At 37.9% G+C, this 72,089-nt stretch overlaps 2 protein-coding genes across 3 annotated transcripts; one reads left to right on the top strand and one right to left on the bottom strand.

The window, feature by feature from the left end:
- The first annotated feature begins 22,587 nt into the window (after positions 1-22,587).
- On the top strand, positions 22,588-25,817 carry LOC142348782 (uncharacterized). The gene is made up of 2 exons (XM_075400281.1): positions 22,588-22,746; positions 25,207-25,817. The coding sequence occupies exon 2, from the start codon at positions 25,239-25,241 to the stop codon at positions 25,590-25,592; it is 354 nt and encodes a 117-aa protein (XP_075256396.1). The 5' UTR covers positions 22,588-22,746; positions 25,207-25,238; the 3' UTR covers positions 25,593-25,817.
- Positions 25,818-27,377: 1,560 nt separating this feature from the next.
- LOC142348781 (uncharacterized) lies at positions 27,378-46,656 on the bottom strand. 2 transcript variants are annotated; one of them, XM_075400278.1, is made up of 5 exons: positions 46,521-46,656; positions 40,283-40,391; positions 30,417-30,565; positions 30,023-30,171; positions 27,378-27,687 (listed from the first exon to the last, which is right to left on the bottom strand). In XM_075400278.1, the coding sequence occupies exons 1-5, from the start codon at positions 46,570-46,572 to the stop codon at positions 27,451-27,453; spliced, it is 696 nt and encodes a 231-aa protein (XP_075256393.1). In that variant the 5' UTR covers positions 46,573-46,656; the 3' UTR covers positions 27,378-27,450. The 2 variants fall into 2 exon arrangements, with proteins under 2 accessions (XP_075256393.1, XP_075256395.1); XM_075400280.1 differs by having other exon boundaries at positions 30,068-30,171.
- Between the last annotated feature and the right edge of the window lie 25,433 nt (positions 46,657-72,089).

The following is a 72,089-nucleotide window of genomic DNA, read 5'->3' as shown; positions in this document are numbered from 1 at the left end:
TATGTTGTTAACAAACGTTTCTAATGAAGTTCGACATTTTCTTCACCTAATTGGAGATTTCATAAGAACTCTGTATACAAATCAAACTATTGGCTTTCATTTCTACACAATTTCAAAAAGTGTATTATCGGGGCAACAAAACGGGCTAACGTAGGCTTCTCAATTCGTCTTTTTCAAAAAGTTGTTAACAAACGTTTTTAATGAAGTTCGACATTTTCTTCACCTAATTGGAGATTTTATAAGAATTCTGTATACGAATTAAACTATTGGCTTTCATTTCTACACAATTTCAAAAAGTGTATTATCGGGGCAGCAAAACGGGCTAACATAGGCTTCTCAATTCGTCTTTTTCAAAAAGTTGTTAACAAACGTTTTTAATGAAGTTCGACAATTTCTTCACCTAATTGGAGATTTCATAAGAATTCTGTATACAAAATAAACTATTGGCTTTCATTTCTACACAATTTTGAAAAGTGTATTATCGGGGCAACAAAACGGGCTAACAAAGGCTTCTCAATTCGTCTTTTTCAAAAAGTTGTTAAACGTTTCTAATGAAGTTCGACATTTTCTTCACCTAATTGGAGATTTCATAAAAATTCTGTATACAAATTAAACTATTGGCTTTCATTTCTACACAATTTCAAAAACTGTATTATCGGGGCAACAAAACGGGCTAACATAGGCTTCTCAATTCGTCTTTTTCAAAAAGTTGTTAACAAACGGTTCTAATGAAGTTCGACACTTTCTTCACCTAATTGGAGATTTCAAAAGAATTCTGTATACAAATCAAACTATTGGCTTTCATTTCTACACAATTTCAAAAAGTGTATTATCGGGGCAACAAAACGGGCTAACATAGGCTTCTCAATTCGTCTTTTTCAAAATGTTGTTAACAAACGTTTCTAATGAAGTTCGACATTTTCTTCACCTAATTGGAGATTTCATAAGAATTCTGTATACAAATCAAACTATTGGCTTTCATTTCTACACAATTTCAAAAAGTGTATTATCGGGGCAACAAAACGGGCTAACGTAGGCTTCTCAATTCGTCTTTTTCAAAAAGTTGTTAACAAACGTTTTAAATGAAGTTCGACATTTTCTTCACCTAATTGGAGATTTTATAAGAATTCTGTATACAAAATAAACTATTGGCTTTCATTTCTACACAATTTCGAAAAGTGTATTATCGGGGCAACAAAACGGGCTAACATAGGCTTCTCAATTCGTCTTTTTCAAAAAGTTGTTAAACGTTTCTAATGAAGTTCGACATTTTCTTCACCTAATTGGAGATTTCATAAAAATTCTGTATACAAATTAAACTATTGGCTTTCATTTCTACACAATTTCAAAAAGTGTATTATCGGGGCAACAAAACGGGCTAACATAGGCTTCTCAATTTGTCTTTTTCAAAAAGTTGTTAACAAACGATTCTAATGAAGTTCGACACTTTCTTCACCTAATTGGAGATTTCAAAAGAATTCTGTATACAAATCAAACTATTGGCTTTCATTTCTACACAATTTCAAAAATTGTATTATCGGGCAACAAAACGGGCTAACATAGGCTTCTCAATTCGTCTTTTTCAAAAAGTTGTTAACAAACGTTTCTAATGAAGTTCGACATTTTCTTCACCTAATTGGAGATTTCATAAGATTTCTGTATACAAATCAAACTATTGGCTTTCATTTCTACACAATTTCAAAAAGTGTATTATCGGGGAAACAAAACGGGCTAACATAGGCTTCTCAATTCGTCTTTTTCAAAAAGTTGTTAACAAACGTTTCTAATGAAGTTCGACATTTTCTTCACCTAATTGGAGATTTCATAAGATTTCTGTATACAAATCAAACTATTGGCTTTCATTTCTACACAATTTCAAAAAGTGTATTATCGGGGCAACAAAACGGGCTAACATAGGCTTCTCAATTCGTCTTTTTCTAAAAGTTGTTAACAAACGAACAAACGTTTTTAATGAAGTTCGACATTTTCTTCACCTAATTGGAGATTTCATAAAAATTCTTTAAACAAATCAAACTATTAGCTTTTATTTCTACACAATTTCAAAAGTTCAGTATCAGGACAAAAAAAACGGGCTAAAATAGACTTTCTGACTTGTCTTTTTCGAAATGCTATTAACAAAAGACTTTCATTAAGTTCTACATTTGCTTCACCTAATTCGCTCAAGAGTGTAATAAAGAGTGGAATAAAGAGTGTAATTATAGTGTATTTTTAAAAGTGTAATAAGGGTGTACTAAAGAGTGTAAAGAGTGTACATTAAAGTGTAATTTTCTCAAAATTACACTCTTACACTCTTATCCCTGCTAATTAAGAGTGGAATTGGCTTTACACCCTTATTCTCGCTTAATAACGGTGGAATACGGGTGTACGCCTCGGCCCGGGCAGTTTTAAGCGTTGAATGCGATGAAAGCCGCAAAGATAAGAAATTTCATCACTAAAATCCGCACAACCTACGTCATTTCAACGGTGAAAATCACCGCAAATCTATATGCAATATTTGTTTTAAGTATTACGATTTTTAGCGTGGAAATTTTCAATTCAAACGCTTCCTGTGTGTAGCAGTCAAATTCATTTTCACCGCTTTAGCAACGAAATTTTAGAAAAGTTACAGCTAAAAATTGTTAGTCTTACGAAAAATTACTACCGAATGCTGAATGCCGCAAATCTTGCAAAATTTCTACGTCAAGTTACTTTTAAAAAATATATTGGAAGTACGTGACATGCGGGGCAATGGAAAAAGAAGTGACTAAAATACAGGAATTGAGATGTTTGAACTTGTGTACGCTACAGTTTTTTATAAGACTTACGCTGAAGGCAGAAAAAATGAAAATTTTACAACAAAAAAAAAACAGAAATCTTTCCAAAGCTATTCAAAGCTAACAATTCAAAGCTAACAATAGCTATCCAACAATTTTTTTTGCTTTAATATCGCTCGCAGACGGCTACGTTCGCACAAAGATCGCAGGGTTTCTTTAATCCCACGAGCTCCTCATCAGAGGTCATTTTGGTCTGCCAAGACTGCTCAGAGGACAAATCTGGTTTTGGTCCGATCAGATTTTGCTCGGTTCTGGAATCTCAGCCAGGGTAGTCGTAGTCGCCTGAAACAATTTTTATTGTTCATCATTGATTAAAATCCCAATTCTGCCTAATTTGTGTTGATCAAAATATAATTCAGTTCAATATTGCTAGACTAAATTTAGACCCAACCAGCTTATTGTAGCGAACATGAAGTTGAGTATAGTTAGTTATAAGCGGCGAAAGTGTGTGTATGTAGGCTCTTTAGAAAGCTCGCAATTAGGACAATCTAATTAAGATAATAACACCAAAGCTAAATTGAACAAATTTAAGTACTCTCTTGAAAGCAAACACATGGTGCCCCAAATTCTCAATAAAACAAATATGCACACAAGTAAGCAAAGTTAAAAACCGGATAAAGGCATAACCAATTGGTTGAGGTTTAGTAATAAAAGACTGTCAAAACAGATTGACGAGACAAATAGGAGACCTGATTAAACTGAGGTGTATACATAAACAAAATAGCATAGTTCGGGAGTTAAAATGGCAAGAACTAAAAATACAAAGAAAGTCCTAAAAGTGATGAAATTTTCTCCATACAGGGGAAATCGGGGTCAAACGTCCCCTGAAACTGACTCCGCGCCACCTCCTTCTCCCGCAGCCTCACTTTTCGAGCCGGGAACATCTGTGGTACAGGCGGCAACTGGTGGGGCGCTAAAAGATAACGAGAAGAAACAAATAAAAGATATTAAATTACAAAAGAAAAAGAAGGTAAAGAAAGTCAATCAGCGCATGGCGGCAACGGGGGGATTGACTTGGCCGAATTGGATAAAAAGGACCCCGAAATGGCCTCTGCAGTGCGCTTGATGGTTGAACAAGAAGAAAAAGATGAGGAGGAGTTAAAAAAGGAAGCAAAACTGGACTTAAGTTAATAAATAAGTAGTATACCTGACGTAATAAATAAGTTGTATGTGTAATAAGTATTAAATTACCTTTCATGCCTTTGTTTCTAGTCGCAGCGGTATATTAGCAGACAATGCGGTGTACCCTCCACTAATTGGAATTTAAGAAATATTCCGCCTCGAATTAATCCCTTGTGAGTCCCAGTTAGACTGAGATAGCAAGGTTGTTCATCGTAGCCAGAGTCATAATATACATAAATATTAATACGGAAGCGTCGAGCAAATAGTCTGAGGTCTGTTGTATTGATAAATTCGACGTCCTCGATCCCTTTAGATAGAATTACTTTGCCGGGTCTGTCGTAAAGGTGCTTATCGGACCCAGTGCGTAGTTTGACAAATAATTTTTCAAATTTACCCGCCTGCGTGCGGTTTCCTGTAATAATGGTCGACAGACAGGCACTAACACAATTGTATTTAGGATGAGCAACGTCTAATTCAATAGGCTCGTATTGCGAGGTGTCGAATTCAGGGCAACTAAAAAGAATTGGACGTCGTAATATATGAAATTATTGTACGAAAAAATGATTTTCTTACCTTTTAAACAATTCATAACAGTACCTTCTCTTCTTCTCTAGACCCATCTCGCGACATACTCGGTCGAGGACTTCCTGTGAAATAAAATTCATCTGTCCTCTAGTGTGGCGATAGATGGCATTATCATTGCAAGTAGAACAATCGCGTATAACCGTTCCGCACCATACTTTAAGATGCATAACACTAAATTTTTGACTAACTAACGGCATTAACTTGTATCTGGGGAGGTGGCCATTAGAACAGTGCATCTGAGATATCTTCGTACGAGCATTTGAACGATGTAGTACCTGAATATCGGACCCAACCAAGTATAAATGACCATTTTTTGTATAAATTTTTCGGCTTCGGCGGCGAATGCTGTTTTTCGCGACCCAATGACAATTCCTGGGTTAAACCCCTGAACGCAAGTACAGGATAATCTCGAAGTAGTAAGAACGATAATCTGAAGACTGAAGCTTAGTTGCGAAAATGTTTGTTTAAAGCAAATAAAATGCTCACTTATTCACTTTATGAAAATACCACCAAGCCGATGTTTCCCGCCCCCCCCATGGATGTTATATTAAGCGGATGTTTACCAAATTTTAATGGCATGTACACCCAATGGTCCTCTCAGGCTGGTATACCTTTCGGGCCAATCCGACCACCTAACTCCGAGCTATTAACACCGGAAGTGGCGTGATTTGAAGGTTTTCGATATTTTGAGCGAAAAAATGACTGTTCGAGTATGATACACGGGGAACTAAGGGTTGCAATGGGTATTAAGTCCAGAGTAATGTATCATATGATCATGGGAATGGTTTAGGAAGTTGTGGGAGAAATTTATTAGCATTTTGAAATAAGAATAGGCAGTTTTCACTAAAAATAGTTAACACTGAAATTGAAATAGTAATTTCTCTAAAAGTTGAAGTCGGATTGACCTGAAATTTGGGGGATAGACTAATTTGGGTACGGGGAATCCGATTTTGAGGTCGGATTTGACCCCACACCAACCTGCACGGAACTAGCGCACGCCCGTGCTGCGGAACCTAAAATTTGAATTGCTCGTGGAGTATTGGTAGTAGCCCTATGATTTTTGGAGGGTTAGTGTAACTTTTCAAGGGCTTTCGATTGGTGATATTTTCATTCCCAAATTCCGACCGGAAGTCGGTGCTTCGGGACGACCCGAGTGCCGAAAACCGGAAATTGGCCTTTTTGAGCGGCCGAATGACTTTGAAATGTTATTAATATGATAACCTGAGACAGTTAGTGACAAAAAATAACCACCCCGGTCAATTTTGACGAACTCGAATTTTTCGGGTTTCGGCACCCACGACTCGTTAAAAATTTTCAAATTGCAAACGACTCGCAACGGCTGATCCGTTGGTCATGAAACTTGGCATGCATGTTGTTGGCACCCTATAGTTACTAGAAAACTTTACCCGAAGACGTTTTGACCACTACTTCGCAAGTTAATAAGTTTCGAAATTTGGGGTCATCCGGGAGGTCGATGAAAAGTGTGCGCGGTCATTGCTCGTGTTTTATTAGGAGTTAGGTGATAAAAATTAGTGAGTAGGTGCAACTATGGTAGGACTTTCCGCGCCAATAATTATTTTTTTACCAAAGTGACCCTTCATCCTTGACTATTGACCCCTAATTGATCTACTAGAGGTCAAATTTTTGGGTTTTTGGGAAACTTTGGTTTCTGACTAATTTTTGTATGGGGAATTGCACAGAATGCTGGGAAAAGCATACCAAGCCATTATTTTAGCTTTAGCGAGCATGAATTAGCGGTATATTTACACATGGAGACCAATAGTCTTTGGATAACAAAAGCGACGAAATTGACTTGGCGCCAAATTTGTGTGCGCAAATAAGAGCGATAAGGACCGCGGACTTGGACGTTAATCTGTTGGTTTAGTGAGGAGAACCCCTCCTGCGGATGTATCAATCAGTCAAAATGACTTACGGTGTTTACTTAAGTTCTAAAATGTATTTAATTAAGGTAAGAGAAAGTTAGGCAAATAGAAAAAGTTGCAATCAGCTTATCGTGTATAAGTTGAGAGAGAGAAAAAATACTGAGCTAGTGAGCAGTTGGTTTAGTGGGACTAAACTTAAAACGGTCAGTAAAGCAACTTGGTTAATTATATTTCGAGTGAATCACGATGAAATTTTGAACTTATAGAAGATTTTGCAGTTGAATTTGTCTCAAGTTGTTAGTTGATTGAGAGTTGCATCTATTTACTGTGGATTCTACTTTTGTGCTGGTGTTCTCTATTCAATTTAATGTCTTTTGGGACAAAGCACTTTTAACAGCCTGCAAGAGTGGACGAGGGGAAAAACTCAGAAAAAAGACAAGGTAGCGCTTGCTTCATCATTTTCTTTTAAACCTTCGGTGTTGGTTTTAATTAAATTTGTTCGATCTTCTGGGCGACAGATCCCCCTCACTGTTGGCCTAGTTAGAAATTCAGAAGACGACAGTGGCGCTCCTGGGTGGGCATCGCTCCTTGTAACTTTCTGTAAGATTTTTTTTTTTTATTTTTTATCTACTAAGTCGTGAAGTTTTCCGAAATGAGCGAAAACGGAGACGATCTACCCAACGACCATCTCGCATTGGACAGAGGGGACAAAGACGCGGATGACGATGCTCCACACAATGGCCGCGGGGTTTTTGGACCTGGCACGCTGAGGCCGGACCGATACCCTTCGAAAAAACACTCGACGTGGATCCAGTGGAAGCAGCACTTTCCCTGGCTAGCTGACACCAATGGTTGGGACGATATCACAGCGATTCGTGCCCTTCCAACTTGTTTAACATCGTGGGCGCTTGACGAGTTCACCGCCATGCCTGCCAGATTTACGAGACAAGTGGGAAGGAATTTGCCGCCAACACTGGCGAGGGTTTTTGAGTACTTGGACCCAAGAATGTCGCCTTACAGAGACCAACGTACGGCCAGAGCTGAGTTCAAGGCAATCATGCAAGGTGACAAGGAGGAAACGCGTGAGTTTTCAAGAAGAGTAAGGGCATTGGGTGGTATCGCACATACACACATGAACGCTTTGTCCCGAGATGACATGAACAGAGAACAATTTATTGATGGTTTGTTCGACTCCGATATTTATGAATTGCTTCTTCGAGAGGATCCACAAACATTCGACGAAGCTGTAAACAGAGCGCTGAGTCTTGAAGCCATTGCGAAAGGTTCACGATTTCGACAGCGGAAAAGAATATCGGCAATAAGGACTATGGCAGAGGCAACTTCCTCTCCTCCGGTGGTAGCTCAACCTTTGCCTTCACAAGCGTCAAGAGGTGTTCAGGGCACCTCAATTGCACAAATGCCTCTGACTAATGATGCGCTTGGGACAAAAATAGACAAACTTGTTGACAGTCAGGAAAAGTTTATGTCAAATATATCTTCGATGATGAGTAAGTTTGTCTCGTCTGTCATACCGGGACCCCCCGCAGAGCAAGCTCAGGCACCTAAGTACACTGGAAAGCAGTTGTTCAATCCGTACCGTCCAGATAGTCGATACGGACAGGGATTTGCGTCAGCTTCTCGACCGCAGGGACAATACAACCCTGGCCAACAACGACGACAAGGTGGTACAGGCTGTTTCCATTGTGGAAGTTCGGATCACTTCAAGAGAGAGTGTCCGCTACTTGCCAATAGTCCTTTAAACTAGAAAGGACCGGGATCACCGGGGAATTCCGGAGGGAAGGGTTTAACCCGGCCGAATACAAAAATAAACCCCAAACGGCGGTTGCCACCAATAACGAAGGAGCTCAGTCCAATCAGTTAAGGATGTATCATCAGTTGGACGAGCCCCTGGTTACGAAAACTTCCACAACAGACCAAATGCGTGAGTTGCCTGAGCAAGGAAAAGAACCATACAGCATTCTAGTTTCAGGCGAGTTGAATGACACGAAGTTAGCCTTTCTCATCGATACGGGAGCAAACACGAACATAATCAGTTACGATACCTTGTTTTCCTTGGACATTCCGGTTAAAATGGAAAAGTATGCTGGTAGACTGGAAACTGCAGACGGTAAACGAGTTGATGTTATCGGCAGAGCCAAATTGCATCTCCGTTTGGGCGAAATCGACACTGATATTGCAGCTCTAGTCATGCATGATCTCGACAACCACATGATTCTGGGTCTTGAGACTTTAAAGGGGCACCGTTGCATTATCGACTTGGATACTGATCAGCTTTGGACAGGTCAGAAAGAGGGATCAACAGTGCCAATACGAATTGAAGGACCGAAAAGGTTGGCAACTTTTATTGAGGCAGTTCCTCATGACCGTCAAATGAGTGTGCATGCTAAAGAAGCTTCTAATGGCTCAAAAATTGACCCAAACCGATTTGATCGCATTGCCAAGACTGCTGAAACACATATTGATGTTCATTTAAAGAATGATTTGAAACCGACGTCTCAACTTGAAGATGACGTCCAAAAAATTCTTGAATTATCGGCACCTGGTGTGACAGGCAATGACATGAATGATTTGAGAGCCTTAGTGGGGGAATTCCGTGATGTTTTTGCCTTGACCAACGACGAGTTAGGCTGCACCAATGTTGTGGAACACAGGATTGAGACTGGTGACAGCCTTCCAATAAAAGTTCCTCCCAGAAGAGCGGGTTTACCTAAAGTAGAGATTATCAGGGAAGAAGTTAATGCAATGTTGGACCAAGGGATTATTCGGCCGTCCCAAAGCCCTTATAGTTTTCCAGTAGTACTTGTAAAGAAGAAGGACGGAAGTGTGCTGGTTTGCATTGACTACAGAAAATTAAATGACGTAACAATCAAAGATGCTTTCCCAATTCCTAAGATCGACCAGTCGTTCGATGCACTGAAGGAAGCAAAATTGTTTTCGTCAATGGACTTGGCAAGTGGATATTGGCAGATTCCTGTGGCCCAGGAGCATTGTCACAAAACAGCTTTCGTGACACGGGATGGAGGTCTTTATGAATACGTTCGAATGCCTTTTGGATTGTCAAATGCACCTGGTACGTTCCAACGATTGATGAATGAGGTTTTTCGAGACTACCTCTACAAAATTATTCTCATCTTCCTAGACGACGTCCTGGCTTATAGTACTAATAAAGCTGATCACTTGGAACATTTGCGAACGATTTTTCGAACACTGCGAGCGCTGAACTTGAAGTTGAAGCCCAAGAAGTGTAAATTATTTCAACGAGAAGTTGTATATCTTAGTCATATTATTGGCAACGGAGGAGCAAAACCGGACCCCGATAAAGTTTCGGCGGTAAAGCATTGGCCAGTACCAAAGACGGTGAAACAGATTCGGTCTTTCGTTGGCTTCTGCAAATACTATTGACGCTTTGTGAGAGATTTTGCCCAGATTGCAAGGCCACTCACGGACCTCACAAAGAAAGCTGCTCGTTTCGAGTGGAATTCCGACTGCCAATTATCATTTGATAGACTTCGAGTCGAACTTGCTACCGCGCCAGTGATGCAGTTTCCTCGTTTTGATTGCCCCTTCATCATTGATACAGTTGCCAGCAAAGTAAGCTTAGGAGCAGTGATTTCTAATGTTGTCGATGGTGTGGAACGGCCAATTGTCTACTCAAGTAGGGTCCTCAAGAAAACAGAAATGATGTACTCCACAACCAAACGGGAGCCACTTGCAGTGATACAGGCATTGAAATGGTATAAGAACTACATATGGGGACTACCGTTCATCATTCGAACCGATCAAGCTAGCCTTGGATGGCTCTTCAGGCAGGACAATGACGATGATGCAACAGGAATGACGTTCCGAATGTGTCAGTTCTTACAGGAGTATAATTTCCAAGTAGTCCATCGAGCTGTATCGAAACATGCCAACGCAGACGGACTCACAAGACGAACAGAGGAGAGTCCTGAGTGGGAACCCGGAGAAAGAGAAGAGATGACCGGAAATTGTCCCGAGGCTGTGGATATAGACACAGCAATTTCCAAGGCCACTGATCATCTACGGCTTACAGTTCAGGGTCAGTATGACGAAACAGCAGATCTAGAAGATGACCAACTGCTAGAAAACGATGAAGAACAAGTTTCAATAACTTGGACTCGTGGTGAGTTGGACGTGAGGTCGATGCAAGAAAAAGATGAGGCGATCAGCCGCATTCTCTTTTGGGCAACTGTAGATGAGAACAAAAACTGTCTAAAGTTTGGAACAAACCTGATAACCGAAGATGAAGCTGCCCAATACGGGCGAGAGGTAATGACACTATGGGGAAGATGGAATGAACTGTCAATTAAGAATGGAATACTATATCGTAAGTGGTTTAAGAACGAAAGTGGTTCCTCGGAGGAGCCAGTCCTACAACTGATTGTTCCAGCAAGTGGCCGTAAAGAGATATTAGAACAACTTCATGACTCTCCCGTTAGTGGAGGTCATTTTGCGTTCGAAAAAACACTCAACCGGGTGAGACAAAGGTTCTGGTGGCCGTCAATGAGATTGGATTTAGAAAAACGGTTATTGTGGTGTCTTCCCTGCGCTGCAAGGACAACCGCGGGCCGGAAACCTGTTGCCGGCCTCCAGCCATTCAAAGTTGGAATTCGATTTCATAAGGTAGCGGCCGATATTTTGGGACCAGTAACAATGGCCAAAGCTTCGAAAGCAAAACATATTCTAGTGATAACTGATATGTTTACAATGTTCGTTGTAAGCACACCTCTCGTAGGTACAGAGTCGGAAGATTTCGCCCGAGCAATTGTTGAGAAGTGGGTCTTAAAATTCGGAGTACCAGATGTTTTGCACACAGATCAAGGAAAGAACTTTGGTAGTCAGCTAATCCTCGACATGTGCAAACTACTGAAGATTGACAAAATACGTACGTCTCCGTATCACCCTCAGGGAAACGGCCAAGTTGAAAGGCATAATAGAATTTTGGCGGATGTCATATCCAAGTTTTGCGCAGATAATCCTTGGACCTGGGACGAGATGTTACCCTACGTAGATTTCGTTTACAACACAACCGTTCATAGGACCACACAAGCCACGCCGTTTAGTCTAGTGTTTGGACAGGAGTGTCAGTATCCAATTGATTTGTTTTACCCAAAACCCCATGATGAAGAGCGCAGCCAAGAAGAATTCGTCGAGTGGCTCGAGGCGCAGTTTCGTGAAGCTCATGCTAACGCCAGGGAGCAATTAGGAGTAAACCAGCAGAGACAGAAGGACTTTACTTCAAAAATGTTTATGGCGAACCTTACGAAATTGGTGCAAAAGTTTGGCTTTACTCGAAGTAAAAGGCCAAATCAAAAAAGTTCTTTGTTCACTACGAAGGCCCTTACATTATCCAGGAAAGAACTTCAGAAGTCAACTACCTGATTTACAAAGAAGGAAGACCGAGAAAAACGAGGATAGTTCATTTCAATTTGCTGAAACCATATAATGAGGAGCGAAGAGTTGACGCAAGTGGCAGGAACAAGCGACCTACACCTTTTCGTTCGCAGGATTTCTTTAATCAGTTCCCTGACGAAGTGGAAGAAGATGATGATGATGTGGAGGTCATGAGGAATACCGAAAGCACGCTCCATGAGAGGCAACAACGCAGACGTCATATTGCTGCGGCACATGTCGGATCACGTGATGCGAGATCAAACGAGCCCTCCGTCCCGCTAGTTGAAGCCGAACAAGGCTCTAACCCCTGCAATGTGGCGGAGATTGTAGACGTGTTAGATGATACAAACATTGGCCAAGCTAGTGATCTAACAAAAGCCAACCAGAGCAACGAGGAAAGTTCAACATTTGATAGAAACGACAAAGAACTTGACGTGGAGGAACAACCGGCGATCCAAGCTAATGAAACGCCTGAAAAGCTAGAGGAAACTCCTTTGGCGCGCAGGCGGCCTCGGCGAGATATTAAGCCCGTGATCCGACTCGGGATTGACGAATAGACGTTTTATTTTGATACTTTTTGATAGGTTTTAGGTTTTTTTTTGTTACCCCTCCCTGCAAAAATAAAATCAGATAAAAAAAGTAATTACTTTTAGTATATTGGGCAAAATTATTGATCTCGATTAATGAATAAGGTTTATTGTGGTATTTCGTAGTAAAATAATATTGACATTTTTTTAGATACAATCCTTCATAATGGGAGGGGTGGTTTTGTGGAGGGCCATTGCGTTGCTCATTCTGGCGGAAATAGTGCGATCAGAGATCGAAAGAAACACGGCTGGAGCGGTTTTCATTCCTGAAACGCCAGTGATAATTTCAAGTGGACTCGAAGCGACGTGGGTAACCGTACCAATTCCCGGACTACCGGCAATAAATCTGACTCACTTAGACTTGGCTTATCAGGAATTCCAGTTGAATTTGGCAATAAAGTGGAGAGGCTATGATGGAACCATATGTGGTGATCAAGAAACACATGACCGATTGCTGAACAGTACATATGTGACAATCAAAGGCGTGGAATATGAAGTCCAGGAGACTGAAACGGTTTGGAGGATCATTAAGGACCGCATAGGGACGTTTGTTAATGGAACGACTAATCCCCGTCACGGTTTCGAACGTCGCGGTGCTGGAGCAATTTTTGCCGGGATTGCGGCCGTCTCAGTAGTTTCCTCAATTGTACTTGCTCCTGTACTTAAAGACGGTTTCTGTCACTATATGTCTTTCTTTGGTTTCTGTGGAAGCAGCAAGGACATTGACCGTTTGGGCAAAGAATCGGAATTCTTGGATGGAGCTATTCGAACAGTTACGTTGGAATCAGGATAAAGGATTCACTTGCTAGGCCACTCTCTTAACAAGACCCAGGGCCAATTACGGCTGATATCCAAAGATGCAAATGCGAATTTTCACACTATTAGAGTTGCGGTTTCGCAACTAGCAAAAGCTGTATCTTATGGAGCTTATGGTGACCAAAAATCGGGACAGTGCGAAAAAAGTCATGAATGGGCATCAAATTTTAAAAAGAGCATTGCCTTCACAACTGGAGTTCGAAATTTCAGCGATCATATGACTGCTATAAGATTGGAGTTAATTGCCTACAAAGTTGATTTGCACAATTTTGGCTACGTGCTGGACGATGCATTGGGCTCTCTGGCTCAGGGACACATTCCTGCTACATTGATCCCACCGGAAGTTCTGTTGCAGGCCTTAGATGGTCTTCAACTGGACACCCAGAAAGAGGCAATTCCGCGACATGATCTTATGACGTATTATGGGTTTGAACTTTTGGAATCGACAATAGTTACACACAATAGTTTGAACATTCTGCTCAAAATTCCGGTTCATCATACGAATGGTTTTCATCGTGTTTACCTCGCAGTACCTATTCCGCAGCCAATAGCTAATGGGTCGAGGGCAACCAAATACAGATTCGATAAAAACTATTTGTTGGTTTCGGAATATAATAATAATTTTGCGGAAGTTACCGAAGGAAAGATGATCTCGCACTGTAGGGCGAGTTCCAGGTTGCTGCTCTGCATGAAACCTTTTCCAATGGCAAGAAGCTCCTCGGCAACATGTCTTTCGAGCCTATTTTCAACTTACCAACCTCTGCTTTGAGACTTTGTCCTCATGAAGTTGAAATTCTACCCGACGAAGCAGCTGCGGAATACCTGGATGACTCAACTTACCTAATCACGTCCAGCAACGATGATTTCAAATTCATCAACTATACTAGAGTGAAAGACCAATCACAAGGCGAACAGATACCTGGATGCAAGAGTTGTCTGATTAGACCCAGTTGCCATGGAAGGGTTGAAAACCCCACGGGAACGATCGTTCTATACCCGGATTCCAGAACTTGTCAGCATAATTCAAGCAAAGTTGTTATTGTTGAACAGCATCCGCTACTGCAGTCATTGTTTGAAGTTTTGAGAACGGTGGAAAACGAGAAAATAGGAGTCGAAATTCCGGAAACTTTTGTAAACGCTGCCCATGAGGAGATGATAGAGTCTTTTAGACTAAATTTGGTAGACTTACCAGAGGGCACAGTTGACCAAGGGGAATTGGAATTGATTGCCAGGCCTTTTGCGGAACACATTCTTGAAAAACATACGCCGTTCCATTGGAATGCGTACCACAGTTCACCCCTGCGCATTCTTCTTGGTCTGGTAGCTATAACAATTCTGCTCGTTATACTCTGGCTGATTTGGAAAAAATTGCAGGAACTCAAATTGTGTCCTTGTCAGGAGAGACTGCACGACGAATCGTTTTTCGAACATTTGAGACGAACTATGGTTCCCCCTGTGCGCTACCACCGTAGACACAAAAGAGGTAGTATCGATTGCATCAGCAATGATGAGGTGGTAATCGGTTCGCCGTCCCATAGCTCAACCAGGATGATTTTGGACGACCTGGAAGGCAGGCGACGCAGTTGGATTCATAATCGTGAATTGCTTCCTGAGGACGCCGACCTACCGCAGTACGAGCCTGAACCGGCCAAATTGTTGGTCAGCTCGCAGGGAGAAAGGACAATGCCGAGACCCTCTAAGGCCTCACCAGGACGTAATTTGTTGCAGAAGGACTTCGGTAGGAAGTGACGTGGATTGGTTGCAGAGAGAGCACGCTGGCCCTCAACAATAAATTTTTTTTCTTCTTTAGCAGAAAGGACTCGTGTGAGTACAGACCTTCTTTTTTCTAATTTTAGTAAAGATTGCTGGTGCTAATCGGATGACTTTATATGTCAAATCATTTTTATATTTTAAAAATGAAACTGATGTGCTATTCAGAATCTCTTCTTATCTTATGATGTCCGATCCAACAGTGAAACTGAGGGGAGCTAATTTTTAAATTTTGTTTAACAGTGTACCACTGGGATTTTAAGTGTTTTGACTTTACGGACCCTCACTTTTGCTGTTGGTTTTATTGTGGCTTAGTCTGTATTTGCCGCGCAGTTTAATTTTCAAACTTATACCCTAATGCTAGATCTTACCCTGTCTTATAATCTAGAAAACTATTAACGTGATTCACTCAAAAAAAACCCATCGATTGAGAAACAAAACAAGTATTAAGGTAAATTAATAAGAGGGCATAAAGGGCTACAGTAGAAGATTGCTAAGTCAAGTGAAAGTCTGATAAGAAACAACTCTATGTATAAAAAAAATATATTGAGTCCAGTCAAAGGTTTCTGAAAGTCTGCGAAGCTAACAAGCGAGCTTAGGTTTCTCTAACCAATTGAGAACCTGTTGCAAGATAGACCCGTCCTCGTGCACCTCGGCCTCATTCTTTAGAGCCAGTTTGATTCGTTGAAAGGGGGCTGAGGAATTCCCAAGCGGTAGTTTGGTGTCCTGGCCTTGGAGGATAACCGAAACGTCCAGTAGATAGAATTCTTCTGGATTAATTGGCACAGGGCTCTTGTTAACCACCTGAACCAGAATACAATCAATGTCCATAGCTGGAAGGAAATCAAAGGGTTTGCTGGTTAATCCATGAGGAAGGATGAAAGCCAGAGTCCTGTTGTTGAAGGCGTCCCTGAAACAAATAATGAGCGTTGAGTTATAAAAAAAACACAAGATTTGGATCACCACACAAATTACAGTATATAAGAAAAGAAAATTGTTAAAATTTCCTTACATTTTGGGTTTCTGCTAGATGACTGCGTTTGAGAAATGCTGAACGGTTTGATGATTGAGCTGATTTATGGTTAGGCAACGATTGGACGTCCTGATTGGAATAATGGTTATCTTGAGCAAATAAAGAATACGGCTTACTTGACAGATGGCGTGATTAATGAGATGTTTAAACAATGGGCAAGAATGAGTGAAGTTCTCTTATCACAAATTAAACATCCATATTTACCTTGAGTAAACAAACTGAGAAACAAGAGAATTTGTCAAAGAGATAAGATAAGAGCATCCGCACTAGCTGGAGAGAATTCACTAAGACCAAAACAGCAAACCATGAGCAGCCCACGACCGTGGAGTGACAGCGAGGGTGAAGTGAACACTGCGAGCAAAATTGAAGTAAGAGAACGAGATGAGTCGGCTAATGATCTAGATCAAGGGGATCAACAGAAGCTAAACACCGCAAATGCAAGGCATACTGAAACATCGGTGGAAGGATCCGCTGCGGTGAGGGGATGGGTACCGAGATGGGGCCAAATGCAAATTCCCCCTTGGGCCAGAAGAACCACTGGACAACGAGTGGCGTACTGCGTTGGGAGAAGACGCAACACTCGAGGTGCAAACACGTTTAGGAACGCTCACATTGCATACAAGCGCAAGATCGAGCGAGCGTTGGAGCGATGCAGAGCGCGCGAAAGATCGCTGCTGGAGGAATTGTCCCTCTTGGAGCGAAGGGAAGTAAGAGTACAAGAATTGGGATTGTCATCAAGCGACAAAGACTAAGTACTGCTTTAAAAAATTTTATTGTCAGAAAATTTATTTGCTGTTTTTCTGTATTAATAATTTATTTTAGCTCGCAGGTTTTGCCATCATTCGGGAGTATGATGAGAATAGAGGGGGGGAGTGTAGCGAACATGAAATTGAGTATAATTAGTTATAAGCGGCGAAATTGTGTGTATGTAGGCTCTTTAGAAAGCTCGCAATTAGGACAGTCTAATTAAGATAATAACACCAAAGCTAAATTGAACAAATTTAAGTACTCTCTTGAAAGCAAACACATGGTGCCCCAAATTCTCTTTAAAACAAATATGCACACAAGTAAGCAAAGTTACAAACCGGATAAAGGCATAACCAATTGGTTGAGGTTTAGTAATAAAAGACTGTCAAAACAGATTGACGAGACAAATATGAGACCTGATTAAACTGAGGTGTATACATAAACAAAATAGCATAGTTCGGGAGTTAAAATGGCAAGAACTAAAAATACAAAGAAAGTCCTAAAAGGGATGAAATTTTCTCCATACAGGGGAAATCGGGGTCAAACGTCCCCTGAAACTGACTCCGCGCCACCTCCTTCTCCACCAGCCTCACTTTTCGAGCCGGGAACATCTGTGGTACAGGCGGCAACTGGTGGGGCGCTAAAGGATAACGAGAAGAAACAAATAAAAGATATTAAATTACAAAAGAAAAAGAAGCTAAAGAAAGTCAATCAGCGCATGGCGGAAACGGGGGGGATTGACGTGGCCGAATTGGATAAAAAAAGACCCCGAAATGGCCTCTGCAGTGCGCTTGATGGTTGAACAAGAAGAAAAAGATGAGGAGGAGTTTAAAAAAAGGAAGCAAAACTGGACTTAATTTAATAAATAAGTAGTATACTGGACGTAATAAATAAGTTGTATGTATAATAAGTATTAACTTATCTTTCATGCCTTTGTTTCTTGTCGCAGCGGTATATTAGCAGACAATGCGGTGTACCCTCCACTAATTGGAATTCAAGAAATATTCCGCCTCGAATTAATCCCTTGTGAGTCCCAGTTAGACTGAGATAGTAAGGTTGTTCATCGTAGCCAGAGTCATAATATACAAAAATATTAATACGGAAGCGTCGAGCAAATAGTCTGAGGTCTGTTGTATTGATAAATTCGACGTCCTCGATCCCTTTAGATAGAATTACTTTGCCGGATCTGTCGTAAAGGTGCTTATCGGACCCAGTACGTAGTTTGACAAATAATATTTCAAATTTACCCGCCTGCGTGCGGTTTCCCGTAATAATGGTTGACAGACAGGCGCTAACACAATTGTATTTAGGATGAGCAACGTCTAATGCAATAGGCTCATACTGCGAGGTATCGAATTCAGGGCAACTAAAAAGAACGTAATATATGAAATTATTGTACGAAAAAATGATTTTCTTACCTTTTAAACAATTCATAACAGTATCTTCTCTTCTTCTCTAGACCAATCTCGCGACATACTCGGTCGAGGACTTCCTGTGAAAGAAAATTCATCTGTCCTCTAGTGTGGCGATAGATGGCATTATCATTGCAAGTAGAACAATCGCGTATAACCGTTTCGCACCATACTTTAAGATGCATAACACTAAATTTTTGACTAACTAACGGCATTAATTTGTATCTGGGGAGGTGGCCATTAGAACGGTGCATCTGAGATATCTTCGTACGAGCATTTGAACGATGTAGTACCTGAATATCGGACCCAACCAAGTATAAATGACCATTTTTTGTATAAAATTTTCGGCTTCGGCGGCGAATGCTGTTTTTCTCGACCCAATGACAATTCCTGGGGTAAACCCCTGAACGCAAGTACAGGATAATCTCGAAGTATGTACGACTGTCCATTTCGATAGAGGATAGGTTTAAGAACTTGTAGTAAGAACGATAATCTGAAGACTGAAGCTTAGTTGCGAAAATGTTTGTTTAAAGCAAATAAAATGCTCACTTATTCACTTTATGAAAATACCACCAAGCCGATGTTTCCCCCCCCCCCCCAATGGAGGTTATATTAAGCGGACGTTTACCAAATTTTAATGGCATGTACACCAAATGGTCCTCTCAGGCTGGTATACCTTTCGGGCCAATCCAACCACCTAACTCCGAGCTATTAACACCGGAAGTGGCGTGATTTGAAGGTTTTCGATAATTTGAGCGAAAAAATGACTGTTCGAGTATGATACACGGGGAACTAAGGGTTGCAATGGGTATTAAGTCCAGAGTAATGTAGCACATGATCATGGGAAGGGTTTAGGAAGTTGTGGGAGAAATTTATTAGCATTTTGAAATAAGAATAGGCAGTTTTCACTAAAAATAGTTAACACTGAAATTGAAATAGTAATTTCTCTAAAAGTTGAAGTCGGATTGACCTGAAATTTGGGGGATAGACTAATTTGGATACGGGGAATCCGATTTTGAGATCGGATTTGACCCCACACCAACCTGCACGGAACTAGCGCACGCCCGTGCTGCGGAACGTAAAATTTGAATTGCTCGTGGAGTATTGGTAGTAGCCCTATGATTTTTGGAGGGTTAGTGTAACTTTTCAAGGGCTTTCGATTGGTGATATTTTCATTCCCAAATTCCGACCGGAAGTCGGTGCTTCGGGAAGACCCGAGTGCCGAAAACCGGAAATTGGCCTTTTTGAGCGGCCGAATGACTTTGAAATGGTATTAATATGATAACCTGAGACAGTTAGTGACAAAAAATAACCACCCCGGTCAATTTTGACGAACTCGGATTTTTCGGGTTTCGGCACCCACGACTCCTTAAAAATTTTCAAACTGCAAACGACTCGCAACGCCTGATCTGTTGGTCATGAAACTTGGCAGGCAAGTTGGTGGCACCCTATAGTTACTAGAAAACTTTACCCAAAGACGTTTTGACCACTACTTCGCAAGTTATTAAGTTTCGAAATTTGGGGTCATCCGGGAGGTCGATGAAAAGTGTGCGCGGTCATTGCTCGTGTTCTATTAGGAGTTAAGTGATAAAAATTGGTGAGTAGGTGCAACTATGGTAGGACTTTCCGCGCCAATAATTATTTTTACCAAAGTGACCCTTCATCCTTGACTATTGACCCCTAATTGACCTCTAGAGGTCAAATTTTTGGGTTTTTGGGAAACTTTGGTTTCTGACTAATTTTTGTATAGGGAATTGCACAGAATGCTGGGAAAAGCATACCAAGCCATTATTTTAGCTTTAGCGAGCATGAATTAGCGGTATATTTACACATGGAGACCAATAGTCTTTGGATAACAAAAGCGACGAAATTGACTTGGCGCCAAATTTGTGTACGCAAATAAGAGCGATAAGGACCGCGGACTTGGACGTTAATCTGTTTGCTTAGTGAGGAGAACCCCTCCTGCGGATGTATCAATCAGTCAAAATGACTTACGGTGTTTACTTAATTTCTAAAAGTGTATTTAATTAAGATAAGAGAAAGTTAGGCAAATAGAAAAAGTTGCAATCAGCTTATCGTGTATAAGTTGAGAGAGAGAAAAAATACTGAGCTAGTGAGCAGTTGGTTTAGTGGGACTAAACTTAAAACAGTCAGTAAAGCAACTTGGATAATTATATTTCGAGTGAATCACGATAAAATTTTGAACTTATAGAAGATTTTGCAGTTGAATTTGTCTCAAGTTGTTAGTTGATTGAGAGTTGCATCTATTTACTGTGGATTCTACATTTGTGCTGGTGTTCTCTATTCAATTTAATGTCTTTTGGGACAAAGCACTTTTAACAGCCTGCAAGAGTGGACGAGGGGAAAAACTCAGAAAAAAGACAAGGTAGCGCTTGCTTCATCATTTTCTTTTAAACCTTCGGTGTTGGTTTTAATTAAATTTGTTCGATCTTCTGGGCGACAGATCCCCCTCACTGTTGGCCTAGTTAGAAATTCAGAAGACGACACTTATCATCCTTTCCTATTTTTGTTATGAACAGTTGTGCAAGAAAATTCATGTAAAATCCCCAAAGATCTGGACGACGTCGAAAAGTTTTTTTTCCATTTGAACGCTTACATCAAGACTTTTACAACTCCTGAATACGCAAACTTAGATTCATGCCTAGTAAAAATTTCGTGAAAGCTGGACGTTTCTATCCGACAAATTTGTATCACACCAGAATAAAGTTTTCAGGAGAATAACTATGCAAGACATATATGTACCTAAATCTGGAACAAGAGAACGGTGTCAGAGGTTTAGAATCTTAACCTGGATAGTCTGGAATCTCAACCAGGGTGGTCGTAAAAGGTATGTCTCTGAAATCATATCTACAAAAGCATCAGCCCACCTGATCAATGTACTCCTGCCTCTTAATATACGGAAAATGAGCAAAAATGATTTGACTATCGTACGAACGTTTCCTGGCGTGTTCGGGTTAACAACCGGAGGGTGTGACAGGCATCACTCACGTTACGAGCAACTTTTCACCTTGTGGGCATCATGAACTGTTACTACACATAAATCATTCTAGTTACCCTTGACCAGTGATAGCATAATTTGTAGAAGCCTTGTTCTTTCATGTAAGGGGTTTTTTGAAAATGCTTTTTCGAACTTGGAATGTTTACTGGTGAAATAACAAGACAACGCGATGAGAACGAATTGAAATACGTTGAATAAGATTTTTAAGTGAGATATCAAAGATCACAGATTCGATTAGAAATCACGTGAGGTTTGACATCACAACGTCTTTCATTTGATTATTTAGTTTTTATTTGTATTAAAAAGTTATTTGTTTTTTGATCAAAATAATTGAGTATGGTATCAATTTTCGCGTTTACAATTCTTTCCGAAAGATTGAAATCTCCCATGGGAATTGTTTGTTTTCCTTCTGTTATAGCAGTCGTTTAACTATTAATAAAACCCCAATGCTAATTGATAGCTTTATTTCAATCCACATGAATCTTCAAATTCTATTTTACCCTTAATCTAGTCTCTTCAGATATGTTTTCTGGAAAACATTAGATGTAATAAATTAAACGTCAATAAAAATTTATTCATCAGAGATGTAGCCCGTGTGTTTTCTCACTAGAATTCTCGAATTCAATTAAAAAGGTTTCCATTATTTTTATTTTTTTAGTTTCCCCGGCTTCTATATCCCAGATTCAAACTCGATGTTACAGAGAGTATGGAAAGCGAACTTTGACCTTTTTATAAAACATTTTAAATTTTGTCAACTTGCAGCCCGGTTGCTTTTAAACAGAGTCTGATGAGTCGATGGTTTTTAATGTTTCTCAATGCCCACTTATGTAAGAACAGATAAACTCAAGAATGGTCTAGATGATTATTGTTCATAGTTCCTGAAAGTTCATCACGTCTTTGCTTTTAAAGTTTTACGAAGTTCGCAGCACAAGTGATCTTAGATACACTTTTAAATGGTATAGGTCAAATTTACGCTTATAAAAAGGGCGTTGAATCAATTAGCAAACCTCTAAGGCAGTAGTATTTTACGATGAGACATAATTGTCAACTGAATAGTAAAGCTTGCCGAGTTCATGCGTACAGATCTTAACAGAGAATTAAATGAGAATAATACATAATATAGAGTTTTTTGTATCATCCATCCACTACGCTTTTTAAACCATGCTAAGATGTTATTAACCACACCCACGGTGTACAATTCAATACCTGTACATTATAAAAAAATGAAAGTTCGTGTTAAGAAAGGTAAACAATCTACTTCTTCATTCATTTTGAACTAAAAGGTCATCAAATAATAGTATGTTTTCTAATGACTTCTATTTATTTGTGAGAAGAACCTTTAATAAAAACCAATGACAATTTGTCTTAATGTGACCCCATAAAAATTTGTCACGTGACAGTTGTATAAAAGTAGAGAATCAACTCAATTTGTTCATTGTTTCAGAAACCTCAACTTGGTTAACAAAAGCTCCTGAAATTCTTTCTTTGTGGATCAAATTTAGAAGGTAAATATTTTTTGCTTAGCATCGCCGTTTTCAGTGTTATATATTCTTTTTTCAAAATATTTGAAAATTGGATTAAATAGACTAATTTGATTTTACAGTGATGAATTATTTTTGTTAAAGAAACAAATATATTTTGAAGTATATAATTGTTGGAATAAGTATAGCTAAAAGTTTAAAAATATAATTTTACCAGTTATCAGGAATCATTTAATATATATTGAATATTGTAATTACAAAGAAAGTATATTCATTAGCTTTTTAATTGAGGCAATTGATTTTGAACTTCATTGCAAGTTTTTTCATGCCATATAGAGATAAAACTTGATTCAATTTCATTAGATTTAATTTCCAATCGAATTCTATTTTGACATGATGTTTTACAATATCTGATAATATATTCATTTGGTCAAATTCGCTTAAAAAGAATCAAATTGAAAGCAGACTAAGAGATAAAGAGCACAAGATTTTAGAGTATGAAACATCCCACTTCACCGTGAACCAATTCCTTCCCCGTTAATTGTCCCTTTTCCCCGTGAACAACCCCCCTTCCCTTTGTACCTGCTCTTTCCCCGTGAACCAACACTATTTTCCGCGAAAATCTTTGTCAATCCGAAAATAAACCGGGAACCCTCGCTATATTGTGTTTTTACTTCATGAGAAACTCATTTAAAACCTCAAAAAAATTCCACTTGTTCGAGGAAAAATAGTTTTCATTTTTTGGATTACAATAAAAATCAAATGTTAGAACATAAACTAGCCTGAATAACTGCTTGGTAAGCAATGAAAAGTATTCCTCAATCTACAAAGTAACTCAATTCTGGCTTATTATTCATGCAACATTTAAAATTTTGTGATTTTTTAAATCAATTATGTACCACAACAAAAGTTATCAATTAGATAACAGAAGCCAACCCAGATTTATTAAAAAATACCGTTCCTCATACCAGTTAGAAGATATACTGAATTCACATCAAAAATTGAGCAGATATGATTTTCTGGTAAGTTGCTTTCCTTTGGATAATATGATATTGGCTATACAATTGTACAATTAATTTTCATGTCCTTCAAAAACGAAACAATTTCAAGCAACTATTGATTTGATGAAAAAATCCAAACAAATTCCAAACTTCCTCAAAAAAGCGCAATGAATGAACTTATCGATTCTTTGAAACAAAATTTTCCTTGATACAATACTCCGCGTTTATCAAGTTGTTGACTGGCCGTCGACAACTTCTGATAATATATGCAGTTTCTAATAGCTACTATTGTTGTCAGATTCTATATAGCCAAAAATTTTCACAGTTGGCACTAAATATAATTTGTCGTTAGTTTGTTGTTGACGAAAGCTTGGATCAATTGTTGAGGTTTCTATAATATGAACAGGACAATGCCAGGAATTTTTCTAGTTTATTCCTTTTTTATCGCTGAATCGTTCATGTTATTTTTGTTTGTGTTTATTTCATAAATTTAATTACACAAAACCCCTTGTCACAAACGGACTTGCAATTTTTTTTCTTTTATAAAAACAGACAAGGTTAACAATAATTTTGACAAAATGGCTTGCAGATAAATATTTAGAAATAAGTTTCCTCTCTTCCAATTGAAATAACTCTAGGTTAAAACTCAAAAACACAATTTTCATTCAAATCAAAGAAGAAAAAACAATTTTTGCGCATGTTCAAATCTTGTTCAACTTATAAAAACAATTGCAATTACCCCAGTCAAAATCGAACGGTTGTCTTGCATTTTGGACGAATATTGCAAAATTACACATCATATTGCAAGATAACCGTCCGATTTGCAACAGTCCTGCAGGATAACCATTCATCTAGTAAGAGTTGCAAGATAACTATCTTGCAAGAAGCCCCAGAAACGTGCCTTAGCCGCTGCATTGACCTATTTAGCTTCTTTGAAAAATAGAGAACAGGATTCCATCTATGCTCTAGTCTCCAAAAAGAAAAAAAAACTAAACTTGCTAAGTCTAACACATATAAACGGATGATAGATTCATGCAAATAAACGTCCGGATATTGCATCTTGCAACATAAACGTTATTTGCAATTTTCTAGCAAGATCTTACAAGATAAACTTTTTTCCAGAATATTGCAAGATCTTACAAAATAACCGCTGGAGTTCGTCTGGTTGCTTCCTACTCGAACAGAAAATCGAAACAGCAAAAAAATTGGCTGCATTCTTGGCGATAACTGGTCTGCACTAGCCAGCCCGTGATCTCCTTAAGTGAATGCTTTTATGTAGAATAATTTGATTTACTTTTAGTTATTTACAAAAATTAGGACAAGTTTAGGTGTAGCTGAGAAAGGAAAGATCAACCAAAGCATAGCTATGTTTCATGTATCAAATCATTGTTTTTTTCTTTTCAGTTTAATGTCCTCTAAGTATTCTTCAAGATCCAATTCTACAAGTTGATATATTATGATTATGATTGATTATGATTTTCAGGTAAGCCCTCAACTACCCAAAAACTGCCAAAAATGCTGACACAATTGGCTATCATTGCATTCTGTGCTGTATTCATCAACGCCGACTACATAGTTGACAGACGCTATGATCCCTTCATGTTATACAAGCGACAAGGTATTAGGTACAACATGAACAGCAAAGAAGGGGACGACTGTGAGGAAGCGAAAGATTGTGACAAGTACAAGCAACTCTACTGCAGTATGATAGGAGAGTGCGTCTTTGATGACCGAGTTGACATCCCAAGTGGATGTGACCAAAATGAGCGATGCCCATCTGGCCAGCTCTGCGATGTATACAGGAAAAACTGCTTCACGCCCTCCGCACGCAGAGGTCAAGAGTTCGAAAGTCGTCAAATATTATTTTGAAGCAATCTTGAAGAGCAGCGTGCTAATAATGTTGGCGATTGAAGTAAGGAATCTATACCAAGAAACTGGAGGAGAAAAAAATATTAAAAATTAGTTCTTCATATAAATAGATGAAAAATTGTTTGGATACTTCTATTAGATGATTTATTTTTGTAGTTTTTCTCTAAATAATTGGATGAATAAATTATTAACTATTGATTTGTAATAAAATTTTTGTAGTATTGATTTTTTTAATTATTAAATTTTAGATCAAAAATCTTCTAACTATTTATTTGATTCTAATAATTGAATGTAATCTGAACTGTCTGATGCTAGACTAAAACCGTCAAAAAAGGTTTTAAAAAATTTTGTTATCTCAAATATTATGCTATCTAAATTTTTATTTAATCGGAAGTCCTGTTAGCACAGAATTATCTCACGAGCAGTTTTGAAAAGCGTAGAATTTGTGTGCATTGTTAGAGACTAAATTTTTGTATGCATGAAATTTTTAATCTCGAGAAGTGAATCAATCAAATCTTTTTTACGCTTTTAAAGAATTCATTGAGTTTCGTAGATTTTTACAGCAGGAGGAAATTGACCTTTCGGTGATTAATTTGTAATCGAATAAACATGGGGTTGTTTTTCAAAATAAAATGTTGTGTAGCCACTTAAGAAAGTCTAACTTAAGTTGTTTATTTATTAATACCAACCTAATTCGTGGGATTTAATACTAAACATACACTAAACAGTTTTGATTTTGTAGTTTGGTAGTTTACAGAACCTAACAGAATTTTATGCTTGTATGATCAGCAGACAATCATATATGAGCCATGCATGAAATTCAGCAATTACCCGTCTTTTTTGATCCAATAGTGGTCCTAATTTTTTTAGATCAGGCATCGCTGACTTTTTTATCTGCAACATTTTGTGATGGTTCAGAAAACCCTTAATAGCAATTTTAATAGCAAAATTGTGATCTAAATATAAGAGTGGTCTGTTTACATGACTTAGGTTCTAATATTCTCTTAAATTAGGTTATGCCAATATGATCTCATTAAGAAGAAACCTGAATTCTTTGCGGATGAAGAAAACAGATTTAACTAATTATACAAAGGTAAAATATCGTTTTGGCGCTGTTAAAAAGTCAAACAAAAAATTGCGCACGCGATATACTATTTTGAGCACTCTCTGACTACATTATACGAGGATTTCTGGCATCCGACAAGTCTCTATGTGTCATAGATGACCAGTTATGATTGCTAGAAGGTTTACAACTACATCCAAAGTGAAGATTTCACATTTATTCGGTTTTCGAATTTTAAGTTTGATCTCTCTATAATTCCCTAAAAATGCTATACTTCTTATGACAACCAGTAAGTCAAACAAATCATATATGACCTTGTATGATTAACCATGATTCACATTTGACCCTGTACGAAATGTAGGAAACTTGTACGATGTGCAACCCGGTTGTCTATTAAATGATGTAGAAGTCATAAAAGTTCTGCTTCAGTGCTTGTCAATTTTAGTCAGTTCTCTAAGAGTTGCTGACAACTGAACCGCTGCCAACCTAAAAACTTAAAAACTGGCATATTAGGGGTTATCGTCCCAATTAAAAGCTAAAACACGATCCACTTTAAGTTTGAAAAGAGGTAAAATTTAACTCACAATTTTGTTTTCCAAAAGAACTAACGGGTAAGTTCAATTATAAAACGATGCTTACTTTAATTAAAGACTGGCTCTCTTTATTATGACCCCACCTGATTTTTCTCAGCCCAATTGCTTGCAGAAATTTTTTTGGTTCGGAACATTTCAATTAAATTTTCAAATAAAAAACGCTTTTTAACAAAAATATTTTCAAATATTCAAAATAATTGGTTTAAATAAATTCTTCGCAAATCCATGGCTGGTCTTTGCAAATGACGGTGCTTTTAAACCACGTGAAGGACAAATGAGATTGAACTTGTTCATAAGAAAACAGGTAGACAGCTCGTTCTTGGGGGAGACTGATTGCATAAGAGGCGTTGTGACGAATCCTTCCTGCTCGCTGCAAAGGTCCGGGACCAAAACCGACAGCCGTGATTAAATTGAAGCATGCATGCCGCTTGAATCGTGCCTAAAGCCCAATTTTACATGTAAAAGATAACAGAACGGTTAAGTTTATATTCCAAATCATAACAATTATTGTTTGTATATTTATGTCAGGTTTTTTAGGTTTGGCTGGCAAAAAATTAACCCAAAGGTTATAAATTAAGTTAAATGTTCAAAAAAAATAAAACAGTAGTTAACGTTAAACAGAGTCGCTACATTCATAACAACAAAGCTCTAGTTAACATTTTTAATTTCAATTAACAACAAATATTATTTTATTGGTAAATTTATGTCAGGTTCGACGGGTAACATTTAACCCAAAGGTTGTAAATTAAGTTAAAAAAGTTCAAAATAAGTTCATATTTCAAGTTCAAAGAAAAACAGCAGTTAACGAAAAAGAGTTTACGTTAATATCAACAAAGCCCATGTTAACTGTGACGTCATAAAAACACGGAAAATAACAAACCAATTGAACTGAAGTTTAGGTTTACACCTGAAACAGCCCAAACTGAGGTCAGATCTTTTTTCAGCGCTGAATCATAGTCACTTTTATTCTGTATTTCAATCTGTCAAGTATCATGATCAACCGGGTCGAGGGTCACCGTCATTCAACGCAAAAAATATGCGAGATAAGTGAATGCGGAAAACTTTGTAAGATAAGCGGTGATTGCGGTGAAATAAAAATTATCGCCTGGTAGCGGTGAAATTACACAATTTCAACGCCGAATTTAGCGGTGAAATTAAATAAATTCACCGCATAAAAAGTGTCCAAATTATTTGAGGTAAGCGGTGAATGCAGTAAAATTACATAAGTTCACCGCATTATTTGTTGTTGGAATCACATAAATTCACCGCTTAAAAAGTGTCTAAAAGTTGTAAGATTAGCGGGTAACTTTAGAGGAGTCAAACGATGCAAGTTAAGGGCGGTCAAGGGGAGTAATGGAGGAATTGTTTGTAAGATTTAACACGTTAGATTTTGTTAGATTTTACACAAAGATAAGTTTTGTGATCGTAAAAAGTTGAAAACTGATCCATGGCCATAATAAGTTTTCCGGTAACTTATTATCAAACACTAACGGAGGTTTTGTTCTGATCCCTGAGGCTAAAAAACCTGAATAATGACAAAAAATCTCAAAAAAATGAAAAAAATTGAAAGTTTTGTAAAAAAAAGCTCCAATTCGTGATGTTAAAATCTTGAACAACTTTCCATTTCAGCTAAAAGCTATATGGAAACCTTCTGTCAAACCTAGAGGAGTTTCCTGTGCTCTTGAGGCCGATAAAATTTTCAAAAAACATTAATAAAACTGCAAGTTTTATCAAAAAAACTGCTAAACTTTCTGATATTAAAATTGAAAACTCTTCCATGGCCGAAAAAATTTTCAATAACTTATCATCAAAACCTTAGGGAGGTGTTCTGGCCGCTCGGTGTGCAAAGACTTGAATAATGTGAAATGAATGTCAAAAATTTTTTTTAAAAAATTGCACGTTTTGTCAAAAAATTGCTGAAAATTTTAATGTTGAAAATGTTGAAACAATTCCATTACAAACAGAAAATACGCAGAAACATTTTATCAAACGCTAGAAGAGGCTCCTTGACACCTAGGGCTAATATTATGCAAAAAATGACAAAAAATTTCAAAAAGCTGTTTTTAGCGAATGGTTGCTCGTCAATAGCTAAACACGGGGGGTGCGGGGAGGGGGGTTAGGAGTGCTGATGGTGAGTGTGGTGGGGTGCAAAAACGCGAGGGGTGTGGTTAACAGTGGGGGGCAACAGTGGGGGGTCTTCAACCTGTAAGAATCGCCCTTCACACCATAAGTATAAGTCGCCAAAACAGTTTGAGCTGAAACAGAGTTGAAAGGCTCTCAGAGCCTTTAATGCCCGCTGGGCGCTACCTTTTTATCCCGTTTATGAGGACGAAGAGTCAAATGGGTCATACGACAAATCGGTCAAGCGAAAAATTGAATTAAAAAAGACCGACAGGACTAATTTAATTACTACAAACTTCGTTTGAGAGCTTTCAAATTATCTAGTATAATGGTATTGTCTAGACCAAAGAAACTTGGCGCTTATTGGTCCAGAATGAGCAGATTTATGACCGGAGCATACCTCAGATGGAGCAGAGTGCAAAAAAATTTTAAAAATCGTCCAAAATAAGAATAAAAACAAAACTGAGCCAATTAAATCTATTCTCTTAAAAGAAATTTAAGAGTAAGTGTTTATTTTCAGCTATTTTTTGAGTCACTTTTTTGTGTTTAGGGTCTTTCCCATCAAAGATCAGGAGGGTGCTATAAGAGGGAAAGACCAGCCGTAATTTGTGTTATTAAACATCAAAATTTTTGCCACCGAATTATTAAGATACCTTAATAATATTGGGTCTCTTGTGGTTTTCTGTGAAATCAGAGACCTTTAACAGGTATTCCTCAGGTGACATCCCATTCCTCTGTCCAAAGGTGACATAAGTTTGGGTTTGATAGCCGCAACACATCTCGGAGTCATCAACATAATCCTCTGAACAATTAAGGAGAAAAAGTCAATTCCGTAATTTGGATCTTTTCCGTTTGTGCCCCCCCCCCCCCCAGTACGTTATGCGCCCCCAAGCTAGAGAGCACGTGCCATTACATAGTAAATCATCATCTAAAAATATGGCACGTGCGTTTGGGGGTGCAAATAATAAGCACCCACCAAGCTGAGGGGGGGGGCACAAACTGAAAAAGATCCAATAATTTTACATCAAAACTGTTCGCACTGCTAACCATTTGATCTGGGAAGTGAGAATGAGAACCAGTTGAGGTCCTGGAAAAGGGGTTCCACCATCTCCCAAAACAGATCCAGATCCAGGTCACTGGGTGGTCTATCCGAATACACTCTGTTAGAAAGGTAACCGAGCAAGCAGAAGTAGTCACTACAATCAAAGGTAATGAAATATCAAGTAATAATTAACAAATTGGTTTAAAAAATCCATGCTGATATAATACAGAATTAGCATAAATTCACACTAGGGCTCGGCCACATGAAAAAACCAATAAAGACGAGTGGGGTTATTTTCCGTACCTTTTTTACATAGTCGAGCCTACTACCAAAGGTTGGTGCAAAATGTTCTGGCAAGCAACAGCAAACAAATGAAACAAAAACTTTGACTATATTCTATGAAAGAAACGCATATAGAATACTGAGTAATAATTGTCTTTTCATACCCAAATTACCGTCGACCAGAGTTTTTTCATTCCCGAGACCCAGAGTCAACCCAAGGTCAATGAAGCGGTGGTATGATGGGATCAAATTCTTCTCATGCGTCTTTTTTTTGCAAAATAAGTGGTTCATTTTTTAAGGGTTCGGGAGAGCCTTGAACTTGAATCCTTTGAAATTTTTTTTCGCGTTTACCGTCAACCCTGGCACATTTCGTTCAAGTCATATTAGCTTAGCTTTGCTCTTTGTTCTCACCTTTCTTCTCTCGCTTAGCTTTGTTCTCACCGCTTTGCTTTGTTCTAAAACGATATTAAGCATTGAGTGACGCAATTTTTTATTTACTCTTCTGTTAAGCATTAATGTTCATTAACTGAATTGTTCTTTTTGCTTCCGTGACACAATTTCAACTCTCTATTTGAATCACTTGGAAAAGAGCTTCTCAAAGGAGGAGGTTTTCAAAATTTTTGATAAATTACAAATAAAGTTAGAGGAAAAGATATGTTTATCAAAGATGTAATTACCAAATTTGCTCAAAAGTTGCTTGATGGTGGATCGATATTGCACGATGACTGAGCCAGGATTCTGGAGACTGGAATCCAAGCACAGCCAGGAATCACGGTAGAAATGAGCACGCAATTGGACGACTTTGAGAAAGCAAGATCCTTCCCAAAAAAACCGTTTCGAGAGGAGACTCGAAATTTAGTCTTGGGCAATAGCATAATCGCTAAATTGCAATTTGATAAATCAATTCCAATTGATTGAGCTGTACGTCCATACAGGGGATCACCACAAAAGAAAAATTAAAGGTTGTAAGTGAGTATGAAGACAGGAAGTTGAAACGCTAATACTACAAGACGGCACAAACACTGTTCTTAAACATCATCAAAATAGTGCCCAATACCACTTTGCGGATCACGCCAAACTCGTTGAAAATGTATTGAAAAGTTCCAACCAGATATATTTGTTGTATGCGAAGTTCCTCCTCTAAAAAACTTAAAGCAAAACATGGACAAAAACAATTTATTGACGAGTTTAATGAACTAAGACATAGCACATACAGTAAACAAATTGGATTTAAAATCTTGAATGTGAACAAAAACATCAAAGAGGAAGGAACTAGTATCGATCAAACAGACGGCAACATTGTTGGATATTCATTGATAATGTGCAAGTTAACCATCGGTTTTGAGTGCCGTTGCTAAAAAATTGGATGCTACCACATTTGTTAATTAGCTCAAAAGGTCGAGTAGACAACAACGTTCTATCTAACAATAAAGTGCAAACACATTTACAGGGTCGTTCAAATAAAGTTTAATATGCAGAAGCAAACAAAATCCAATTAAACAGGCAACACAGATTTGATCCGTTATATGGCTCGAATGTTTGGCAACACCAATATAATTCAAATTATGCTGCTAATGCGTCACGTGCTCAATATTGCAACACAACTGCCCGTAACTACTACAACTATTGATGACAATACAGAATTTCAAAGTGTTTACGGAAGCGTAGCAATAACGATTTTTCGTGATCATACTCATACTTTTGTCCTCTCTCTTCTTTTGACCTCAAGCTTTCCCGCGTCATTTGAGAACGAGAATTCAAACAAATTGTGTTATAAGAGGACTAAAAGCAAGGGCCTCTCTTATAAAATTACTTTAACAGTAAAACTAACTGCAACTTTTTTAATCACTCTGTTAATCATTCTCCTTAGATTTGGTGACATTGAAACAAATCCCGGCCCAATTTTGTCTCAAACTTAGACCCAAATTTTACTTCAAAAGGCGCAAAAAACTGAAACCTCTTTGTTTGAATTGCCAGAGCTTCTCTAAAAACTTTTTCACTTGAAACAGATGATAACAACATATTCGAACTGCATTGTTTGCTTCACGGAGACCTGGTTAACGAAATCTGCGGAGGAATATTTCTGCAATCCTTTCCTAGACGATTATGTAGGCTTTCGTAACGACAGGTCAGCATCCATGTCTGACGATACGAAAACGGGGGAAGATTTAGGGCACTAGTTCCAATACATCTATCGCTAAAAATAATGTATGATCTGAACAAATTTAGTCCACGGTTTGAATCGATCTGTATAAATCTCATAATCGCAAATAAAAAATACGTTTTACTAAATATTTCTTACTGCCCGAATAAAAAACAATCTAGCTTGTTTTCAAATGAGTTAGGTTTAAAACATGACTTTGCTACCACTGAAAATAAGCAGATAATTCTGTCTGGCGATTTCAACATTGACTTTTTATAAAAGGGAGAATGAGAAAAACTAAGTAAAAAATTACACCTTATGGACTACAGGTTCAGAATAACAAAGAACCAACAACAATATCCAAGACTCAACAACTCAAACATTAATTGATTATTTCATATGTGAACCGAGCTTATTTGAAAAAGTTTCCACTTGTTATACTAACCTAAAAAGTGACAATTTTGATGTTGTAGGTAATTTTTCTTGCTATGCAAAAACAAAACATCCCCGATTAATTAAATATTTTTATGACAAGAGCAACCATAAAAAATCTAGCTACCAAACATCTGTACGGGACTTAAATTGGTCACTTTTATATAACAACAATTTGAACCCATCTCAAATGGTTGAGGTTTTTGATTACCTATAGCGCAAGTACTAAATCATCATGCACTTCTCAAAAAATGCTTTATACGAAACAAAAAAAAATAATTTTCAACTGGCTGATAAATGCCTAACTACAAAAACCAAGTCTCTTAAAATTTCTAGATACAAATTACCAAACGAAGAAAACCACAAAACATTTTGTAAACTTAAGCTAGATGTCTTAAAACCAGAATCAAATAATTTCAACATTTTTACGCAGATCTCCTTGAAGCTGAGGGAACGGACTGGATAAAATGGCAATTGATAAATGAATTAAGGAATCAGAGAGAAACGCAAACGAACATTAAATGTTTGAGAAACGTTTTCGGAGATTACATAACGGATAAGATAAAAAAGGCGAACTTTCTCATTTCTTGATTTACTCAACTTAGGATTAATACAATACAAAGGACCAAAAGTCTACATGGGCCTTAGAGAGATAAACAACAATTCAAAACGACATTCAGTTTCCTGTTTGTCACAGACAAGGCATGTCACGACGCCTTACGTCATCTCAAGGTAAGTAAACCACAAGGCTGTTCATCGATACCAGCATGGGCACTTAAAAAAGCAGCGTCGGAACTCGTTTCACGTCTGTCATTCATTATAAATCAATCCATCGAACAACTAAGTTTTCCAAAATCTTTAAAGAAAGCCATTTTAATCCAACTTTTCAAAAAAGGAGACACAGAGGATCCCGACAACTATTGACCAATTTCAATCTCACCATGTATATCAAAAATTTTTGAAACTCTTCTCAGAGAACAAAAAGTAGATTACTTATGGAGTGAAAGCCTCAAAACCAAAACCAAAAAAAAACTCAACCACAGAAAACTGGTAAAAGTAAATATGAATCTGCTGCCCTACTGTATTTATCTAAAGCTTTTGACTCCATAAACCACAAAATTCTTGATGAAAAATTAGATATGATAGGTTTTAATAGATCGTCTGGGCTATTAATAAAAAAATTTCTGGTTCATCGCGAGCAGTAAGTAAAAAAACAAAACGTTCTATCGGGTCCAGTTGTACTCACAATAGGAGTTCCTCAAGAACGTTTCTTGGTCCACTGCTGTTCAATTTAAACATAAATGCCACGCATAATTGCCTTGACAACGAAAAAGAACTTATTCAATATGCATATCACACAATCGTTCTCACATTTAATACCTCAATCGAAGATTTTAGGAATGGAAACACAAAAAGTAATTATCTTTTTTGCAATCAAATGAGTTAAGTCTCAATGCTTCTTACACTGAATTCATAGTCTTTAGCAAAACAAAACGAACTAACAGTACACATATGGTTGTTGACAATGTAGTCATTGATGAAAAAGAGGCAATCAAATACTTAGGCGTCCACATTGATAGATTATTACTTTTCCAAGAAGAAACGAAACACATACTAAAAAATGACTGCCGGGTTTCAAACTATTTATACAATAAGAAGAACAGTTCCAGACAATGTGAAAAAACTCATTCTCAATGCTTTAGTTTAAAGTCACATACACTATTCAGCAGCTATCATTCAGTCTATCTACCCAAATGTTATTCTAACACTGGACAGATAACTTAATTGGGCAGTTAAAGCTAGCTTCTTAAAGTTCGATTCATCTAGAGATCTGAAACTAAAGCATAAAATTCGACCTATACATTTTTGAGATTGCTGCGAATAAATTACATCTGGAAGATTAAAACCAAACAACTGCCAGCATTTGATGAAAGTAGGGGCCGTGAACTTAAAACCTCAAAAATCAACAAAAATTAAAGAACTGGACTCGAATACTGGGGCTATAAATTCAAAAGCTCAAAAATAGAAAAAATTTTTTCGTTAGAAAAGCTTTATTGAACTGGAATTTTTTACCTTGTCACTTAAGAAAAACCAAAATTAAAAAAAATCAAAAGACAAATCTTTAATCATATTTTTGAGGAATTTAAAAGAGACACTTGGATGCAGTTATTAAATTGGTTATCTTGGAAACATGTAAGGTTTAAAAATTAAATTTTCTTGGGTTTCAATTTCAATAAATAACATTATTTCAGTAATGGCATTGCTATTATTATTGATACTTTGCACTGCCATTTTGTTTTGCGCAATCTACTTATTTGTTTTTGCACAGCAATAATGGATTGAATTCAGTGTTCTTTTTTATATTAAAGCATAATACTGAGTGGTCGGCTGGCAAATGTTCAACCATTACACATCGGTCCCACCAGTGTTGACTCTGACATATATCAGTTTTCCAAGGTAAATCCATTGCCAATACTGGTCAACCCATGTCCAAACCCGATCAATATTAATCACAACATTGTCAGCTCTGACCACTTTTGATAGAATCAGAGGCTAAAAAAGCACTATGCTTAAAGTTAACTATTAAGCATAGTGTTCCACAAGACATTTTTTTAGGACCTTTTATTTTTCTGTTATTTGTCAACGACTTCTCTAAAAAAAAGGAAGGTGAAACTGATGATCAATTTGCGGATGACACTAGTGTTATTTGCAAACTTGAAAGTAAAGAAAATATTCCAGAAAGAATTGAAAAGATATTAAAACAGACAGACAAATAACGGAAAGAGAATCAAGTCACTTAAAATGCCAATAATACCGAGTTGTTAATCTTTACAAATCATACTAATTCGGATCCAGAGTTTACTTTGAAGGCGAAGTTATCAAACCAGCTCATAATTGTATTTATCTGGGAGTACAAACTGATTTAAACCTAGCCTTTGAAAATCACCTGAACTCAGTTTTAAGCAAAATGGCTAATGCAATTCTTTTTTTGCACCTTGTGAGAAATCAATTGTTCTTGAAAGTAAGAATTGAAGTTTTCAAGTCAATGAACTCTCTCCCCTTTCTTCCAGTCGAGTATTCCTTCAAACTCTTACAGCGAAAAACATAAACCGTATAAACAGGCAAGTTAACTTGGGAATAAAAACTTGTTTCTTTCGACAAAAATTGGACAACTCCATTGATATTCTCATTAAGGTTGGCATCCTGCCAGCCGAATTGTTTATCTCAAAAGATAGTCTAATGAAGCTACAAACAGATATAATACACTGGGAAACAATTATTTTAAAATTTTATTCGCCATAAACGGAACAAGAGAAAAAATCAAATTATTAGAAAAAAGAGAATGAAAACAAAGTAGAATAACAAATCTTTGATCTTGAAAAGCGTTCAAATATAGAAGAGATTGACCTATTCATAAAGAACTTTTAACATCAAAACTTGATCTAAAATTTTTATCCAAGTTTTTGCTCGATCAGCACAAGAAAATACCCGCTAATAGACAAATAGGAGCCTTCAAATCTCATTTTTATGAAAACGACCAGCAACAATTTCAAATTTATTATATTATTAAAAATACTGATTAATTTATTTAACTCTTTAGAGCATATAGATATCTAACTTTGGGGTCATACTCTGAATAATTTATATGTTTAAGCAAAACAAATAAAATGCCTTAGTTTGAATTAACTTCTATTTTTGACGGCTAATAAAATATTTGCGCGGAAAAAATTGAAACTGACTTATCTATTTAACTTTACTTTAAATTGATTTTGAGGCTCTTTTTATTCTTTGACAACAGAACCATGAGTTTTCAACGGTTTCAAGTTTTTCAACTGGAAATATTAGTTTGAGTAACCATTACATTATATTTCTTCGGTCTACGATTGCAAAACAAAAATACGAAAGAACTGTTAGAACTGCAATTTATTATAACTCCTTTTTTGAACCAATTTCTTAAAATAACGAAAAGATAAGTAAAGATGACAAAATGGTCTGTACTGTTGTTTTGTTTGTGTTCTGATTTTCTTCTTTTTTAGACTTAATGTTTAATTGATAAAAAAAATGTTTGAAGTAAACCTTGGAAGTAAAGCTTGGAAAACAAACAAAAAATTTTAAAAACAAAACTCATCTCCGAGTTGTAATTTTTTTCCTCTCTTCGTTTAAACGCAATCAATTGTATCTATAAACAAATATTTCGAATTGATGAAGGAAAAAACTCATATTGTTTGAAAGTGATTTGATTGATACAAAAAATTTGATGACAATCTGGCCTATAAAACACAGAAAACAAAAATTATTTCCGGAAGGATTTTTTTCCTGACGATATTCATAAATATGTGATTTGTTAATAATCCTCGTTTTTATTCAAATATAAATCTGAATTTTCTGGTGATTTTTTTTAAGTTTGTACGCATCGCAATTTCAATTATTTTTTTGTTTGCAAACGCACAGAGCAATTCGTTTTGTTCATTATATGAAAACTCACATGGCTCTGTTACATATCTCATCTAATATCTAGTTTTTGCAACTACGTCAAAATAGTTTACGATTAAATTTTTGTATCTGTTTAGCTTTACGATTTTGGAATTTTTTTGAAAATTATCCATCAGTCCTATAACCCAGGTTGAGGTCCAGAACAAAATGGCATCTGATCGGACTGTCCCAGACAAAAGCGACCTCTGATCAGACCGAATTAGACAGAAGTGTCCTCTGATTAGACTATCGTGCGCTCGAAGCTCGGTGTACGCTTAAAGTGCGCTCGAAAACCTCTTCTGATCAGACTATTGTGCGCTCGAAAGCCATGCCCTGAACAGACTAGTGTGCGGTCGAATCCGCCTCTGATTAGACTGAAGTGCGCTGGAAATCACCTCTGATCAGAAAAAAGTGCGCTCGAAGTTGCTTCTGTTTAGACTAAAGTGCGTTAAAAATAGTCTGATCAGAGAATGAGTTTGAACATGATCAAATCTCTCAATATTATTACGATATATTTGTTTCAAGAAAATCGATGTTATTACTCTTATAATCAACTAACGAAAAACCAATCCTAAAATTATTGCTAATGAAAATGAAAGCAAAGAAATTGCTCAAAAAATTTATTGAGTATGCCATTTATTTATGCTTTTAACTGAATAAATGAACTTAGACAGCTTTGCATAAAAACATCTTAATCTACTTTGATCCAAAATCTTTTCTTGAGGGGCCGGCTGTTGCTGAACCCCTTGGTTCTGATCAAACCCATCAGATTTTCAGATGGAGTTCTGATTAGAATTCTGTTTTATTGTTGACTCCTACCAGAGATAACCAATGTCAGTAAGAAAAAAACAAAAACTTGAAAAAAAAATTCGCTCGACTCGGTCTCTAGTCAGACTAGTGTGCGCCTGAATTGGTCTCTGATCAGACTAGTGTGCGCTTGAAACTGCCTCTGATCAGACCGTCCCAGACCAAAGTGACCTCGGATCAGACCTCCCAGACCAAAGTGGCCTCTGATCATGCAAGTTCCAGACCATTTTCCAGACAAAAGTGCGCTCGAAGCCTTTTCCAGAGCATGTAATTCGAGCGCACAAAGAACATGTGTGCGCTCAAATATGGTCTGATCGGAGCTCAATTCGGTCTGGCCACTTCGATCTGGGAACTCCTACAAAATTGAAAAAAAAATGTAAGGTTACAACCCAGGTTGAGGTCCCAGACAGAAAGTCGATATGTCCAGACCCAGATGAACGCACGACGGGGGTGTTGTGCGTTCAAATTTACATGGTCTGGAAACAAAGAAAAACGCACAAAAGTCCGGACATGGCCGCACAAAATTTGGTGAACGCACGAAAATCTGATGAACGCACGGAAGTCTGGACATGAACGCACGAAAATCTGGTTAACGCACGAAAGTCTGATGAACGCACGAAAGTCTGGACATGAACGCACGAAAGTCTGGTTAACGCACGAAAATCTGATGAACGCACGAAAGTCTGGACATGAACGCACGAAAATCTGGTTAACGCACGAAAGTCTGATGAACGCACGGAAGTCTGGACATGAACGCACGAAAATCTGGTTAACGCACGAAAGTCTGATGAACGCAAGAAAGTCTGGACATGAACGCACGAAAGTCTGGTTAACGCACGAAAGTCTGATGAACGCACGAAAGTTTGGACATGAACGCACGAAAGTCTGGTTAACGCACGAAAGTCTGATGAACGCACGAAAGTCTGGACATGAACGCACGAAAGTCTGGTTAACGCACGAAAGTCTGATGAACGCACGAAAGTCTGGACATGAACGCACGAAAATCTGGTTAACGCACGAAAGTCTGATGAACGCACGGAAGTCTGGACATGAACGCACGAAAATCTGGTTAACGCACGAAAGTCTGATGAACGCACGAAGGTCTGGACATGAACGCACGAAAATCTGGTTAACGCACGAAAGTCTGATGAACGCACGGAAGTCTGGACATGAACGCACGAAAATCTGGTTAACGCACGAAAGTCTGATGAACGCACGAAGGTCTGGACATGAACGCACGAAAATCTGATGAACGCACGAAAGTCTGGACATGAACGCACGAAAGTCTGGTTAACGCACGAAAGTCTGATGAACGCACGAAAGTTTGGACATGAACGCACGAAAGTCTGGTTAACGCACGAAAGTCTGGACATAGGTACTTTCCGTCTGGGACGGTCTGGACATATCGACTTTCTGTCTGGGTCCTCAACCTGGGAAGAGTTAAAGCAATTTTGGGGCCAATTTGTTTTATCGATTGCGGCTTTCCTAATCAATAAGTTTCCACAAAGAAATCTGAGTCAAATTTTCCGCGAAATTTGAATTGAAGCTCATTTGATCTAAGAAGTTAAGCATTACGTTAAGTAATTAAATTAGTAAAGAAATTAAAGAAAAGAAATTTTGGGCTAATAAATATTTTTTGTCACTGTGGTCCTTAACAGCCTCAAAGTTTAAGTTTTGCTCAAAAGCGTAACATTTGAAACTTAGTAAATTTGTTTCATGAGATAATTACTAAACCTGAATTCCCGGCAGCATATTCCCGATGCAAGACTGCAGAAGTGTGGGAGTGTAAAAACAAGAGACTGAAATCCGGGAGGGAAGTCGACAGCAGTAGGTTGGACAACACCTGCAAAACAAAAATTGTTCACAAATTGATCACTTTTTTTGTTTCATTGCAGATTAACAGCATTATACCGATAACAGCATATTTTAACAGAGCTAATTCTCGATTGGCACAAGACAATAACAGTTAACAGACAAATAGGAGCGCTCAAATCCTATTTTTACTTACCCGCGTCGAGGTTTTCGGGTGATTGTTTGCAAGAAATGCGGTGATTACGGTGAATGCTGTGAAAAAGAAGCATTTCACCGCCTTCGTTACAAAAATTCACCGCAAAATTCACCAAATTTCTTACAGAAATTCAATGCATCGACTTTTGTCGCAAAATAATGTAAGAAACACGGTGAATGCGGTGAAAAATAACAATTCATCGCAGTTCACCGCAATTCTTACAAAACTTCACCGCATTTGTTTTCAACGTTTATTGATTCGGCTTTAAATTCACAAGAAATATTACATCAGTAAGTGACAGATGGCGCAGAGGAATAATAAAATGCAGACATGCAGTTGGTGAGAGGTTCGAACCCCTGTATTGAAGTTTGTTTTAGTAAGAAATCCGTTGAATGCGGTAAAAATAAATAGTTGACCGCATTCACTGCAAAAAAATTATAAAAAAATACCGGTGAAAATTATGTATTTTCTCCGCATTTCATTGCCTTTTTTACAAAAATTCACCGCCAAATCTCGACTTGGGTATGAAAACGGGCAGCCACAATTTTAAGATTATATTTTAATATAGTGACAACACTCTGATTAATTTATTTGATATATGAAAGCATGTGGATATTTAACCTGAAGGTTGTAATCAGAGTAATATACATGTTTGCTTCACAAAAAACCCAGTTTTTAGCTGTTCTTTTGAAATTTTAATGCCACATTTCAGACTCTTCTTTTCATGAGAAGCATTGCTCTTTTTAACGACTACTTCAAAGAGTGCTTCGATTACTGAGTGAATCGAGTAAGATTTAGACCCAAGTATCGAATCAGCTCGAGATTTTCGCTGTGTAGGTACATTAAAAAATCAAAACTAAACCCCTCCCTCTGTATATTTTGATTATGGGATCCTGATCAAGGGAGCGGGAGGGGTTTGATGAAAGAGTTATAATAGTTTTTTTAATTTTTATAATTCTTGTGGTTGCCTGATCAAAACTAGTTTTGAATTGGCGGGCTAGGCTTTAAGTTAACACTGGATTTCATGAATTGAACATCAGACACGCTAAACCTACAAGCACGCAATTGGTTTGTCACAATTTTTTTTGTTTTTTGTTTAACTCAAGTTCAGTTTAATGAACTCATTGGGAAAAAAATATGAAAATTGCTCTCCCTCAGGAAAGAATTAAGTGCAAGGGTGTTAAGCCATAACGGTTTTTGAGAATTATTCTCACCTTTTCTCATCAAATGCGATTCCCCATTTGATTTTTTTAAACAACTCATTACTCAATCAGCTTAATTCATCATATGTGACAAGTCAATTATAAGACTATTTTATATTAAAGAGGTTTATTTTTGACTGACGGTTCGTTATCTTGTACGACTCTGTTTTATAGGAACTCATAAATTATCCATTTAAAGCTGAGCCAAAATGTGTAATGCTTTTTTTGACAGATGCAATATATTGATTGTATTGTAGCTAGCTATCAATAATATGTATTGCTGTTTGTGACACTTTTTTTATGTCAGATCTCATATTTCTGCTTTGCGGACTTCTATCTTCATTGACTTAATATCATTATTCAATACATTTGCAATTTCTGAGTTTTTGAATTAAATCTTCATCAGTTTTGTTGGTTTAAAAAGGCGTAGAGTTTGTTTTATTTATCTCGTAAGATGGGGGTTATTTTTGACGAATGATTCGTATTCTTGAACAACTTTTATAGCACATCATAAAATAACCATTTGCAACTGATCCCAATTGTGGAATGCATGTTTTTGTCATTTACAATACAAGGAGGCTCGTTAATGTGCACTTGCACATGAAGTTCCGACCCGAGCATGTTTGAGTTCAAAAAATTGTTCCACCACCAAACTACTGATTGAATTACATGATGCCATGCCTCATTACAGCGCTCAAAAGATCTGCCAGTAAAAAGACTACAAGAAACAAACAAACAAAATAGGCCAAATTTAAAAATTAACGGCAAAAACTCAATATCTAAATGTAAAATAATCTAGTAAAAAACGTGTAAATGCATCCAGATAAAACTTTAACTGCACAAATATTCTTTTACCTTAAGCATAAAGCAGATGGAATCAAAACTAGGTAACAAGTAAAAAGCAAAAATAATGAGGCGAAACTCAAAAATCTATCAACCTGTTTTAAACCAAATAATTTCAATTGTCGTAAAAATCATCGGCTTTTAACAAAAGAGTTCTCGATAAATTTACTATAAATTAATTACGAAGCTAAAAGGAGTTTTTTGTGGTTAGACCCAGCCATAGAAACGGACTAAAGATACGGGAAAGCTCAAGAAATTACTATCTGCGAAAACCTATATCATTGAGGCCATTAAAATCATTAGCTATTATCTACATATTGTTTTTTTTATTTCAATTGTTATCTATACTAGTTGAGCTCAAATTATACTGAACGATGACATAAATTCAATGGGGTCTCATTTGAAAAAAAAATGAGCTCTGTTGTTACGCGAACGTGGTAGAAGAAGAGAAAAAATACAAATATTAATACTCGCAAAACATTTTTGCAAACGCATATCTTTGCCGAAACAAAATATCAGTTACAACATAATATGAAAAAAAAATTTTTTGTGAATTACATGGAGCTCGGAGGAAGCTCTCAATGATGAGAATTGGTTACAAGTTGACGAAAAGAACAACAAAAACAAAACAAAAAACAAAACAATTAACAGAAAACAATAAAATAAAAAAAAATTGAAAACGAATAATATCGAAAACTTCAAGCCTATTCCCTATGAAGTAACTGCATTGAGTAAAATCGTTTATTCAACCCTCAATTAGAGGTTTTTCAGACCTCTCAGCACTTTACAACTACATAAAGAATAAAAAAAACAGCAGAGATATCGAATTTGAAAAAAAATGAGACATAAATGCCGAAGACATTAAAAATGAATTTTTGCGTGCAAAAACTTCTATCTCCATTTAATTTTTTAACAACGATAGGATTCCTCTTTCTTTAAATATAAGATTTCAAAAAATCAATAAATTTGGAAAAATATTTTAAAACCACGAAATCTTTGAGAAAACCCGTAGTATCAACGACATTAAATTCCTTAGTTTTCAACAAAACCCAATAAATACGCTACGTTATGCCTCAATGAAAAGATACTGCTGTTTGTTGTTGATCAGTAAGACATAGAATAGGTCTTATGACTATGCAAACAACAAAAAAACTGAAAAAAAAAATCAAAATTTCTTTAGAAAATTGCAAGGAGAAGGTAACGAGGCCATTTAATCCAAAATTTTTCTCTTGAAACGTTATCCGTGTTGCTTTTAACGTCTTCTTTGAGCCATTGGGAACTACCTTTTTTGGATAGTGAGATAAGATTCCAAAAGGAAACAAAATTTTGAAAAAAAAATTATCCAAAAAACAAAAAAAATATATGGAAGCTCGTCGCATTGAAGTCATAAAGCCAATTATTGAAGGTTAAAAAAACTAGCCAAAAAATTTTGTTTCATCTAAAAAATATGGAGGTCTTTTATTGCTGAGACCAACTTAGAAATCGCAAAAATAAGTTTGAGACCGGCTAACTTTCAAAAATTTTTCGAAATTTTTTTTATTGTCTTAACACCCATTAGCTGTCCATTCAAAGCACAAGATAGGTTTACATAATGCTCACTAGGAAGATGATTGCACTTTGAGTTTACGTTTCTATGGCAAAGGACTTCAAAAACTCAGTAAAAACTCAATAAGAAAACAAAAATTTCATTCGAAAATTACGAACACTCAGTATCAAAGCCAAAAAAATATGAGTGATTCCTTGAAAGCTTTTTTTCCGTCCATTAGGCATCATTTGAATGTACATGAGGTTCGTCATTAACGTAACCTTGATATGAAAGGTGATTATTTTCTTAGTGGCTTAAAAAACGAAAAAAAAAGATTTCTAAAAAGATTTTGAATTCTTTTCATAGTAATTTTTCCTGTGAGAACAGAACTAGACTTTTTAATCGCCTTTCGTCTATTATGAACACCAAATTGAATATTTTGTAGCGTAAAAGATAATTTTGAATAAAACTTTCTATGCAAAAATTGTTAATTCGAACAAAAGTACGCTAAAAGTGAACAAAAGTGATCCAAATATCCCGTGTTCACATGAAATTTTCAACCTCGATAACTCCGCAAAAAAAAATCCAAAAAAATCTTTTTAATTTCGAATTTTACGTTGGTCGAGCTTTTTAATGATACCGCTCACATTTTTCTACGATGAATATATCGATCGGCTAAAATTGTTTGAACAAAAAACCATTTGAGTATGTAGTTACTCACCCCACAAGGGGGGTCGGAACAAAAAAAGATTCTATTGTAGCTGTCAAAAATTTGCGTTCCGCAATTTGGGCTCAGTTGTAAATGGCTATTTTATGAGGTCCTATAAAACAGAATCGTACAACAATAAAAACCATTTGTTAAAAATCCCCGTAACCAAAAAACCATACATCAAAACACTCTACAAAATTGTCAACCAAAAAAACTGTTGAAGACCTAATTCAAAGTTTATATTAAAGTTACATTTGGAGCTTAACTTTATTGCATCAAGGTCAAAAAGTAAATGTGCAAAAATTAACTGGATTAGGTTTCTAGACCCTAATAAGAAATAACAAACATCTATGGCAAGGCGAGTGTCAAATCATTACGATGCAGAGGTATACCCAAATCGTCACGGGCAGATATGCCCGATGCGTGTATCTCGTGTTCATTTTTACTATGTTAATACATTGAAAGTGGAACAATATTGCGGAAAATAGCTACTTTATTAGAAATTGGCAAGATGGAAGGGAATATCGTATCCCGTGTTCGCAAAAGTGTCCTAATTTTAGACGCGAAATACAAGTACAAACTTAATAACCTATTTTATCGCGCGAGTTGTATCACACATCCGCTTTATTTGTGTATCGATTTTTCGTACGCACTGTAGCTCGATTTCGCATATAATCCGCAATTAAGCCTAACTTAATTACTACTTATTTAATTACGCCTAACTTATTACTATTAGTAGTACTTTATTACTACTTATTACTACTTATTAGTACTATTTATTACTACTTATTAATTAAACTCAGCCAGTCCCACATTGATATACAAAGCCTTTGATGTGCGAGGGATTTTTCGGAAAAAATCAGTTTTTGTTGTTGCATGTATTTAAATCACTTTTAAGCTTTGAAAGCTTTAATTAAATCTTTATTAAAGTGCCTACTGCATGCTCAAAATGCGCGCGAATAATAGATACCTAAATTGAGCGGAAACGTGCTACAAGATTCGTTACCTACTTTTCGCACCGAATGCTCCTTTATTTCGCAAAATTGGCGGAACCCCTTTTGCGAGCCAGTTTTACTAAGTTTTTACTTAGTAACTGAAGTTTGAAAAACAGAGTAAATGTGTATAGCACTCGCTACTGATGAAGGACAAGTAGTTCAAGGACTAAACGCATGATGAAGTTTTCTATGTAATTGATCAGTTAATACATGAACACATTGGTAAGATTTCTTGAATTGAATTGAATTGAATTGAATTCTTCTTTTGGGTTAGGGCTAAGGAGTTTTGCTTTATTAGTATTCTCCTCTGCAAGTAACGCGAACTTCGCGTATGATATCCATTTTTTGCAAGGAATTTGATCCCCCCCCCCTGGTTGATTCTCCCAAAAACAAGTATTCACGGAAACTCACCGCATATTTCACGAAAAATCAGCGCGGTTTTTTCACCACAAAATACAGAGCAAATGTCAGAATATTCTTACTCCTTCTTTTAAAAATTGACCGCATTCAATGAAATTTGATGTGAGCATTTTGTTGTGAAAAATATTAGCACAAACTATTTTGCGGTTTGACTGCAACTTACGGCAACCTTCCCCAGTTCCCTGTTGCGTCAATTCAATTTGTTCAGCAAAATCCTACCCTTTTCCTGCCCAGTTTTTTCCTTAGGTATTTGATTATTTCACAACTTACCGTTAAAAAGAAGAGCCACAATAAAAATATAGTTCAGTTGATCGGTTTTCATAATTACATTTAAGTTAACCCAGACTTTGATTAAGAAACGATGCTTAAACTCGATTGACCGGCGCTATATCAAAACAACTCAAATGTTTATTTCTATAAGGGTATTATGAACTGGTTAATAAAGAAACAGTTCGAAGTCAACAAAATTATCCTTGAGATGGATTATTCGTCAAACTTTGTGTGGCTTCTAGATGCAATTGAGACTTTTCTGCGGAGGAGACGTAAAACTCACTGTTTCTGAAATTGGGCATTAGATCCCTTCGGAACAAATCTCTGTTCATTTCCGTGCAATTTTACAGCTGTTTCAAGTTTTTTAGAGACGTTTCATCTGGATGGAAGCTAAACAAACGCAAAATATAGCGATTAAACAACTTGATACCAAAACTTAGCCAGCAATCATCATCAATCGAACCTGGGGGGGGGGGGGGGTTTGAATGCGGTTTTTCTCCAAAGAGGTAATAACTACAGAAGCTTACTGTTTTTGCGTCCTGTCTGTGGGACTAGACGAAGTGCCTAATATCCGGTGAGATTGTTCCTAATACCCCCCCAGCCCAGTCTGTCCCCCGAGTTTTCTGGGGCGGTTTGCCTGTGAAAACAATCGTCTTACAACATACAACAGTCTCTGTTTGTTGGGTTAGTTTCCAAAGTTAGTTCTCCCAACCTGTGGTTTTTTTTCAAAATGAAATACAACTTAAGAAATGCAATTTTCGACGAGAGTGGTGCAAAGCAATTAGAGAATGTAGGCACACAAAGCGAACCACAAAATCCTGAAACCAGCAAAGACATGCATACGGGTTTGACCCAGGAGTTGCAAAATGTTTGTGTTAAAGAGTTTTTTCACGTAGCTGCAGGCACAATTCTTTTTCTGCCAGATACCGCAGATAAACTCTACAGAGTTCAAGTACTAGAAAACTGCGATCAGTACACCAAAGTAAGATATTTTGGTTGGGGGTCAGAGCACGACGCTTGGTTCAATTCAAAATCAATTTGGGCGTACTCAAATTACAAAGAGCAGTTGTGCAGCCGTCGGAAAATTAACACAGACCTCTCAAGTAAAATAGACAATCTACTGATCTCCTGTGATTCAACTGATTCCAGTCAGTTGAATAACTCATTTTTTGAACGTGTTGATCTCTCAAAAAAGTCAGAAAGTAACAAATTGCCAGAGGTGTTGACAAAATTGAGTTCGTACGTGCCAACCTCTCGCTTTGTTCCTATCAAATTCAGAGCAAGATGGTCTCAACTGCTGTCAGGTATTCTTCTTGAATGTGTTGAGGCTCCAGACAATGAGACAAATTGGCAAAAACTTTTTGCGGTTTCAAAATGCGTTCTACGTGCTTGTAACCGCGGAGGCAAAAGGCAAAAGCGCAATCAAGACCAACGTCTCGCAGAACGTTTTGATCGTTGGAACGCCGGTGAATATGGGAAGCTTTGGTCAGAAGCTGTCTCCTTGAAACAATCAAAAAGACAGAGAACTAACAGCATTGAAGAAATATCGGTCAGAGCGAAGCCGTTGTGCCTACAAGGCCAATTTGGCCGAGCTGCTAAAGTTTTAGCTTCTGAAGGTCTCGCACCCGATAACAAAGCTACATTCAGAGCACTGGAAAAGTTACACCCGAAAGAACCAATACCTGATGTCAGTTTACCTGACGATATTGCATCCAATGCGTTCCAGTTTAGTGAAAACGCAGTTTATGAACAACTTAAGACATTCAGCAAACACACTGCAGCCGGTCCCTCTAAGATGTTTCCAGAACATCTTCAGCACGCAGTAGACTGCACTGCACCTGATCGGTCTGAGTTTGCACTGAAAGCGATAACAAAGTTTGTAAAATTTGGTAGTAGGGGTCTCTTTCCTGTTTTTATTTCCAAAGCACTCTGCTGCGCTTCACTCACGGCTTTATCCAAAAAGAAAGGTGGGGTGCGTCCAATAGCAGTTGGCGAAGTGTTGCGACGCCTCATAGCAAAATGCTTGGCAAGTGAAGCTAAATCAGAAGCAATTGAGCTATTTGACAGTTTGCAATTGGGAGTCGGCATTAGCGGAGGCGCTGAGGCAATCATTCATTCGTCCAAAAATACATACGATAACATAGTAAGTGCTCAGAAGGACGGAGGCGTGCTTCAAATTGATTTCCAAAACGCTTTTAACTCAGTCAAGCGATCACACTTATTAAAAGCAACTTATGAATTTATTCCAGGAATTGCCGCCTTCACCAATTTTTGCTACTCCCAGCACACACCACTCTTTTATAACAATGCAATCATTCAAAGTGAATCGGGTGTTCAGCAGGGTGATCCGCTGGGACCGTTATTGTTCTCCTTGACGTTATGGCCGATCATACAGAAGATCAAGACTTCAGTTCCGGATTTGGTACAGCACACTTGGTACTTAGATGATGGGTTCATTGCTGGTTCTGAAGATCAGATCAAACAAACGCTTGAAATCCTAGCCAATGAAGGCCCCGAGAGAGGCCTAATCTTGAGAAAAGACAAATGTGAGCTGTGGTCAATTAAAGATTTACCCTCCATTGATCAGGCAGTAAAAAGGAATTTGGGAAACGGCTTTGAAATTCTGGGTGCTGCAGTTGGTTCAAAAAAGTTTGTCGCTTCTTGTTTGAAGAGGAGAGTTCAAGAAATTTTATGTATGCTGGATAATTTACATCACCTCAACGATCCTCAATGTGCATTGGGTATCCTTCGCTACTGTTTGGGAACTGCGAAACTAGTATACTCATTACGAACTAACACTCCATCAAACGAGATGCTCGAAGTATTGAAAAGTTTCGATGACGGCCAAAGAGAAGTGTTGGATCAAATTATTGGCTCAATTATTGATGATGACGCATGGCAACAGTCTTCCTTACCTATCAGTTTGTCGGGACTAGGCGTCAGACAGTCACAAGAGCAATACAAAAGTGCATTTGTGGGCTCAATTTTAGCCTCAGACGAGCTGGTGTACAAAATAACAAGTAGGCGTCCCTCAGAAATTGACACTTTTAAAGAGTTACAACAGAGTCTGGAACAGTTCAATCTACTTTCGCACACGCAAAAGAAGATCCAAGAAGCACTTGATAAAGAAAAACTTGCTGACCTAATAAGAAATCATTCGTCAACCAGGGAAAAAGCAAGACTCCAATCACTATGCCTGCCTCATTCAGGAGCATGGCTTGCTGCGCCTCCAATTCCCGCTCTAGGTCTACACCTTTCGGCTAAGGAATTTCAAGTCAGTGTCAAGTACAGGCTCGGGATCGCGGTTTATGATCAAGAAAGAAAATGTCCTTATTGTAAGTCAGGTACATTGGACACGTTTGGTGACCATGCAGTTGCCTGCCATGGAAGGGGAGATGCGATTTCAAGGCACGATAGAATTCGCGATCGCAAAGCTTCTGCCTGTTCAGCAGCTAATTTGTCTCCAGTAATTGAAAAACGCAATCTCATTGCGGAAAACAACTCACGCCCAGGAGACGTCTATCTGCCTTGTTGTAAATCTGGCCATTCTGCTGCTCTAGACATAACCGTGACTTCCTCTCTGCAACCAAACATTATTTCTCATGCGGCAGAGAAGTCAGGCTATGCAATTGAAGCTGCCGAAGATCGAAAATATGCTCAGTATGAAAATAGTTGTGCTCAACAAGGAATTATGTTCGTCCCGCTGGCAATTGAAGTTTTGGGCGGTCTGTCGAGGACTCTGAAGAAGGCCTTATTGCGCATGTCGTTGTTAGCTGATAGCAGAAATTATCAGTCAGTGGGACAATCCATTGCCTTCGACAGAGCAGTTCAGTCACTTTCTGTTGTCATCATACGAGGATCAGCTAATATGCTGTTGTCGCGAGCTCCGTAGTTGAACGCAGCAATTAGTTGAACTGTCTGATAATCAGCGATCCGATTGTGTGGGACGCAATGTGAAGATAACTTTTCCTAGACGCTTGTGTTGAGCTGAATCAATCTCTTGATGAATTAGAAACAAGCCCGAATTCTTATTGTACTCACCCAATGAGAGGGGAGTATTTTCGTAAGCAATGTAAATCAACAGGAGGGTACTTGAGCGCAGTTCATTAACGCGAGGAAATTAAAAAACGAGAGTTAAAAGGCTGATGGAGAGAGGAAGAAATGTCAGAGATCGGAGATAACCTTAAGATTGGCAAAAAGAAATAATCAGCAAACATTTAAATTTTAGATCAATATAAACCAAGATTATTAGATAATGGAGACCACGCAGATTTAATTAAAAAGAAATTGGTTAAAAAAAATAACCAAGTATGGGCTAGTGAAATTGCTAACACTCACCACAGGCAGCTGCGACAAAAAAAAGGTTAATCCATTGTGCCATTCAAAAGCGTGGGATGGATCTTGACCCTGGATATACGCCCAGTCGTCCAGCCCCCTGCGACAGGACGTATAATGACGACGGGTGCCAGTCCATCTGCTTGACCGCCCGACCTGTGCCCGTCCAATTCGTCGACTGCCCTTCGACAGAGGGTGAATGTTGACGATCGGTGCCCGTCCAGTTCGTTGACCGCCCTGTAGCGAACTGGACGGGCACCAGTCGTCAAAATTCACCCTCTGTCGCAGAGTGGTCGACGAACTGGACTGGCAACCTGGTCGGGTCGCTAAAGTTAGCCTAAAGCCCTGTCTTGTTATCAAACTTTTCAACTATTCTGAACTTTAAACTGTTCGGACCTATGAACTTTTTCAAACGCATGAAACTTACGAGATGAAATGATGTATTCATATTTTTATTTTTTTTTGCAGAGGTTGTCGTTTCGCTATACTGTTTAACATAGTTGTCGCTAAACTGATTCCGTTTGATATCTCTGTTGATTTTAATTTATAGTTATTTATAAATAGTGTTTATAAAGGTGCGTTTGTTATTCAATTTTTAAGCTTTCACTTGTTTGCATTATTTTGTTCATGAAAAAAAATACTGAGAGTTTATTCAAAGTCGCTATAAATAAATACTAGTCATTCAATTATCTCATTTGGCTTCTTCAATTTCATATTTTTCCTGCCAAGTAGAATAGACCAGCCTCACCATTTGCTTTGAACAGGGTAATTCTGCGCCAGTTTTAACTTTGAACAGACAAAACCTGCGGCTGTTTGCACAATCGGCAGAAATATTTTTTGATCTTGGGTGTTTTCAAGTGGGAATAATATTTGAGCGTGCTCTATTAAGTGGAACCTCAGACCCAATCAGTAAGAGCAGACTGTAATTAGGCTTTTTAAGTACTCCATCAATTCTTGCCATACAGAGCATAGAACTGGTGATGTGAGTCTTAAAAATACATCAAAAAAACTTGTTGGGCCCTCTATATTATGGCATGAAAATAATATGATCGTGCTCTTAATCCATAAATGGTTTTACATGTTTCTTTACTGTAAGGATATTCCACTGAAGTCCTGAAAGCAACGAATACTTTTTTTACCCTTTCCCCGTATCATTTGCCAATTTATAAAAATGAGTAAAACTTTTTATAGATTGAAAAAATAATTCAATTTACATATATTTAGTGACTCCTTGGCACTTTTCAGCGCGAAAAAAAAATTTCTAGGGCAATTGAGTACTTTTTTTCAAGTGGATTTGATGTACCGTTTTCAATTGGTTTTGTTTTTAATCGTTTTCCTTAAAAAATAAATCAAATTTTGTCTGATGGCTACAAATATGATATACGGCTACAAACATGCCTAATCCAGTTCCGATCTAACATCGTGCGCCCCTTTCCAGAATTCACTTCTATAATTACGGCAACTCCCATATTGATGGCAGACTGAAACAGAAACTAATGTTCGCAACGTTTGTAATGAGTGCAGTGCAAGCAAAACCGTTAAAGGCAATGTTTACAACTCAATAAAGAATTAGAAGAAGTTTTTGTTCTCCAAAGATTTCAAACAAAATTTTGAAAGTCAACTTTTTCAATGATTTTTTTCTATAAAATTTGAAATTTTGTTCTTTGATTTAGGTTTTTCACGATCTGCAAATTTTGTTGCTCATGATATAAAGCAAACCGGCAAAATTAACCGAAGGGTTAATTTTTGACGTGCCAGGAAAATTAAATGCGGTGATTTTTTCCACCGTATTCCTTCCAAACGGGGAATTGTCTGAGTTCATCGACTGAACGCTGAACAAACTTCTGTTGGCTGCTCAATTGCTAAAAACAATAAGTTTTTTCTGAGAAAACTATGTTTGAACGTTTCAACACCGCTACTCTCAAATCACAGTCAGGCACTAATATTTCAAAGGCAAAACAAAAAATGGATGAAGTTTGTTGCGACGGGAAATACTCTTAGGCAAAAATTACTGTACAAAGAAGAGCAAAGAGCGGTTTGTCTATGGAATCAGGAGAAAACAATCGAAAAATTTATCTTATAAAATTAAATTACTATATAATATTGCAATATTGCTGCTGAGTTGACGGCGTTCGCTAAGCTTTCAATTTATTTGTTTTCAAAATACTCTTGTCGCTGTCAGGTCCCTAAAGTTAGCCTAAAGCCCTGTCTTGTTATCAAACTTTTCAACTATTCTGAACTTTAAACTGTTTGGACCTATGAACTTTTTTAAACACATGAAACTAACGAGATGAAATGACGCGTTAATATGTTTTTATAAAGGGGTTGTGGCTAATCTGCTTACAATAGATGTCTCAAAACTGGTTCCGTTTGATATCTCTTTTGAGTTTAATTTATAGTTTTTTATGAACAGTATTTATATAAAGGTGTGTTTGTTATTCAATTTTTATGCTTTAAATGTTGCATTATTTTTTACATGAAACAATAAATACGGAGAGTTAATTCAAAATCGTTACAAATATATACTAGTCAACCAATTATCTCAATTGTCTTCTCCACTTTCATAGTTTTCATGCCAAGCAGAATAGACCAGCCTCAATATTTGGTTTGAAAAGGGCAATTCTGCGGCTGTTTTAACTTTGAACAGACAAAACCTGCGGCTGTTTGCACAATCGGCAGAAATATTTTTTGATCTCGGGTGTTTTCAAGTAGGAGTAATATTTGAGAGTGCTCTATTAAGTGGAAACTCAGACCCAATCAGTAAGAGCAGACTGCAATTAGGCCTTTTAAGTACTCCATCAATTCTTGCCATACAGAGCACAGAACTCGTGATGTGAGTCTTAAAAATACATCAAAAATCTTGTTGGGCCCTCTATATTATGGCATGAAAATAATATGATCGTGCTCTTAATCCATAAATGGTTTTACATGTTTATTTACTGTAAGGATATTTCACTGAAGTCCTGAAAGCAATGAAAACTTTTTTTGCCCTTTGCCCATTTTCCCCGTATCATTTGCCAATTTGTAACAATGAGTAAAACTTTTTATAGATTGAAAAAATAATTCAATTTACATATATTTTAGTGACTCCTTGACACTTTTCAGCGCGAAAAAAAAATTTCTAGGGCAATTGAGTACTTTTTTTCAAGTGGATTTGATGTACCGTTTTCAATTAGTTTTATTTTTAATCATTTTCCTTAAAAAATTAAACCCAATTTTTACTGATGGCTACAAATATGCCTAATCCAGTTCCGATCTAACATCGTGTGCCCCTTTCCAGAATTCACTTCTATATTTACGGCAACTCCCATAATGATGGCAGACTGAAACAGAAACTAATGTTCGCAACGTTTGTAATGAGTGCAGTGCAAGCAAGAAAAGTTAAAGGCAATTTGTACAACTCGATAAAGAATTAGAAGAAGTTTTTGTTCTCCAAAGACTTCAAACAAAATTCTAAAAGTCAACTTTTTCAATGATTTCTTTCTATAAAATTTGAAACTTTGTTCTCTGATTTAGGTTTTTCACGATCTGCAAATTTTCTTGCTCATGGTATAAAACAAACCGGCATAATTAACCGAAGGGGTAAATTTGGACGTGCCGCGAAAATTAAATGCAGTGATTTTTTCCACCCTATTCCTTCCAAACGGGGAATTGTCTTAGTTCATCGACTGAACACTGAACAAACTTCTGTTGATTGCTCAATTGCTAAAAACAATAAGATATTTCTGAGAAATTTCTGTTTGATCGTTTCAACACCGCTACTCTCAAATCACAATCAGGCACTAATATTTCAAAAGCAAAACAAAAAATGGATGAAGTTTGTTGCGACGGGAAATACTCGTAGGCAAAATTTACTGTACAAAGAAGGGCATTGAGCAGTTTTGTCTATGAAATCAGGAGAAAACAATCGAAAAAGTTAATCTTATAAAATTAAATTACTATATATTATTACTGCTGAGTTGACGGCGTTCGCTAAGCTTTAAATTTATTTTTTTTTCAAAATTTTGACTGCAGTTGTTTCCAGAGATATTGAAAATAAACATTTTCGAATACCTCATCGTGACATCGTGTGTCCGATGTTTTTATGAAGTGCAGTGAACACATTAAATAATTTACTGCAACTCATAGGAAAATTTTAAAGCGGCAAGTTGCATATTAGGCTAATATTTTCACAGAAGAAGCAATTATTTTATTTGTTTGGCAACACTTTTTTGGACATTAGACGAAAACCAATTAAAACAATTGAAAGTGCACCCTAGGAGAGAAAAAAAATCTGCAAAATATGCTGTTAATCTTGCAAGATCTTGCAAGAGGATGTTAATCTTGCAAGAAAATCTTGCAAAAAATTGTTAATCTTGCAAGATCTTGCAAGATTCTTGCAAGATTAACATCCTAAATCGACTAGGGTACTCCAACATCCACGTGATGCAAATAATTACTGAGGCAACAGAACACTGAAGGTGCTCTAAAAATTGTTTTAGCATGCATTTACAATCATAGGCTCACAAAAACGAAGTCAATCAAATGAGCCTTTGGAGAGATTGAATTCGGGTTAATCTCCTCAATTTTGTATCACATTTCTAGAGTATCCCCCTCCCACTTAGCTCTATACAAAATTTAAAATTGAACACATTACACTTTCATTGTTTTGTTCACTCTTTTCCCCGTAGCATTTCCAATATTTGTTTTAGAGCTGCATTGAAAAACCCTAAAAACTGAAAAAATTTAGCTCATGTTCAGTTCCTTAACTCAATTTTCGTGTAAAGACAGTTACTAGGGACGCATGAGTACTTTATATTGTCATGTGGTTTTTGGAGTACCACTTTTCAGTTGTTTATTTTCGCCCAACCTTCACAAAACGTGAAATGAAATTTTTTGCCTGATATCTGCAAAAACTCGTTGCCTAATCCAGATTGGTTTTCAAATACTGCGTCCCTTAATAGTTACTTTTTATAAACTTACAGAAGTTCTTACAGAAATAGCTGCATTCAATTATCTAAAAAAACTGATAGTTTTGACGATTGCAACGATTACGGTATAAAAAAGAAGCAGTTCAACGCAATCACTCTAAATCTATATGGAATTACAAGCAGTTGCTAGATCTCCGAAGACTTCAAAAAAATTGAAAACTTCAAACTTTTACATTGGTACCTTAGTGCTCAACCTAGATTCTTCTTAGATATCATTTGCGTTGAAAAACCGTAAAAAAAACAATTCTTTACCAAAAGCGCCCGTATCTTTCAGCTGTGAATACACTGAAAGTGTAAACTCGGATAAAACAGTAGTTTGAGGATTCAATTCATATACGTTATATCTCCTCATATATGAGGCTACGTTTAAACATTATTACGATCAATGCAACATGTAAGCAACGATCAAGACAACAAGTAAAAACTTAGACGGCAAGATTTTGATGCTCATTTAACAGGTTTTTTTGTCTGATGTCATTGACGTCAAATCAGTTCGTATTCAATCGGCAATTGTCTAAAAAATCTGATAATATTAAGCCGAAAACCACTTTAATCGATACATATAATGGTTATATTTACTTAAAATTATGTTAAATGAACTTTTTCGCAACTTTCTACGTATATTAGAACGTATTTAAATCTTATTTTGAAGATTAGAAATACTCGATTCTGATTGGCTAAAATTCGTTCTTTTATTTACTTCGTAACATTCTCCGGCCCGGAAGAAGATGTTGGGAAAAATGGAACAATTTTTACAAGCGGACGGACGAGTGAACCGGTCGACGTACGTAAAACAGCAGAGCGCGCGACGCCATCGGAACTGTAACGGTGTTGCACAAACCGAGCGGTTGGGTAGTAACCCCTAGGGTTGCTTTCCTCAACTATCCAAACCAAGTCACCGGTCTTAAGGTGTTCCTCGGCAGTCGTCTGAGACTTAGAGCGTCGGTTCAGCGTCGGTACGTACTCTCTGATCCAACGGGACCAAATCGCATTAGGGTACGACTGCGCACGGGCGTAACGTTTACGATGGTCAAACTCATTATTGCCGACAACGGACGGATTACCGGTAGAGTATTCTCCTAAGAGATAGTGGTTAGTCGTTACAGCGTTCAAATTGCACGGATCGGCGTTTACGGGTGTTAAAGGACGCGAATTGAGGGCATTCTCCACGAGACAAAAGGTAGTATGCAGCACCTCATCCTTGAGGCGACGCGTGCCAAGAATAGTATACAACACGCCCTTGAAGCTGTGTACCAACCTCTCCAAGATACCACACTGATGTGGTGCGCTGGGTGGATTGAACCTCCACTTTATACCTTTGTGAGCGAGCTCAGCTGCAATATTGACAATGTTCCACTTTTTGACACTTTCTCGAAGTTCTTTCTCCGCTCCAATAAAATTGGTACCATTGTCCGACAAAATCATGGCAGGTGTACCCCTACGTGACACAAACCGCTCAACTCCCATAACACAAGAACTGGTGTCCATGGATGTAACTATCTCGACATGGACAGCGCGAGTAAGGAGACAGGTGAAGAGGAAGCCCCACCTTTTCTCAGTTCTACGGAGGCCAGTAACATAGAATGGCCCAAAGTACTCAGCGCCAGTGTTCGCGAAGGGAGGAGACTGGTAAGCAAGTCTCTCCTTAGGTATGTAAAACATGATTGGTTGCATAGTTTAAGCTTGAAATTTTTGGCATCTCAGGCAGTGTGCTTTGATGGACCGCAAAGATGATCTTAGTTTCAGCACTGAATAGTGTCCTACACAATTGATCTTAGGTATTCAAAGCCTTGATGATAGTGCTTTACGTGGGTGTGTTCAAGGAACAGTTTTATAAACGGATGAACGTGCTTCTAAGGTGATTGGGTACTTTCCGTTGAACCCAACTTCCATTAACTGCTTGATGCGGCCGGAGGAACGGGTTAGCCCATTTGGACTAATAAACGGTGAATGTGGAGCAATTCGGCTACTCCGTTTAACAGAATGATTGTCAAGAAAATCATTTCTTTCGGATTCAAAAGACTCTCCTTGCACCAAGTACTGTACATGACGCTCGGCTTCGTCAAGCTCAGTAGGATCAGTAATGCTACCATCGCGGTTACGGTGGCCGGCATGTTTCGGCAAAAGCCGGAGAACGTATGCGGCAATGCGCAAGTACTGTTGATAAGAACTAAACTTATCAAACGGAAACAATGAAGGAACGGGAGTTGTCTGTTTTTTGACAGATGTAGCCAGAGAAACAGTGTCCTCTATAGTGACTGCTTGGCTGACGCCAAGTTTGATGTTTTCAATGACGTCTTTGTTCGGTACAAACGGGAAACGTGAATTAGTTAGGAAATGTGGACCTTTGACCCAACTGCTTAGTTGCAAAATCTCAGCGGACATTCCACGCGTGCCAGCGTCAGCTGGATTATCCTCAGTTGCAACGTGGTTCCATTGGTTTACTGGTATACTCCAAAATTTCGCAAGCACGGTTTGCAACAAAGATTGGTTGCTTTTCATTATAGTTAATCCATTGGAGAACGGTCGTTCTGTCTGTCCACTTGAATACTTGGTTAACCGTTACAGTAATTACCTGTGTAATTTCCCTTTTCAGTCGAGCGGAAAGACGAGCTGCTTGTAATTCAAGTTTTGGGACAGTCATTACTATCATCGGCGCCACGCGCGTTTCCATAAAACAAACGCAAGCTCTGTTTTTTCTTCGCCCGTAGGAGTCATTACTCGGGCTCGCAAGAATGCAACCGCTTTGAAAATATCCTGGGAACAGTCACCGAACATATGCAACTCTATATTATCAAAGGGTCCACTAAATTAACTTCGGGGAATTTCGAAGTTTTCAAACTTTGGTAAATGAGCACTCCAAATCAAACATCTTTGAACCATGTCCTGTGGAAGCTCGTCATCCCGTTGTTGTCCTAAGACACGACAGGTGTCCTTTAAGAGCAGTCGAGCACCGACAGTAAACGGTGCGACAAGACCAATGGGGTCAAAGACTTTCGAGACAACACTTAGGACCAAGCGTTGCGTGAGGGACTTGGTGATGGCGCAGCTTGTACCCCTACTCACAACTAAAGTGTCACTAGTGTGATCCCACTCCACTTTAGCCCTAGCACATGCGATGAATCCTCCTGACATGACAGAATAACCCTGGGCTCAAGAGATTGAGGAGAACCATCAATTCGATCAGCCAGATTTGTCACATTGCTTACGAGCTTTGCAAGCTTGAACCCATCGAGATGGAGAAGATGTACCAATTCCTTCGATCTATTGATGGCTTTCTCGGGAGACTCCACTGAGTCAAGGTAATCGTCCACGTAGAGGTTTTCGAGGACGGCTTTTGCAGCTTCGGGTTAAAACTTGGCCTTGTCTCTCGCAGTGCGTTCCAATGCATAGTTTGCGCATGTGGGCGAGTCTTTGGCCCCGAATACATGGCGCGTATAATGATACACTACAACGTTTGTTGTGGGGTCCTCCCGCCACAGAAAGCGAAGTGATGGTTGATTTGATGGTAACACACCAACCAGTAGAAACATTCCCTCGATGTCGGCAGAGATGGCATATGGATGCTGTCGGAAGCGAAGAATTACGTAAATAAGGTTCTGGAGCAGATCAGGGCCAGTGAGCAAAGATTTATTCAGTGAGGCACCATGAAATTTTGATGCTCCATTGAGCACCCTACGCACCTTACCCGGTTTGTTCGGGTTTAAAACCGGTTGGTGGGGTAAGTACCACTCTTTATTGGACCGGCTCTCAAATTTCTGAGCTTTCGGAACCTCAATTACATACCCCTTATTTAAGTCTTCCTTGATGGTACTAGTTTGCTTCTCTCTTAGGTCTTCATACTTGGCCAATCGTTTTTCGAGAGATTTTAGTTGCACAAGTGAAGAGAAGTAATTATTTGGGAGAAGTAATTATTTGTCCGAGTATCAACTCAATGTCTCTATACGAATATATCACAGGATCAAGGACTGCTAAGTGTGCGTAAGTCTCTTGCAGGGCCTGTACATGAATTATATCAGAGCCGACCTTCAGACTCTCTCTTCAAGGAAATGGTTGATGTTAAATTGTTCGAAATCCTGATGTTCTCTTGGTTTTACAATAACTTCAACAACCCTAGTATCAACAACTTCTTCGTTATTAATACCCTTGACAGTTAGCTTTAGTGCTTTTCCGTGCAAACCGAGTCTATCTGCGAGACTACCTGCCACCCAAGAATTTGCAGTCGGTATCACACAAAACTAAAGCCTCGGTATCTAAACCGGATGAATTGACCAACTGAAAATTCAGTCACCTGAAGGAGCCCCTTAACGTCAGTAACTGAAGACATCGTTGTGGTCCTATTAGACGGCTGACGACTAGTAGTTGCTTTACTTTGACCTGTGTTGCCTGACGACTGGATAGTATTGGGATTTGTTGACTGTTTTGTTGGGAAAGCCCTATGTGTTCCATGCAATAGTGTGTCATGCGAATTATTGCACCCTTCGGTTCGGCACTTTCTTGGTTGAGGACACCGACAGAATGTGTGCTTATCGGGTAAGCACAAAAAGCAAAGTTTATTATCCGCCACCAACTTAGCTCTCTGGGTTGGAGTCTTTTCCTTGAAAACTCGACACTCCCATAATCGGTGGTTACCTTTGCACACAATGCAGCGAGAGTAACTGTTGATGGAAGAAGATGGCATTTGCTTCCTTGTTTCCTTTGTTGTGAAATTGATGCAAACACTTTTGAGGCTGTTTTGGTCTTGGTTACTGAAGTGCTGTTATCTTCAGGCCTTGCCTTGGTTGCTCTTTGTTTCATAAGATCATGGGCCTCAGCGTTTTCTTTAAGCCAATCGTTAAAGTCAAGGAGGGTAGGCTTAACCCAGTGCTTTTTAACCGTAAAGAGTGACCATGACTCTTTCATGTTTGGTGGTAACTTCTGTACGGCTTGGTTAAGTAGGGAAGCGCTCTTCAAGTCATTATCATATGATAGTGACTTGAAAACCCCAACGAGGCTGGATATGGCTGCAGAATAGTTAATGATGTTATCACTCTTGTGCATTTTAAGAGGTGGAAAATTGCTTAGTTTATTCAAGGGTGCACTTACGACTGCCTGTGGCTAGCCAAAATTACGTTCTAATGTCCTTAGTGCATTCCTGTGCCTTAACCACAGTAAGCAATTCGGCAATTGCAATCTTTGCTTTACCGGTGACGAGTGTTTTAAGGTACGTCAATTTAATGTCATCAGTGACCGACTGCGAGTCAATCGCGCTTTTGAATTGACCATACCACTCATGCCACTTTAATGGTTTGCCATTAAACTCTGCAAGTTTCCATTCGGGCAAAGGGTCGTTTTTCGTACTTGTTATTGCATCACCAAATTCTTTAATCAATGACGCATTGTCTGCAATTGAAGGGACAGGTGCAGACTCCTGCGGGCCACTCCAACTCAGCGGTGTTGGCCCAACATAAGGATATGTTGGCTGAAAAACCGGAGTGGCTAGACCAAGTCCAACATTACTAGAAGTTGCGATTGGGTTTTCCTGTTATGTGGCGGATGGTGATTGCATATCAATCAAAAGGGATGAATTCGAAAATATTTTTTTGTGGAATATTAATTTTTAAGGACAAAATGTGAGCTTGTACAATTGGAGGTACACTATTCACGGTATTAATGTCTTGGTTGATTATTGATGGTCTGTGCTGTGGAAACCCCCAATGACTCATATTTGGAACAAAATTTTGGCCAAGAGGGATATCGGGCATATTTGCAACAGGAGGAGCAACGGAACGTACCACTTTATATACTCGGTTATTATTATTCTGAAAAGTGTTCTTGACGAGAGGCTGATTAATCAAAGGGGCGTATGGGAACAGTGAGGTTAGGTGCGAAGACTGAGTTCGAAATGGGAGGGTCATTAGGATGAGAGGGTTCGGAGTTGTGCTGTTGAGTGTTTGGACTTGGTGGGGCGCTTGGGTGCGTTTATTGCGGGGGATGGATGATTTGTTGTCGGAAAAGGAGGAAGGGTGGCGTTTGGTGCTCGGGGAACGAAATTAGTTTGCTGTCGGGAGCATATCCGCTGGACCAAATTATTCTTGGGCAGACTTGATGTTTCAGGTCCCCTGGATTCTGAAATTTGAAGTTGTGCGTGTGGAAAAAAATCGGACGAATTATTTTGATTTATTTGTGGTCGAACCGGCTTTTGAATGCGTGGTGAAGAAGCCCCTGGGGCGTGTACAGAAGGCGGGTGACTATCTGCGGTTCCTTGGTTAGTTACGCTTGGAAGCGCCATGCCTTGTTGGCCTGTTAGATTCATTTGCGCCCGTAGTTGCTCCTGGTACAACGCCTGTGTCTTAGCAGCAGCCAAAAAGTTTTCAGTTGGAGCATAATAAGGGTCGAGTTGCTGCAAGGTCTCATTGCTTAAAATGTAATTGCCTCGAAAACTTTTGGAATGGATTGCCTTTAAATGTCAGAGTTATGATCGTCCACTTCTTCGCCGTTATTTTTGCTAGGGCATTCTGGAGTGTCTTTCGTAACCTCTGGTTCACCAGTTTTCTCCTCATTGTTAAAACTTAAAGCAAGTGAGGGGTTGATCCTGTCCTGGACAGCCTCTTCACTTATCCTTGAGCTCCTAGCACTTGTAGTTGTTTCAGATTGGCTACCTTTAGAAACGGCGTCCAGCAATTCAAGTTCTCGCAGAGTTGACTCTGCCAACCGTTTCCTGTTGTTTTCCTCCAGTTCATCTAATTCCATTTGCTTTTTTGTTTATCGATGCGAATGGCTGCCTCATTTTGTTCTTTGATTTCTTCGCGCTTCATTTTAGCGATTACGTAATCATGTTTACACTGACTAGTTGTTTTTGACAAGGCCATCAGTGAGGGATCTCTAGAACGAAGGGAAGCCCTCGGTTCCTGAAATTCGTTCATTTTGTCATCAGCAGAGTTGAGGTAGTTTTGTGCTGAAGTGAGTATCTTGTCAATCTTAGTTGTCATTGCTTCCAAATAGGACTCTGACGAAGGTACAAGTGTCACACCCTAGGAAAAAGGAAAGAAGCTACTGCAAGAAAAACTACCGTAGTTCATTACTGGGCTTAATATAACAACAAATTAAATTACGGCTCTGCAGTAGTACACTGAAAGGATGAAAAAGTCGAGAAAATTACTAGCCGTAACTCCAGACTAAACTTAAGTCACATCCTAGAAGGCAACAAGACCAAACCAATTAGCAATCATACATGTACACAGAAACATACAGCAGCAGAATCAATAGACTACAACTGGAAGTCTAGTAAATTAATAAAGTTGAAAAGTCAAAGGTCAGTACAGTCGTAACTCGAGAATAAACTTAAGTCATACCCTAGACAGCCATAAGACCTAAACAACAAACCAGCATACTAGCATACTCAACATACTGCAACAAAAACAACAACATACTTCGTCGCATATGACATACTACATCGAAATCCGGAAAAGTAGTGATGAAAACGAAAAGCGAAGTTCTGGGCGAGTAAAAAGGTTGCAATAGTTTGTTGTAAGTGGTGACGTCACTCACAGTCGAAATGGGAAGTTCCGCTTAGGGCGCGGTAACCATATAAACTATGATAAAGCAGTAGTTCGAGGATTCCTTTCATATACGTTATATCTCGTATATATACGTTTAAGCATTAATACGATCGATGCAACTTGTAAGCAACAATCAAGACAACAAATGAAAACTTAGACGGCAAGATTTTGATGCTCATTCAACAGGTTTTTTCGTCTGAGGTCATTGACGTCAAATCAGTTCGTATTCAATCGGCAATTATCTAGAAAACCTAAAAATATTAAGCCGAAAACCAGCTTAATCGATACATATAGTGCTTATATTTAATTTAAATTAGGTTATAAGAAATTTTCGCAGTTTTCTACGGATATAAGTACGTATTTAAATCTTATTTTAGTGATTTGAAATACTCAATTCTGATTGGCTAAAAATCGTTCTTTTATTTACTTCGTAACAAAAAGCAGAGAATTATCGTAAAAATTGCGGTTTTTAACGTTCAAATTTCTTTTAGTGTTTCCATTTCAACCGGGTTTTCCACTTAGTCAAATTGATTTTCATCCTTCAATATAAACATATCTTGAAGGACAACTTTCTTCCAAGTCACATCCTAGAAAAACCCAAACCACAACAAACAATCAGCATACTAACGGTATTAAATAAACTACAGCAAAATTGAATAAACTACAATACTGTTTTTCTTGACTAAGACAGTTGGAAAAGTCACGACAGAATCCAGCCGTAACTCGAGATTAAACTTAAGTCACACCCTAGAATGCAACAAGACCAAACCAACTAGCAATCATACAGGTACACAGAAACATACAGCAGCAGAATCAATAGACTAAAACAGAAGGGCTAGTAAATTAGTAAGGTTGAAAAGTCAAAGGACAGTACAGTCGTAACTCGAGAATAAACTTAAATCATACCCTAGAAAGCTATAAGACCTAAACAACGAACCAGCATACTAGCATACTCAACATACTAAAGCAAAAAAAAACAACATAATTCATCGCATCTGACATACTACATCGAAATCCGGAAAAGTAGCAGTGAAAACGAAAATCGAAGTTTTGCGCGAGCGACGTTATTGAAAAAAAAACGGAACACGGAGAATTGAAAAGTTAAAGGGACGAAAAACGCGGACGAAACGGTACATAAACGAGCGACGAGAAAAATTATGGGAACTCAATGATTTTTTGTAGGCCGGAGGTTGTGAAAATTTTCACGATTTTTGTGTATTGAGTTTCACTCAAATAACGAACCTTGTTGTTGGAGAAATTGATTTTTGACAACTTTGTCAAAAATTTATGCTTTTGTCCAATTTTTCTCTATTTTTGGTCAGTTTTTGCAAATTCTTTGATATGGAACGGTAATCCAGTAAACTTTTAGGCGCGAAAGTTCATTTTTTCCATATTCGATATTGATATTCTATGTTTTTTTTGAATTGCATCAAAATTGACCAAAAATTTGCAAAATAGAACAATTTAGCCTAATATACTATCAATTTTCGCTATATCAGAAGTTATTTTTTGATATACGAACCGACTGTATCAATTTTTTCGAGTTTTTGGTAAATCTACCATCGATGATTTTTCGCTCTTAAAGATTTCAATAGTAGGGGTTATTGGTGACCTTTTACGGATACTTTTCAAAGAATTGTTTGAATTTACTACCCCTTAAAATATTTTTAAAACTATCAGGGGTCAGGATTCTTGCCGTATAAGCTCAAAATCAGTTGTTTTCAGTTTGTCTCACAATTTGACGTTTTGGAGTCTTCTCGGCGTATTTGTCATCTCGTTATCAAAAACTGGATGAGACGCCTTTTTGTTAGCTTCTTTTGCACTCCCTGATCTCTAAATGCACATGCTCCTATCATCTCTTCTGTATCTGTTGATAATTGATGTGTGGATATTCGTCTGGAGAACTTCTGGTATTTGAACTGTGGGATCTGGATTGTAGAGATGTCGTCGTTGAAGGACACAGGGTCACTGAGGAGCCAACTGTACTTAATATCGTCCTCTTTGTACCCGTATGAACAGACGAGTAGAGAGCATTTTTGAGTGTCTAAGGGGAAGTACTCCAGAACCATGAAGCATTTGGAGGTCACTCGCAATCTTTCACTGACTAGAACCAATCCCTCAGGGAGAATTCTGATAAGGGAATTGACAGATCCCCCCGCGTGAACAGAGGTGCGGACTGCACTTGGGAAGTAGGAGTCTGGTTTCCCGATCTTGTCGGATATTTCGGACACGAACTGGATGTAACAATTACACAATTTATGTACAACCATTCGTTAAAAGAAGTTTAATACATATTAAGAAAGAGTTTCAGTTTAAAAAGAAGTATTGAAGCAGAAATTTCTCGTTAAAACTGAGTTTCTGTTCCTGTTGTATTAAAGACTTCTTTTGCATCCGGCGCACTCAGCCATTTCAAGCACCATGGAGGGATTCTACTGGCTGAACTTGGCATTTCAAAAAGATAATGGATCGGATACATGGCTAGCCTCGTAGGAGATGGTGTGATCGCCAACTTTCATTATCACAAGGTAAGTAACAAGTACTGTTAATTAATTGAAACAAAAAAAAATAAATTTTCAGGATATTAATTGTTTGATGACTTTGGTGGGACTGGAACCTCATTGTGTGGATGTCAGAATTTTAACCGATATTAGTGCATTGCACTAAGTTTGCTTCTGTTTTTGGAGGTGTTTGGCATCATAGTTTCATTGTTCTCAGTTTGGAATTGTCTGAAAAATTGAGACGGATGAAATTGGCTCATCCTGAGTCTCGAACCCACGCTCGCATTGTTAATATCGAGTTAGCTGTCCTCGCTAAGTTCCATGTTTGATTGCTCATATTTTCAATACTTTTTCGATCGCAATACGAATTAACTTCCAACCAATTAAAGCAGATAGGTAGTATAAAACAAATGATCTTAATTCGTATAATATAATAGTCGTCAGTCTAAGGAGAACAAATGCTAAAATTTTCTGTTCGAAAAGGAAGGACTGAAAAATTTAAAGTGAACTTTGTTTTAATTTCATAAAGGAAAGTGATTAAAAAAAATCAAAACTGACGAAAAATAAGAAGTGCTTGATTAAAAGTGCTACGCTGACCTAACCATAAAACCACTGAAACCCAACCGCGCGCAGCACAAAGCTAGATGATGAAGTGTTTCTCTTGTTTAATTTAATTCAGTGGAGTATGAAATAGATGGTAAAAAGACTGAAATAAAGATTTTAAAAGGAAACGAAGCTTGATTAAATTGATAATTGCCGTAATTAGCTTTTGTTTTGGTGTTTTTGGAGATCTGTTCAGCCCCGAATTTACTAAGCGAGCGGCTGGCTGAATAGAATGAAAAGAATGAAGTGAATCAAAAAGAAGTTGTGTCTGGCCCCGAGTTGACTAAGCGAGCGGCTGGCCATACACTCATAATATTTCTGATCGGATAAAAAGACGCCTATGTGCAAAATAAAAAGTAAGAGAAGGAAATAAAAGGAAGGTGACACTTCTCGGCTTCGAACTCTTATCGGTTCGATTTGTTAGTTACGTGTATACGTAATTCTCCGCTGAGCCAATTGGCTTGGCTTCAACAATTATACTAAATCGTTTTGAGTTGGCTGTAGGTAATAAACGCTTTGACTGATATATGAAAAAAAAAACAAAGTCGCATAGTGATAAATAAACAAAGTTGGAGTCGAACCGTAGCTCTAGGTTTAGAGATCTTCGTGTTCGTTGCTCCTCACAACTGCGCTGCTGGCTAATATTTTGTCTTATTTCGTTTGCTAGTCATTAAAATCGTGTGATGTTTTTCGCTGAGATTTCAATATAAAGTTGCACTTCCTTGTTATCCCGTTTTTGTCTTCGTATTCCTATTTATTCAATTCCCAAGTTTTCCACTGATGTCAGTCCGGCTGCCTATTTTTCTTGGAAAACAATTTATGGCCTTGAAGTTGGGGATGCACTGGAGCTCGATCCTCATTCTGTCATACATCAGTGTTTTGAGCTGCTACCTACGCCGGATGGCTAGTGTGCACCAGTTTGTCATTTCTTTTTTTTAGTATTGAAGGTGATCGAGAGTACTTTTGCAATTATTAAGCGGGCACTGCCTTTTTTGTGAATTAGTTCCACTTCAGACTGTGTGTTTTGTTTAATTGCCCGACTAATATACCCGTTTGCTAGTTTAATCTGAACTTCTCTAATTGTTCTCCTGTTTGCGTCTTCATGAAGTTTTTGGACCTTGTAAAATCTAGGTTTTCGTAGGCAGATCCTCAAGGCTCTATTCTGTACACATTGTATTTTATTAATGATTGCTTGCGATTGGTCAATTCAACAGGCATTTGAGTACAAAAAAAGAGGCCGGATCCAAGATTTGTATACCAATAAAAGACTCTCTTCGTTGATGTTTAGATTGCTAAGACTCCACAGTTGAAATAACCTGCTGTTTGCTCTCTTTTTTAGGCTATTGCAGTGATCGTTCCATCTGAGATGAGGAGTGAGAGTAATACCCAGAAACTTTAGCGTTTGTGTTTTTCCGACGGGTACGCCTTTTATTTTTAAATTGAGATCAGACTTTTTCTTAGATGGGTTTTTAAAAATCATGTACTGAGTTTTGTTAGGATTTATTTTAATTTTCAAGTGGTCACACCAGTCTATAAGGCTATTCAGTGATGATTGCAGATTGTTTTGAATTAGTTGTGTTGAGCGAGATCTGTAGTACAGGGCAAAATCGTCAGCGAACTGTGAAATCTGTGCTTTCATTTTCGGCAATCGGCTAACGTATATAAGGAAGAGAATGGGAGCAATTACGCTGCCTTGGGACACACCGGCTGTCGGGCAGAAACAGGCGCTAACACTAGTATTTATCTTTACGTAAACGTTCCTTTGTGACAAGAATGAATTTATCCACTTAATGATTGGGATCTTCAGCTCAATTGAATTCAATTTGTGGATCAACCCTAGACGCCATACGGCATCAAATGCTTTTTCAACATCCAAGCAAACTAAACCAACCATTTCAGACCATTGGAAAGCTTCACTAACGTGCTGAGTGAGTTTGATAATATTGTCTGTGGTACAGCGATGTTTCCTGTAAGCGCTCTGAGTTTCGCAAACTTTGGCCAGGCAACTTGTAAGACTAATAGGTCGATAGTTTTCAGCCTTTGATCTGTCTTTATCTTGCTTTGGATTCATTGTTATCTGTGACTCTTTCCAATTTACTGGAACATACGAGTTGTTAATTGAACTAGAAATGAGGCGGCAGCCTAGGGCTTTTATACTCCGTGGTAACTCACTGAGCACTTTGTAGCTGATTTTATCTGGTCCTGGGCATGACTTTCTCGATACTCTCAATATTTCATCGAATTCCTTTGTTTTAATCACAATACAAAGTTCCTCGGTGTCGACGTTTGTACTTAGAATTGCTTTGGTTTCTTTTTCGATTTTCTCGTGTTCGGCAATTTCTGTTGGTACTGTTGTGTGGTCTTTCATTGTGTCTTTTAGGAGTTGTTTGAAAAGCTCGCTTTTCTCATGATCTGTGACTGCCTTCGACTCTTTATATGTTAAATCGGGATAGTCGCAAGTTTTTTTGTTTTGACTCGTGGTCATTTGTTAGTACTTTTATTGCTCTCCAAAAACCTTTGCTGCCCTTGTCTCTTGCACGTGCCAAAATTTTAGCTCTTTTTTGTTCTTCTGATTGCCTGATTGATCGTTTGGTTTCTTTCTGCAGATAATTTATCTCGGTTTTTAGAGACCTAAATTCATCGTTAACTGCACCTTTGAGTTCTCTTCGCTTTTTCCTTTTCAGTTTTATCAATTTTTGTGTCTCAAGACTGTAAGGAAGCTTGTTTTTGTTGATATAGGAGTCTTCCAACGATTTGTGTATTATTTCAACCAGATTGCTGCTAAACTTATTTAGTTCATCCTTTCCCGTTTACTATGCAGGCCAAACATCCGATGATCTATACGATTTTCTAGCGTTTTCTCTGAATTGTCTGAAGTCAATTTCCGATTTCAATTCAAATTTTTTTGCTTATTTTGAGGTTAAACGTTGTGATTGTGGTTCTATGGTCACTTCTCAGATCCTCTGAGACTTCGAAGTTACTAAAATTTCTAAAAACTGTACTATAGCAAAAGTGTAAATCGAGCATGTTTTTACTTTTTCCGTCTAAAGACCGATATGTGTGGTGACCGTTGTTTAGCAGTTTAAAATCGCCGTTGTCTATTAGATTCAGGAGTTTCTCACCGTTTTCAGAATCATAGGAGCAGTTTAATTCTTGGTGGGGAGAGTTGAAGTCACCACAAACAAAAACATTTGTCATACTTTCTGAGACTACTTTTTTCCAGTGAGAGTGGTTTTCCAGGTGAATTCTAAACAGATATTATCCAAATTTCTCCGAAATACGGTAGCGTGATGCATAAATTTAGTATTTCCAGTGTTTTTCCGCTGCAGTCGTTCTCTTTTTCAGCTGGTTCTGTTTGGTTTATGACGATGTTGTTCTTTATTAAAATAAGAGAGCCATGATGACTGTTGGTATAAGTTTCTGTTGCAACAACATAATTACAAAGAGGGCTTTCTGCCATTTTTTCACTTCATTCAGGCAAATTATGTCTATGTCTTTTTCGGCTAAGAATAAAATCGTTTATTTTGGAGATCGTTTTTTTTTTTGTTGTTTAGACCTCGACAGTTCCATTGCAAAATTTTGAGCTTATCCATTTTGGTTAAAGTTTTGGCTGTTTGATATGTTGTTAGGCGGCATTGAATTAACAGGGATTGCATTTGCACTCCTAATGCTCTCATGTGTTTTTTGACCATCAATTTTTTCATTGAAGATTCGTGAGGCGCTGTTAGAGACACTGTTTATTATATCACTATAGGACATGGTATTTAGAACTGTTCGTATTTTGCTCAACACTTCGGCTACAAGAACAGCTATTTTTTCAGTTTGTGGCGGCATTTCAACGTTGGTTTGCGGTTTCAAGTTTTTCGCTGCAGTAGAGTTTTTATTCTCATTTATCTTTCTTGAAGCCTCAGCTAGCTTCTGCTGATAGGCCGGACAACCGCGATAAACTGTCGCCTGAGCACCGCCACAGTTAGAACACTTAGAGTTTTTTTTTGAACAGTACATTCTTTAACACTGTGCTCCTGCGAGCAGCGAAGACATCGAGTAGCATTACTGCATTCTTTTGCTGAGTGACCAAATTGTTGGCATTTGAAACATTGCATTACATGGGGTGGTTGACGGCTTGCTTCACATCGGTATAGCTGCCAACTTATTTTGACACCATGTTTCTGAGCTGCACTAACATGGTTATTGGAATCAGTTATGACTCGAATCAAATTTGTTGGTTGGCCAGTTGCTCGACTTGTTATTCGTGTAACTTTGTTGACATTCATTGCATTGTTGTTTAGGAGTTCAATTTTTATCTCATCAACACTAATGCTGTGATGGACATTTACAATTACGAAACTGGGTTTAGTTTTTGGCTTAGGAAGCGTGTTTCTGGCATTCACAGTGGCATTTGGAAAGGCTTGAGTTAGGTTTACGGTTAGCATTGGGCATTCTCTAGAAGCGAGGTCCTCAGGTTGAATAAAAAAATCGGTGTTGTTCTTCAACTCTCTTATGTGCTTTATTTTGACCACTGGAAAGTTCGATCTGATTGCTCTTGCAAACTGTATTTGTGATGGCCTTGGATCAATAGAAACAACAATTGGTCTAACGTTGGTGATTGGAATTTGTGCTTGTTTTCTGAACCTTTTTCTTTTACTTCGCACTTCATTAAAATCGCTTTCATCTTGTGTTGTTTCGTCGGCTGTCATTCTGGCTTCAGACAAAAGCCTCTCAATTGGGCTCATTTTAAAACTCAGCCTCAGAGAGGCTGTGACTTCTCGAAAAATTCCCAAATAAGACTTAACTTGGCCGAGTTGTTTTCCGTTTAAATGGGTGATTAAAGGTAAAGTGCTAAGTTTGGTAGTGCTAGGCAAGTAAAACTTCAAGAATCGGGATTTAGGCGCTTTAAGATAGAGGGCTATTGCTTAGCAGATTGACAAAGGTAAAATTTGAAACAACTTTTAAAGCGCAGAGAATAAGTGAAAATAAGCCGATTAAAAGTCAGCATTTAAAAAGCAACTTTTAGTGAAAAATCTCTTTTTAAAAAAGACTCACTCCCAAAGGACGTTCCTACACAAAGTGGAGTACTTGCATGTGGCTTTCCTATCACACTTTGAGGTACTGATCCGAAAGTGACATTAATAGCGGTTTAATCATCATGGACAACAATTAGGCTAACTAACTGGATATAGCATTAGTACGATCGATGCAACATGTAAGCAACAATCAAGACAACAAGTGAAAACTTAGACGGCAAAATTTTGATGCTCATTTAACAGATTTTTTTGTCTGATGTCATTGACGTCAAATCAGTTCGTATTCAATCGGCAATTGTCTCAAAAACCTAAAAATATTAAGCCGAAAACCAGCTTAATCGATACATATAGTGCTTATATTTACTTAAAATTAGGTTATAAGAACTTTTTTGCAACTTTCTACGTATATTAGACCGTATTTAAATCTTATTTTAAAGATTAGAAATACTCGATTCTGATTGGCTAAAATTCGTTCTTTTATTTACTTCGTAACAGAAAGCAGAGAATTATCGTAAAAATTGCGGTTTTTATTGTTCAAAATTCTTTTAGTGTTTCCATCTCAATCTGGATGTAGCATTAGTGCGATCGATGCAACATG

The sequence above is a fragment of the Convolutriloba macropyga genome, chromosome 10 (genome assembly GCF_964194025.1).
Source record: "Convolutriloba macropyga chromosome 10, txConMacr16.3, whole genome shotgun sequence".
Classification (NCBI taxonomy): Eukaryota; Metazoa; Xenacoelomorpha; order Acoela; family Convolutidae; genus Convolutriloba; species Convolutriloba macropyga.
Note: the sequence above shows the minus strand (reverse complement) of the source record. Positions and strands in the feature narration are given on the sequence as shown.

Bases quoted from the DNA above. Each gene is read 5' to 3' on its own strand.
- LOC142348782 (XM_075400281.1), top strand. From the start codon at position 25,239: ATGCTGACACAATTGGCTATCATTGCATTCTGTGCTGTATTCATCAAC.
- LOC142348781 (XM_075400278.1), bottom strand. From the start codon at position 46,572: ATGAAAACCGATCAACTGAACTATATTTTTATTGTGGCTCTTCTTTTT. The intron at 30,172-30,416 runs GTTAGCAGTGCG...TTAATTGTTCAG, and splicing joins CTCACTTCCCAGATCAAATG to AGGATTATGTTGATGACTCC. The intron at 27,688-30,022 runs GTATCTTAATAA...ATTGGGCTTTAG, and splicing joins AGAGACCCAATATTATTAAG to GCACGATTCAAGCGGCATGC.